The 72,089-nt window shown below is 25.6% G+C and overlaps 3 protein-coding genes across 4 annotated transcripts; 2 read left to right on the top strand and 1 right to left on the bottom strand.

Moving 5' to 3' along the window:
* Positions 1–35,280: 35,280 nt before the first annotated feature.
* Positions 35,281–37,206, top strand: LOC113554631 (phosphomannomutase). Of its 2 annotated transcripts, none has more exons than XM_026958559.1 (6): positions 35,281–35,447; positions 35,569–35,620; positions 35,692–35,809; positions 35,893–35,969; positions 36,509–36,776; positions 36,847–37,206. In XM_026958559.1, exons 1-6 carry the CDS (start codon positions 35,389–35,391, stop codon positions 37,065–37,067), a joined length of 795 nt encoding a protein of 264 aa, XP_026814360.1. In that variant the 5' UTR covers positions 35,281–35,388; the 3' UTR covers positions 37,068–37,206. The 2 variants fall into 2 exon arrangements, with proteins under 2 accessions (XP_026814360.1, XP_026814369.1); XM_026958568.1 differs by having other exon boundaries at positions 35,324–35,447; positions 35,525–35,620; positions 36,847–37,202.
* Positions 37,088–39,081, bottom strand: LOC113554617 (tyrosine-protein kinase Dnt-like). Its single transcript, XM_026958537.1, has one exon. The coding sequence runs from the start codon at positions 38,794–38,796 to the stop codon at positions 37,198–37,200; it is 1,599 nt and encodes a 532-aa protein (XP_026814338.1). The 5' UTR covers positions 38,797–39,081; the 3' UTR covers positions 37,088–37,197.
* Positions 39,082–39,264: 183 nt separating this feature from the next.
* Positions 39,265–42,287, top strand: LOC113554625 (NADPH:adrenodoxin oxidoreductase, mitochondrial). Its single transcript, XM_026958551.1, is given in 10 exon segments — positions 39,265–39,565; positions 40,337–40,456; positions 40,515–40,554; positions 40,557–40,732; positions 40,856–41,071; positions 41,137–41,329; positions 41,406–41,570; positions 41,635–41,772; positions 41,833–42,000; positions 42,076–42,287. Coding segments are annotated over 10 exon segments (1,410 nt in total). The 5' UTR covers positions 39,265–39,508; the 3' UTR covers positions 42,213–42,287.
* Positions 42,288–72,089: the final 29,802 nt, after the last annotated feature.

Here is a 72,089-nt window from a genome sequence, read left to right as displayed (position 1 = left end):
AATAACTATTTTAACTGAGAAATAATTAACGTTATAAAAATTAATTAAAACTGAAATTATTATTAAGTATTAATAATAAATACATAAAAAAAATCACGAATATAACATATCTCTATACATAATAAGTAATAATAATAAAAATACCTTATACTCTTGAAGTCCTGATATTTAAATTAAAAAAATATTAAATAATACATATTATTCATGAGATAATAATTTATTAAAAGAAATGATTACCTATAAAAACGTTTATAATTACTAAATACTATAGTTACTATATTATATTTGTTTAATAATTGTATTCTACATTTTTATTTATTTAAAATGGTTTTAAATTTGTATACGCATATTATGTATGTTTACACTTTACATACATATAATATATAGTTATATATATTCCTATAGCAATTTTTATAAAGTTTTTTCCGCAGAGACAACTTTTGATTATATATTTATTTTGAACGCTGAAAAAATATAATATTATTTAGTCTTATGATTTGCTCATATATTGTAAAATATTTATAAGATTTATTATTTTTATATTGTTCAAAAGCTCCTTAACGTATAATTAAACGTAAATGGGAAAAATAAGTATATGAAATAAGACTTAAATGTATGTATGTCATAATAATGAATATAATATATTATTATTTCAATCAGTGCAAATGAATGTTTATTTTCATTCCGAAGAACTAAAAATCAAATTAAAAATAATATAAATATTTAATACAGCTTTCAGCGTATGTATAAGTTTGAAATAATTACGGTTTAAGTAAATTTTTAATTAACACAGTAATTACTCGATAGTATTATGTATTTATAATTATGAATTATTGTTATCAATTAAATAAAACCACCAAATTATCTATATTAATATTTGAAAATTATATTCTGATGTCGATGAATAATTACTTCAACTCTAATGAATAAATAAAAAAAAAATGTCAGGTGAAAACATTATTAACTTTGTTGAATATTGCTACAGTGGGCGGGAAAAACAGATAGATATTGATATATGCATTGTTCTAGAAGAGCTTGGAAGTATATCAAGTGTTCATTGGACTGTTTAATTGGAAAAAAGTGTTCAGGCACCAAAGAGATGGAGAAAAAAGCAAAGAAAGGGGGAGGATTAAACAACGTTGTAAATAGGTAATATAAATTGGAGCGACCGGTGGCGGGTTGCATCTTGAACAGTTTAATTACATTTGTTCCACAGTTTGTATAATAAAATTTGTCTGGATTAATTTTACAGCTCATTTAATTCCTCTTAACGGCAATCGAACGGCCTTAATTAATTCAACAGACACGTATATTGTATAATATATATACCGATTCATGGCGGAATTATGTTTAATGTAAATCTCTATCGATTTTATTTTATTTCAAGTACAATAGCGTCATCATAATTATTCCTTAATTACTGTTAATATACAATATATTATATAATAGATATATAAAATTAAGTGAACTAAATGCATGACTATGCGTATTATACTATTTATTTTGTAATTTTTATAATATACATGTATATTATAGTATACTATTAATGTAACTTATAATAATCAAGTTATTTATACGTTATCAATTATAAAGATTGCCGGTATTATAAAAAAATTGTATTTGTACAAATTCGGTTGTTTCACATTTGTTATAATGCAATTATAACACTTACAACTTACAATTATAATAAACAATTCATTAACACAATTGCGTCTTGTGCTGTCGTACTCTAAGATTTTAAATCTTAAAATGCTAATTTTATTTCATCAAGTCGTCGTTTGTGAATAAAAACTTATAAATAATAATTAATTTTATTAATATTTAAATTAACCTCCAAACCATAGTATTAATCGTAACTTTATAATTCAGTTTCTTGAATTCAAAGTAGGACAGAGACAGCGTTGTATTTATTTTTAATTTATATAATATAAAAGGCAATGGTTCTTATAAATATTATAGATAATATTATACTGAAAACCATGTAATTATATGTTTATAACTAGGTGTATAGTTTCTAGTTTCAATGATTAATTTTAGGTAGCATGGTTTACGGTTATTAATGTTTTGAAAAGTTGATCCGAAATCAATAAATTTTTTAATACTATCTCACGCGGTCCCATTACAAATGAGAATTATATTTATACACACGCTTACACATACATGTGTATATTAAAGCTGGTTATAATAATAATTGACAGTTCACATGTCTTGTGATGTTTTTAAAACTGGCTAAAACCCGTCTGATGTGATTAAATAATCATAATATATATCAATGTATTGATCAATATACATATATTATAATTATTAGTACTTTCTAATTGATTCTCGTGGATCATAATAATATAATAAGATCAACTGTATTGTAGCTATATCTACTTCAGTCTCAACTATAGTTAACAGTTGACCGACGACTAAAGTTCCGAAAACGAGGAGTTTCGACGTTCTCCCTACCGGTCTGCGGGTCATCGACAAGAACCGCACCAATTTACAGGCCATATAGCCTTGTTGTTGCGCACCATATCATTATATTTCACTTACATCGGAGGGAAAATAATACAAACACACACACACACACACAACAAAGAGCTCCACCTTCTACCCTGTGGCCATCGGAGCCGTAAGACTAAACAGAAATACTCTCTCACTCGCTCTCTTTTACACACATAAACATATTTTTCCCTTAAACCCTCTCACTCTTTCAAACCCCCTCTAACGTCGTACCTCACCCGACCGTAAGGCCCCTTCGTGTACGTGTGCATCATAATTACAACCCATGCAGGCCGACAGTAATGACTTAATACGATATAATGACTTATTTACAGGCGATCTGAACCGGGTAATAATAATTTTCTAGTAAAAATATATTATATACACACTCACACACATACATATTTATATAACATTATCTTGAGTATTCTTTTTAATGTTTCTTTTTTTTTTTTTTTGGTGGGCTACGGGTACAACAGCATATAGAATAACCGGTATTTTTTCTCAAACTGCGTTGTGTACAAGTGAAGAATAAAGAATAGAAATATTAAAAATGTTCAGTCTGAGCGCTACCTTACACCACGACGTACCCAACTAATGGTAATAATTATACACTATATTATTATAAAATTGTTATTTTGGTAAACAATTTTTTCGACCGGGTACCCGAATATCATGTCGTTTCTGCTGTGTGTACCAATACACCGTATTCTGGTTCTTGGGTCTCAGTGCACGCAAACGTAATATAATTGTCGGTGGGATTTTTTTTTAAATTTTATAACGATTTTCTGATGTGGTAAACTTGTATCGTATACTTATAGTACTATTATTAATACCTATTGATCAGACTTATCTGCAATTTCACTTTACATTACTGTATGTTATATTATCACAACAAATTTCATATACGATTATGTGCTGCACTAAAATTACTTTGTAAAACACAAATAATATTCCGACAAAGGTGACATACAAGTCACATACGTTTTCTAAAATGATCTTAAGAGTCATTGTTATCATTAAAAAGGGTATGACGTATTGAAATTTAATTTTATTGTAATATTATCAAATATCTTTATATACTATACATGTGTATATACTATATATATACATTTATATTTTATAAGGGCTTCAACTATCAAATGGTTAATTTAATAGCTAAAAATATGTATTAAAATAAATTATATCCTTGTAAGTGTATGGAAAAATATACAGATTGTAGTGTTATTTGCATTAATGGCTTAGTATAGTTAAGATGAGTTGTTTAGGATTTTTCGTGATTAACATTTATGAGGCAGTTGATTAATATATATTTAATATTATTTTCTATTGTTAATATGTACAAATGTTTACACATACTATTATAGAACTATTTACTATAGTTTTTTCCCCTACATATGAAATAGACCTTGTTTGAAATGATATTTGTAGTATTTGACATACTACGATGATATACTAATTTGTTTAAAAATTTAAGGGCACCCAACTTCGATCTTTATATAAATAATTAGCCAAAGAACGACCTCATATTATGATGACTATATTAGGTATATACGACTTACACGAGCTCTATTATGTATAAGACTTATAAATATATAATATCTATCTTTTTGTCAAGTGGAAAGTGTTTGGGATTCATTTAAAACAAAACTTTCACAAATCACAAATATGATATATTGATATAAGTTATAGAACATATTCATAACAGTATCGTAAAAATTAAAAATGAACATTAAAATAAAACAAACACAATAATTATAGATAGCGATGCGCTTTACAGTAATATATTTTCATAAGAATATGTTAAAGTAAATAGAAAATAAAACCCAGAATTACAAAAAACTGGAAATGTAGATTTATATTTAAAATGCATGGATATTGGATGTTTATAAATTTTAAAATACACTTTTTTTCATGAGCTATCTATAATAAACATAAATTAGTATATAGCTAGTTAATATTTAATTTTATTTATTTATATATTTTTTCATTAATAAGTTATTCATATACTTTTCGTATAATTATAAAAGTTATTTGTATTTGAAATTAAAGAAAAATACATTTTCTATTTAATATAACATGATGATCTTATAAAAAGTAAATGATCTTAAAATAAAATAAAATAGTATTGTTTGCAATTAAAATAAATCTATATACTCAACCGAATAGGTTTATTTTCACAATCTAATTATCTAAGTAAAAAAAAAAATACTAATTATGTCATATATATAATATAATATACATATACCTATAATATGCAACTACACTAATGTTAGTAGTTATTAAGTGCGCGTGTAACCTTACTATTTCACATTTCACTTTATAACTTTAATGTGGTTTGCTACCTTCAAACTTAAAAATTGTCCCGTAAACAATATAAAGATAAATTAATTTTGTTTTAATTTATTACAGCTAAGTGTTGGGTACAAAATTGAAACCATATTACCGCTTTCATTAGGGTTAAAAATTATAGTTAATATATAATATTATCGTATAATGAGAATTCTAAAAATAATTATCGATTATGACTATTAAGTATACATAATTTCTCTGTTGTATTAAAAGAAATCAATTTTTATTTTATATATATACAATATATACATATTACATACATAAGTATTCTTTTAAATTATTACGCATTTCATCGCCAAGTCGGATCATTATTTTAATTTTTTATATAATCATTATCATACAATTGTATATGTACTGTATATACCTGTCTACATACCATAAAATAATATATCCACGTCATTATAGAGCTGTGAATTTAATAAATTAAAAAAAGTGTTTAAATTTTAAAGATATTTTGGTAAGCCAAATTTTTTTTATCGGCATTTCAAGAAAATAATTTAGAAAAATCGAAAATTTTAATTGTCTGCAAATAGCTTAAAAAAAAATCAAAATATTTTTAAAATTTAATCCTAAATAGATAATGCTAATATAAACGTTTGGTGAAAATTTCAAGTATTTACAATGATTCGTTTTTAAGTAACAACAAAATCAAAAAATCGATTTTGTCAAAAAGTGGTTATGCGTAAAAATTCCTGTTTTTCGTTACTTTTTCAGGGGTTTTCCTGACGCTTTTGAAAACTGCTACAAATCAAAGTATTATTACTACTTCAAAACATGATGTTAGACACAAAAAAAAAAACACTTGCTAAGTTAAAGATCGGCATTTAAATTTTCTTGATACCCAATTTTTAGAAATGTATTGTAATGTCTACAATATGCCAATATGCATGAATAATGTATTTTATTTTCATTTTCATTTAGTGAGATAGATCTCTGAAACCAGAGAGCGGATTTTGTAGTTTGGGGTCTTGTTAGATTCACATTGGCTAGGAGAAGTGCAGTGAAGATTTTCAGAACTTAATCTTTTATAGTTAATTTACTACAACGCTTCAAAAAAAAATTAAAACACATTTTATTGGGCGTTTTTTATGTTTTTCAGCTTTGTAGCTTTATAGCTTTGTAGTGAGTGAACGATTAAAGATAAAGTTCTGAAAATCTTCACAGCACTTCTCCTAGCCAATGTGAATCTAACAAGATCCGTTCACCTAATTGAAAACGCTAAATAAAAATCTGGCAAAAAATAACTATTTTTTTAACTATGAAAAATTAAATAATGTTTTTTGAAAATTTTTAATCTCACATTTTGTATCTACTTGATTATCCCTTTTTAATGAGCTATCGACAAACTTTTTAGCTATAATATTTTTAGAAAAAAGTTTAAAGAAAATAGACATTTTGTGACTGTTCGCGCCGACGTTTTTATGAATTCAAAATACTAACCTCAGCTTAACTTAATGTTTTATTATAATGTTGAATGAAAATAATTTTTTTCTCCAGACTTTAAAAATAATTAATAATTTCAATTGCTACTATAATTACTAAATTACATACTCCTCTAAATTAATTTTTTCTCTATTAAATAATACATTATGATGCATTAATATTAATTATTCAAATATTCAAATCATTATATCCCTCATATTATCTAAACTATTCTAGTCCTTATGTATATATATATATGGTATAATTTGAAATGTTTTAAGTTTTAATTACGTTGTGTATAATTTAATTATTTCATTGGCTTTTTGAAACACCAGTACAAACATGTTGACCAACTACCCTTCTATAGTTTTACTAGTTAAATTTTAAATTGTCTTTATTTCGCCTTAAATTAATATAAAGATATTGTATTGATACACGATTTGCATTATTATGTATACAGTTAAATTTTAGTTGTATAATATGCATGCATCATAACAGGAATTGTTGCAACGTGTATAGGTACTTGAGAATGTATTAATCACTGCAGATTATATTAATTATATTTGTTTATACCCAATTTGTATATTTTATAAGCTCTTCTTAATGTTATAATAACAATAATAATATTCTTTGCAATTGAAAATTATACATATACCCAGTACCCATCACATACAGGTTTAGGTATTAATTACGGCGTATAATAGATATACCTATATTTTATATTATACAAATATAGGTACAATTAATAAACAGCTTTTTGACGCACACGGTTTATTGATATTTAAATTCCATGGTTGATTTTAACAACCCACTTATGAAGCGTAGACGGAATTTATATAAAATTAACAATTCAAATTATGTTTTTTTTTCTGTAACAACGATAACTATTATTATGATTTACAGATGGCGGTTGGTCAAACTAGTTTATGTTTATACATATTATAAGAACGTGTTTTGCGTCTTCACTCACATTTTGTACATAAGATAATATACACACATATTAAATGGTTAAATATATATATATGTATTATATACTAACCGTGTTACATTTTTCATGTGAATAGATCAATTCCATAACACATTTCGCGCGAAATCCGTGGACAACATTGTTTTTATTTGACGTATATGATACTTAACGATATAGTTATAGTAGGTTATTAAGAATGTATAACCACGTGAACTATATACTTATACATTACCTGCATATAGTAGGTAAGTATCTAAACTACTGAGCTACTCATTTATGTGTAATGTGTATACACTATGTGTGCATTTTGTTTCGTAAATAATACGAACGACAGTTAACGTTGCTTTATTTCTCTTGAATATCATTATTCATTACTCTAAGAAAGGGTCTTGCTCTGGGTCACAGCCGCCACCATCACTGAGACAGGAAAACAAGTTTTTGAAAAATTACTTCTGACGTGATCATTGAAAAAAAAATCGTACTATTAATTAAACAGGTATATACAATATATCCTACAAATAGGTGTACACGGAGAAACAGATTATAATAAAGCGGTAAAAATTGATTTGTGGGCTGTTGGTCACAGCTGGAAACTTTACACGTAACTAACGGCAGGCGGTCATAATTCACCACATTCCACTGGAGAACCCGAATCGCACAATAATAATAGTAATAATAATATTAATAATGATATTATGATGTCTAAATTAGTTGCTCTATTGGTTCTATACAGTGTACAGTATATTGTACATCGACGAATTGTAAATTATACGTCATGTAAACTTGTCATTTTTACATAAACATTTGCCGTTTGAAAATATTTTACAAAAATACAATAACTAATACGTCTAAAACGTAGCAGAGACTGTGAAGAAAAAAAAGTTGAAGATCCCAGTGACATTTTTAAAATGTGTACACTTATTTTCCATTATACCTATAACCTATATAATGCGATGTAATACGTACTACATTACCTACCACAGCTAAATAATTCCCAAACTGAGTGATATTTTATTTTTGTTTTTGATCAATTAAATATGTTATTGGTAATAAGTCATAAACTAAATTATTTGAAAATAATTAGCTATAAGAAATTTTATAAAATACATTATATAATTCATATTTTTTGATAAATATATTTATGTGTTATTGTATGCAACATATACTGTATATAATATTATGTTACTACCTCTTTAAGTACCTACCTAAATATATTTTTTTAAATTTTTTTAAAATTAATTCTTTTTCAACAGTGCCCAATATATTTGGCTGAGTATATATATAAGTGTTATTAAATCTCAAAAGTATTGAAATTCGGTCGTTTTTTCGTTAAAAAGTTACGTCTAGGTATGTGGTGAACTATTAGTAAAGTATAGTCGTATAATTAACGCATATAAAAAAAAATTTAAAAGCTAGTACGGTAATATAATAGAGGTCTGTCATTCAAAATTTAGTAAATACTAAAAACGTTTTATTACTAATTTATGAGTTTGTAATTTTGTTTCATTTTTAAACTATTTAGTTTCAAGTGTGTACGAGGCATATCCAGAAAGTAAGTGTACTAAGGCTCTCACGACCGCAGGAAATATTTTTTTACTATGTTCGCTACACTGCTGTATAGCTTTACTCCTCTCGTTTATAACAAGACCATCACAAGTTCAGTACGTTGAAAACTGTGGTCACAAGAATTTTTCTCGTGAAACATGTCGATCGAGTTTGCCACCAAGTGCGAAATCCGCGCCGTCATTCATTACCTCTATGGAACGCTATAAACTGGAGGGTGATAATTTTCTCAAGTCTATTGTTACTGGAGATGAAACTTGGATTGCACACTATATGCCTGAAACCAAGAGACAGTCCGAACACTAGTGTTCACCCTCAACCAAAAAGCTCAAAACCGATTTCAGTCAAAAAAATCATGGCATCAGTGTTTTGGGACCACAAAGATGTCATATTCATTGAATATTTACCTCAGGGTGAGACCATCAAAGCAGCAAGGTATTGTGAAACCCTATAAAAATTGAGGAGAGCTATTCAAAATAAAAGGAAGGGTCTGTTAACAAGAGGAGTCTGCCTGCTGCACAACAACTCCAGACCCCACATAGCCAATGTCGTGAAACAATTTTTAGGCTCATTTGGATGAAATGTTTTGAACCGCCCTCCGTATTCCCCGACCTGGCGCCTTCAGATTACCATTTTTTCACTCCCCTGAAGAAGCACACGGGTGGAAAAAAATTGTTTACTGACGAAGAGGTGAAGGGGCGGTCGAGAAGTGGACAAAGGAGGTGGCGGCAGACTCGATCGACATTATTCACAAGAAAAATTCTTGTGACCACAGTTTTCAACGTACTGAACTTGTTATGGTCTTGTTATAAAGAAGAGGAGTAAAGCTATACAGAAGTGTAGCGAACATAGTAAAAATATATTCCCTGCGATTGTGAGAGCCTCAGTGCACTTACTTTCTGGATATGCCTCGTATTTCACGTACTAAAATAATTAATGATAAATTAAATCAATTATTTCTACATTTTCTACGGTAGTATTATTGCGAAATTTAAAATTTTATAAATCATTTCGATCATTTGTAAATAAAAGCCAATTTTGGAGTTTATCTCAATAAATAAATAAAAATAAAATAAATGCACTAAAATACAATGAAAAATAAATATGATTGTTTATTTGTTGTTGATAACTTGTATTCTAAAAAACTATTCAAAATTTACCTAAACTTATTATAACAGAAATAATTATAATTTATTGTATTTATATTTTATATATAGATAGCTGAGATATAGACAAATAGTCGTATCTATGTATAGGTAATTTATCAAGAAATACTATAATATACAGGTTCTAAAAACTATTTTAAAATGAAATTATAAATTTTAATAATATACCTCTTTGTTAAAAATAAAATATACACTAAAAATACTAAACATTTTATGATTTAAACCGATTATTATATATAAGTATTAATACTTTATATGCATATTTCAGTAAAGCAGTTTATTATTATGATGATATATAATAATGTATACAATATACATAATGTACGCGATAACGTAACAGGTGCATGTATACATACAGCGTATTATTTGTACCTCTGATGTGTTTATTAAAATAAATTGTATTTTAGAATAATATGACGTTTGCCGGTTGTGTCGACTGTAATTTGGAACGTACAGAATAATAAATTATCAAAACTAACGTCTTAATTTTCAAGAAGGCGGCACACTTCATAACGTCCCCTCTGCGTGAGATTTTACGATTCGAGTACGTTTTTATTACAATTTAATTTTAAAACCATATATATATATCTATAATATGTTTATGGCGTGAGGGGCGGACGGGAGCTATATGTACCTACGGTAGGAATTGTACTGTATAATTTATATATATATATATATATATATGTACACAACTGAACACCCTTTCGTTCCCTTTCCTCTCGCTCCTGTAAAAAGATTTAAGAGATTATTATTGAAATAAGATATAAAAGTTCGCGTGGGCCACTCGTCGACCGGACATCGAAACGGCTAATTCCAGTAATTTAGTTTTTTTTTTTGACTAATGGATATAATATGTATGCGTGTAATACACGTGTATTATATATGTATATATAGGGTGTCCCGACTCATTTTCCCCTATACGAGTACAATATTACATTTTACTCATTTACCTATATTATTAATAAATTTAGTTATCAAAGATAACTTCCAGAAACCTGAACTTACTAAAACTTAATATAAATTATTATTTATTAATGATTCATTTTTAAATATTTACACAAATTTGCTAATCTCAAAATATCGTGAGAAAAAATATTAATTTATACTATAATATACTATAATACTCATATATATAATAATGGTTCTACAATATTAAAATATACTATACCTATCTGATATATTTTTTTAATTGTGTGTTAAAGAAAAATTGATTGATGATACACACCCTATATATATACATACATAAGTCTATTCTACTACATATGTACCTGTATATAATATGGGGACCGACAAACACTTGATGAGGGGGTGTTTGCGCGATATGCGTGTGATAAGAATCGCCAACAGTTGAAATTAATAATATTGTATAGGGAAAGCTGTATTTAATTAGCATGTTTTACGATGAATTTTTAATTTTTAATTTACACAAAACAGTAAGTTGTTTTATGTGTTTACGTTGTACCTACACTATACATTTTTCGTTTCGCTGCAACGGTGATTATATTATAAGTATCATATTTAGTTTTTTAAATAAGAAAACGAAAAGGCGTAGACGATAAAAATAAATTGTAAATATGTATAAATTTCAGAATTGTACGGTTTATTCTAATATTATGTTACATTTGAAATTTTAATTATTAATGTACTTACAACTTTACATTATGAGAACACTCACATACTTTTGGTGATGATAAGTATTACATACACGCAGCTATATACCTACAGTGATCATACATGGTTATCGAATATATAAATCATACATAGTATAATTTAGTTAGATGTTAACATAATTAAATCATTATCATTTGTCAATTGTAAAATTCCTGTATAACTTATCTTACACGTATACGTGACTTCGTACAAAATGTTAAGATAAGTTATCAAGTATTTGGGGTTAGGTACCTAACCGTTTGGTCATGAATGTTATTATGATGTATACGTCTATCAAAAGCTTTTTTGTAAGCAGAGGGTAGTTCATAAATCATTTTTAGCTTCAGTAAAATAAAATTCATTATTATGAAGGCATTTTTATTAACGAGGTTAATAATTATTATATTACATTTTACATATAAATATAATATATAAATACTAAATACTTTATATTATTAATGATAAATATAATATTTAACACTCGACTATCTAATATAATACTTCTATATATTGAATTGTAGGAGTTTGGATCTTATAGTTATATATAAGTGTAGTGGTGCACAAGAAAAAATGTCAATATGCATTACACATTTCAACAGTTGAATATATTATGATATGGCGAGGTATCCATAACGCTATTATAGCCATACGTCATTATGTCAAAGTCAATAATTTCAACTATAAATTACGATTAAATTACATTATACATACTTGTTATGTTAATTAGAACATTATTTCAATTAAATGTACAAAGTACCTACCATTTGTGCGAGACATAACTATTATTAACTAATAACTATGTTTGGATAATATGTTAAGTACACTATATGCGAGGAATTAAACAAACATTATTTGGTTCGTCTGCATCCCTACACGTATGGACCAACATCTATAAATGCACCCATTTTACCATCTACAGAATTTCAAAAATTTATTGTTATTTTTTTTTTTATGATTTATAATTTTTATCCTACCCAAGGGCGATTAGTAAAACTTGCCTGCCTAAGATTTTTGTCACTCATCAGGAAATTTAAGTCAATATTATCCTGATGATCGAATAATCCAGACGATTATAAAATTAAAAATAATAAAATTATATTAAAGCTGTCGTTGTAGGCGTTTTCCTCCGTGATGATGTCGGTGTTCCGAAACGTATTTTACTGTACAATAATTAAAACGTCACGTTATACATATAAAAGCCTCGCGGCTTTGTATACAGTATACCCATATATATATATATATATATATATATTGGACGATCAGTATACTGTAAGCAAGGTTGAGTATGTAAATACACACGTGTGTGTTTTGAAGAAAGTTAATCCAAAATATAATTATTTGTCTACATTGCATGTTATTTTGTATATATACTGCTGCATATCATACACAGCAAATAACATGAAAAACTTTAATTTTTGAATAAAATACGTGAATCCACGTTATAAAATGCTACAGCATCATCACAGACACCCGCAATATCATAAAATCATAATGTATCTCTATTAGTCTATTACATATAGTATTACAATATACTCGTCACCGGTTACTGAGTTATAAAACAATCGATAAATTATTTATATTTAAATAACGGATGACATGAATGTATCTATATATTTATATTATTTAGTATATATATATTATTATTTATTATATAGGCTAGGTTAGGTTAACGACAAATTCGATAAGTTTTTCCGTACAAACACTACATGCGTATGTATAATTTGTTTATATTAAAATGTAGGTGTGCACGAATAATATTAAATTATATGAACTTTTATATTTTTTACATGCTTTTTAATTTAATATGCTATATAATATATAATTTTTTGCAATTATGTGAAATCCTATAATGAAATATTATAATAATGTAGGTAGTATTTATATTGTCCATACCTATTATATTATATACCATATTATACATAGTGCCTATTAGGTACATTTTCATATTATGTGATATATACTGATATAATATGTAAGTGTATGAATTATATAATTTATTTAAAATTTTAATATCTTATATGATGTATTGCCGTGCTGTAAAAAACAGTTAAGTAATATTTTTTTAAATGTTATTAAAGATATCATCACAAATTATAGTATATAATCACAAACTATAATAAAATAATATAGAAATATAATCTACATAAAAATGTAATACAAAGATCTTACAAGTTTATCAACTTAATAGTGTTTATTTCGTTATCTGAATTTGGACCTAGACTAATTCTGTGAAATATATAATTTGTACCTTCTGACGACATAAAACTTTTACGTGTGCGTTGTTCAAAATCAATGGTTTTGGTAAAAAATTAATTTAATATACTATATTACTAATCTTACCTAACTTAATCGTTTTTTCGTATACGTTGATATATTATTTAATTCAAATTTAACATATACAGCACTTCCCACTCGATATCTATCGTATAACAGAGCGGTTCTACTTGCACACCTTTTTGATTTGATTTAAAAATATTTGCTAAAACCTAAAATAATTTTATTTAATAAAACGTTAATAATTTTTTTTTGTATAGATATAACTAACATACAGTAGTGTTGTGTTTATACATCATCATTATTTAAGCAATTCAACGCAATAGTTTTAAACATTAGGTGTTCTCCATATTAAAAAAATCTGACCATATTATACACGCTTACGCTGCTGTCATGTAAATCATTTAATTTAGATCCCCCGCTCATAAAAGCGGTAGGTACACTCGATTTTTTGGACCTTTTCAGTGTTTTTTTATTTTTATTTTTAATCAATACTTCCGTAACGATAACAAATGTGAACGCATTTACTATTTATTGAACGTGAGCTGTTATATTAATTATTATTAGTGCCTATACTAACGCATTACTCATATATCTGAGCCATGGTTGTAGGTGCATACCTATCACTTTTACATGATTTTGTGGTATTAAAGTATTTATGTAGGTACAGCCGTACAGGGTGTTTTTTCTTTCAATTATTCTATTTTTCTGATCCTGATTTTTTAAATGCCCAAGTGACAAGTATATATATGTAAACACCATATTTTCAAATAATTAGTATACAGTCGATTTTTATTTATAGATATTTCCCTTTTTACTATAGATTTACTATTATTTAAAAAAAATGAAACCTGATGTAAATAATATATATATAAAACAGAATTTAAACGAGTTTTTTTGATTTATTTATATGTATGTACTAAAATTAAATACTTAATTCATGATTATAGGCTTAAGTATATGGGGCTATCATGATTTGTAAACTATATACTTAAAGTAGTAATAAATATTAAATTATATAAATACAATTGCATTTTATGTTTGTAAAAGTTGTATTAAAAGTAATAATCGTTACAAGACTAAATACTATATAAATATATATATCATATTTAACATAAAACCGTTTTAAGTTTAATTATCATAAACTACATGACATATTCAGTTAAATAATTTATAAATTAGTCGTTAAAATATTGAATTTAATTTTGAACGAATAAAAATTTAAAAAAACAACAGGCCACCCCAAATGGTAAAATATTCAAGGATTTAAAAAATAGTACTCCTGAAATTCTAAAAATAAAATTTTAAATTCACACATCATAAAAAGTAATATCCATAATTAGTGCTCGGATTTTTATGTATTAAAAAAACCAAAATTTGTAAATATATATGTAAAAACAAATAACTTTATAATAATTTATATGTGATAAAAAATTAAAATATGGAACATAAACAAATTACAATAAAGCACTACTGAAAAAAAAATCAAAAATTACTTTAAAAATGACAAAAAATTAAAACAAAATAATTAAGACACTTAAATTTAAATTATTATTAAATTGAACGTTATTCATCTTGATATTGATAGAAATAAGATACCATCTACATTCTCAAATGTTCAAAGTTAAATGATCCACAATTTGGTCGTAACACAGATTTGTACCGACTAAAGGAGCGTTCGGCTTCAAAAAGGTAATAGGTGCAAATTTCATATTTGCAATGTCCAAAGGAGTGAGCTCAGCCTGCAATATTTCCCCATTCATTCTGCAATGTTTATCTCTAATTAATTTTAAGCAGGTTAAACCAGGATTTTTATTTAATATGCTGTAAATATGTAGGAAAAAATGGAATTATTGATAAATATGTAAAAACATGTACTTATGTCAAGATATGTAAAAAAAAATGTAAACTAAAATACAATTCATTTCATTGAAATTTGCTTGAAATGAATTTATCGCTTATCTAGACTAATTTATCAAGACACAGTAAAAATATGTAATTACATATAAATCCGAGCCCTAGTCATGATTAATGAGTCACTCTGTATATAAAAACAAAAGAAAACACGAAATATATTTTTTCCGAGAAAACGAAATAGTTCGTTTGATTTTCGTATCCGCCTCTACCTATATTAGTTTTATTATTACCGTCCGTTATGGCGTTATATTTAAAAATAATAAATGATAATCACCATTTTTACACATTTGCGTGTGTATAATATTATAATATAGTGGCAGTGGTATATAAGCTACGAGGTCTATAATTTCAACGAACGCACCGGCAAATTTCATCTAGTATTATATTATATACATATTATTGTACAATTATAACAGCTTATAATATGTCTAGTCATCGTTAGATCCGGATTACACTATTTTTTCGCTCACATTATATCACATTGTAGCGTGCGTGCTTTTAAACGCGTTTAAAACAAATTAAAGGCAATTATAATCATGTACATAATATGTTTTTTATACACATATGCACGCGCAATATAACATGTTCCCTTGGTTTGTATATTTTTACACAGAACGTTCAAATAAAATATTTAATATAGATAAATGGAATATTAATTCTAAATATATATTCAAATTCTTTATCATATTTTAAATCTTTTGAAATTGAAATAAAAAATCATTATATAAATATTGAGTTTATAATATCTATAAGCTAATAATATTGTTATACAAGGCCAAATGTATTTTTGTTTTTGTTGTTTTAAACTATTTTTATAGTGTTGCGACTGTCCGAAATATTCAATAGTGAAAAATAAATAGGTTAAATATATTAATTTATGTAAATTTAAATATACAATATATGAATACATTTACAAAGATCATATTACCTAATACATATGGATACAGTCATAGTAAGATAGATTGACACAGCGGCAGCAACGCTTTTCTGTAGGTGTAGCCCAAACTAGTCGCAGTGTGTATATATATATTATGTCGTTATTATCTTATAATTATTAATCAATACAATTTCTATTTTTTATTTTAAAATAAAAGAATATTACTATTTTAATTTTAAATTAACAATGTAAAATCAGTTTCAACAGTTGTTGGTTTATTGATATATTTTTGGTATCAACATTAAAGTACGGAGAACCCTTAGTTTTTCGTTATTGCGCCACCGCCACCGTATCAATCTATCTTACAACAACTGTAATGTGTTGTGTAATATCACATTTATAATACGTATCCATGCTTAGGCATTTGAGACTTAATATGTAGTAAATTATTTTATTTTTTATTTTTTTCTATAATAATTATATATATTGTACAAGGTAAGATAACATTCTAATTATTATTTTAAGTTTTATCATTGCACATATTATTTATAATATTATGATTTTTAACGCATATCTATGATCATACAACTAAACTGCACAATTATTTGTAAAAATATGAAAAAAACTGCAATATTCGTATACAAGGAAACTTATAGCAACTTGCAAAATACAAACTATACCGTTTAGGTTGCTTTTAATTGTTTTAATAAGAAGTTTGTAAGATTTTTATTGAACCTTCAATGTTGTGATTTGTAATACTAAGTATTTTCATAAAAATAAAAAGGTTGTTCAGATAAGTGGTGAGTACCTCTCTGCAGCTGTACGGTTATGTAGATGTCAATATGGTGTATTATTATCACAGAAATTCTATTACGGATGTATTAAATTTAAATTTAATGATACCTATATCAATATGTACGATAACGATTCTGATATGTATGCACACAAGTACATTTAACCTCCTATAACTTTGAAGGTTGAATAACTTGGAAAGAGGTTGAATACAAACTACTGGATCAAAAGCACAAAATAACACTAACGAATGGTAAAGTTTGGTTTTAAAATTTCATGGCTAAGAATGTCCCTAACCCCTCCCCACGTGTTGAAAGCTGAATAACTTGAGAAGGAGTTGAGCAAAAATGAAGTACAAACGAACGATATGATAATTTTGTTTCGAAATTTCTAAGTTGGGAGGGGTGGGTGAGAACATTTATAGAGCCTGTAAAATTTATTGCGAGTTTGTTACGTATTACCTCAGCTTTTTTTTAAATTTCTATTAACACAAATTTATGAGAGACTGTATTAAATGTTCACAGTTTTTAATTAAATGATAATATTTTATCGACCATTAAAAATAAATCAAAAATTTCAATTGTTTATAAATGATTCAAAAACAGCCAATTATTTTCAATTTTGATACCTATCCCCTAAGTAACAATTAAATCCAATTTTCTTCCAGAAACCACCCCTATAAAGTTGAAAATCGAAGAATTTTTGCTGCCCAAAAATATGATAACAGACAGAAGACAAACACAAACAAAAAAAATACACCTGATTGTAAAGTCAATATAATTTCTCCGCTTAGAATCTAAAAATCAGCCTGGGGACGGTAGAGACCGCTAAAAAACATTATGTTTAACAATTCAAATTGAAACACAAGACATTTAACTTCATAAATTATATTATATAGGTACATCGTAGAGTTTATTTTAATTAAAGGTAAAAGTCAATACATAACAATAGACGTACAAAAATAAATAATTATAATGATATGTTTAATAGAATATAACAACAAATTAATGTCTCATTTCCAGAAAAATGAGTTGTAAATATTGTTACTTATTGTATTATGTCAGTATACAAGAAAAATTAAAATAGTATCTTAGTAACTTATTATTAATAAAAAAATGTCTCTTAATTTATTTATGCATGACATACATATGTGTGGTAAATTAAATTTACATAGACTGCGAGATAAAATTAGTACTGCCGTATTGGGATATGAATTAAGGAAAGCATTGAGTAATACATAATATAATACATTAGCGATGATATGATACTATTTCAACACACGCGTTTTTTCAAGCTGAAAAATTATTATCATACATTTAGTAAAGTAATCTGCAAAAATAGTTAGATCTGGTTTAATTACATTATAATTTATAATGCAAAAAACAATTAATGTAAGATGATACATATTGTATCTTAATACCGTGGTAAAAGATAAAAATGGTTAAGTTCACGCCATGTAGCAGACATAAATAAAAAACTCTGAGAGTACTGAAGCCAAAATCTGTTAAATAAATCCACGAAAAATCCACCTAAATTTTTATGTTGACTAATAAGTAATATTTAAAAAGCTAATTTTCAACTTAATAAGACGTTTGGCCATATTTTATTTATGCCTATACCTAGAGGCAATCGCTTATGCAGCAAAAGATCCTCTAAATAATTTTTGCACAGAGGCTAAATGGCCAATACTGTTATTGCATTACTTTGTTCAATGGTATACTATCATTAAATTATTTAAATGAATACCATATTGTCACACAAAACGCAGTAGCACGTAACAATCCATTTATAAAGTTGATACATAAATAATTTGTTAAATTTGCTAAAAAAAAATATAATAGAAAATATGTTTAACGAAACGTTTATGTTGTGGTTTTATACTATATATAGCTATAATTTTGTTCTTTTTATCAGATTTTAAGAAGATTCATCATTTATTTTTTAATATTACTATTGAATATTTAGTAATATTTGTTTTTTTGATATAATAATTAAATATATTACATAAATTACTCGTAAGATTTATTCCATGTTTTGGTCATTATTTTATTAGGTAATGTAGTGAACCATATTAAGCAGTTATAGCCTACTATTACTAATAGTATAAAAGTATAAACGCAAGTATAACGCATAGATTTCAAAATAATATGTTTAAATTACAATTAGTATGGACATTGTTATCTATTCAGGTATGTGCACCTAATACTTAATAGTAATAATTAATGAAGACTCTGCATAATACAATAAATAGGGTTAGGTAACTATTAAATAGCATATCATTAAAAATTGAAATATTAAAATATTATTTAAATTTATTTTTTATCTTTGTTACCTAAATATATATATTATATGTTCAGTATATGTACCTATAATTTAAAAAAATTCATCTCTCTAAAATTAAAAAAAATTAATATACATAATCAAACTTCTGAAAAAAATTTAGATTTACAGAAACTAAGACTAAGTAGTCCATAGTTTAATTTAATTTAATGTTTTGGTAAAAAACTTAAAAAAAATCGAAGTTAGCCATTTTGTATAAATTATTTTTCTGAAAAAAATTTTAACATTTCAACATTTTATTTTTATTAATCATTAGCATCATGATTTAATATTTTTTTTTAGTTTTGAGAATATGTGAATGAGCTCGTGGAACATATGTTTGATAACACTGGGGTCTGGCACAGCGGCACTTATATGGTACATAATAAGTATAGGTATACTTAAAAATTACATAAATCTGAATTTGAATAAATTTATCGTGAAATAAATAACAGGGTCAAGCTTATAATTGGTATATTACCCAGTAATACATATATATAAATAATTCATGATTGAATAGGATGAGGAAACGTGTATTGTGTATGCATAATTATATTTTTTACCTATATGTATGTAGATAATACATATTAATATAACCATTGATTTTGGATTTTCAACACAATAAAAGATATATAATTTTTTGAATTTCCAACGTCCTCACTTTATAAATACCTTTCGTCCATGCAGCCCGAAACAGACAGCGTTCATTTGTGTCACTGCCTAGTAAATAATAACAATATTCGTGTTTTACTATCATGTTCTCATTACTTTTCGGATATTTATAAATGAAAGTAAATTTACAATATGTAAAAGAAAAGTATACATGAAGTATTTATAATGATGCTTTCACCATAACTTAAACAAGTGGCGTCGGTAGAACGTGGAAAACAGTGGTCCTGGGACGAACACCTAAACAGGAGCAAACGCTTCCCTAAATCGGCGTATTTAAGACAGCTCATGACTAGTTGGTAGATCACAGGTTAGATTAGATTAGGTTAGGCAGGTTGATAGACGTTGACAGTGGAGTCCAAGTTGCTTTAAGTATTTTGCCGACTTGGCGTTTAGCTACGCACAGAGGTTCGGATGCCAGTAATGAATACGTCGTTGCACGCTTAAGCAACCACTAACGTGCAGTCGGAGATGGGTAGTCACATGTGTGTGTGGTGACGAGTCTTGAAACATTGTCGTTAGGCAATCTTATACGCTTGTTGAGTTGGTCAATGAAAACCACAATTGCTAATCTGGGAAGTATATTGACAGTAATAATATATATGCCAGGAAGCTCGAACGTATGGTATAGTTCGGGTGCGTTCAGCGAGTAGGGCAACTGCATGTACATATATACTCAGCTGCTGGTGGTGACTAGTGAAGAGATTTAAATCGTTGATACAGGTGTTGCCATCATTAACGCCCAATAGTTCAGTCACTGTTAATCAATGAACGAGAAGTCTTGATAATATCCAGTGGTAGTTCATCCGCTGGTGACGAGTTGGTGGTTTCTTGAGTGTTCGTCTATTGTCTTTATGTATTCAATTTGTCTGTTGTTGATGTTGTCAGCTGAAGAGTAATGGCAAGTTGAATGTGAAGACTTGGAGTTTAATCAGCGACGACGCACCGGTATTTATACTGAATGTATAGTATTCTAGTATGTAAGAGTGTTGTCGTTAGTGCGCTGCGTTACGTTTTACGTTGTGAAAACCACATTTAACTTGTTAGCCTATTTTCGCCATGTTATTTCTGGATTTTTGTGGTCTTGCGGTGGACCTTTTAATGTCGTCTGTCGTTTTCCGTTACAATCCATTAAAACCTCACTCGTTTTTTATATATATATTTAAGTGGTTAAACAATAAAGATTAGAATACAATTATTATTGAATTATTAATAAGTTTAAACTTCTATATGTTATCTAAATTTTAAATTGTTTTGTGTTTAAATTGTTGTATAGGGCTTCGCCCGTTAATATATATAAATCAATAAATAAATAAACAAATAAAAATATCGAACGGTTCTAAACAATAAATAATATAATAAACAGTGTAATTAAATGCGCCCTGTCTCATTACCCCATGCCCGAAATATATTTATGTATAATATTATAACATTATAAAATAAAAGTATAGAATTAAATAATATAATATATTTATTTTAACTAGATCCCCATTTTCTTAATACTATGCAAATTTATTATTTTTAACATCCAATTTGTATATTATATTATATTGTACGCTATAACTAACCTAACCTATAGATACATATTATTATTATTATTTATTGCATAAAAAATAATTCCAATAGAGGTCGGGTAAATCCATCGCTTAATTCGTGCAGCTTATGTTCTGGACCGTCGCGTTGTCTGTTGCAGTTATAGTTATTATATGTAGTATGCACCTAACATATAAATATTATTATTATAAGTCCTGCTGTGGTCGCGGAGCTACATCGTTGGTTAAGAGAATAAATTTAAATCAATAAAATAATAAATGGCATTTAAAAAAAAAACGTATTATGTATATTGTATAACTATATATAAATATTATATCGTATACGTTGTACAGTTTCATAACCGCATATATCTACTATATATGTATAATACATATTATATAAATATTAAATGCGTCGCACGGGTCGCCATTAATAACAATAATAATAATTATTATATTGCGGTCGCATGAGCGCTGTTTTGCCTCTGAGGCGCAGTGTGCGTATTATAATATAATAATAATAATTTTTTTCCTCTACCGAGTGGAAGCCGCGACGGTCGCGTACGCGGAGAGCAATAAAGACGTCCGACTGAATTACTGAGGATGTAAATTATCGTACGCGTAGCGGAAACCGCAGGCGTCCCGCGTACAACCTCCGCCTCTGTTCAATCGCTCTGTCTCAATCTATATATATACATTATATTATGTATTTGTACGCACAGCCACTGCTATATTATTATTATCGTGTAAATACGTATTATTATTATCATGTATTGGGGTATAATATATATTATATTATACATTATAATGTGTGTATATGTGTACTAGTTGTCCTCATGCACTTTTCAGTTTCCCGTGCAAAATGCATTCGTGTTAAATTTGGTTGCCTAATGCTAACCATTTAGCGTAAATCGTGTAGATAAATAATTTTTTTGGTTTTTTGATTTGATGTAGGTATAGGTGATATTAATTTTTTTTCGTAAAAATATTTATTTCAAATTTTGATGAATTACATATTAAAATAAAGAATAGCGATATTTATTATTTATTATAGTTAAAAAACTTTATTAGGAAGATATAAAACTTTTACGTATATTGGTATATTTTCAAATGTAATATTTTCGGCAAAAATTAATTCAACTTACCTACTGTATTACTATTACTGAATATTTATATTAAAATAAATTACAATATCAAAAAATATACTTGTTGATATGGGCTGATAGACCATTCCTTTCAGAATCGTTTTTCGTTTCAAAATTAGCACTTCTATTATAGTGATCCGTTATCGACACCTACCGTACAGCAGAGCACTACCCACTTGCCCGCCTTTTTTATTATTTGTAGAGTTATACATATTATAATTGTAGTTATATCTCCGGATTACTAGAATCAAAACTAAAGGGCATGAATGATGATAAATTGTAACTATAATTATTATAAGGGAGACTCTGTCTCTCCGTTCTACTGTTTTATTCACTGCGTGTACCTTATATTATGTCTTATCTATACCTATAAGCTGTATCGTTCGTGCGCGCGTTTTAATATAATTTATATTTAATATTGATAATGTTATGAGGATTGTGATTGTCGCATTTCACTCCTTACCAATTAATAATGGATAAATGTATTTAATAATATTTTATAATTGTAAATTAAAATGATAATTTTGGATAATAATGATTCTTTTAGTTTTTGGGTGTATTTTGAATTTTTAACAATAAGTATGTATGAGTTAACCTAACCTAATTATACTTCGAAATTAATTTATATAATATGAAATATTTTAATATTTTACGTTAAATCAAACGTCATAATGACGTTTAAATACGTATAATAAATATTATATATAGAATTATACGTTTATTATAACGTTATTATAGAACCAGTATTGACTTTTGCTTTATTAACTCACGGACTATAAATTACAATTATAATCTGTATACGGTTTGAGGTGAAACACTGCAGTAGTAAAACGTATTATAATATGTATGTAAGCGCATTTATCATAAAACATTGTCACACGAATCGAATATCCGACCCTCACATACACCCATTTTAACATTTATATATTATAATATATATAATATATATATATATATATACTATATATATTATATACTCATGACAAGTATATTTTGTCACACTCTGTATATACACAATTATAATTTACTTTCTTTATTTTTTTATTCGTAACACGATTATTTCATTATTATTACGACGTATATATTATATAAATTAACCACATTTGACATATTTTCTTTGCCCGGGTACTTTATTATATATTATATTATATGTTTATACCTTTTGAACGTTCTTTATTGGAATTTACGCATATACGCATATAAATAAAAATAAAATGAAAAATGTATATTGTATAACTTCGGAGACAACCTAATAAAAGTTTACAAACGGTGGTAAATAACGATTTATGAACGTTCGAAATATTAATGAGCTTCTAACGAGAGGTACTCAAAAATAAGAGATGCGTGTATGAAAGAGGAAGAGTAAGAGAGGAAACTTGTACGCCGTTATTGTATAAATATTACAAAAAAATGTCCCCTCATTTTATTTATACATTTTAATATCGCATTTACGCTTAATATATTATTGGTTAGATGTTAGTTTAATAATATATATTATTATAAATTCGCGCCTAACACATAATTTTACAAATTAATGTTACACGCATATATGATATTATTAAAATATGTAGGTATGTTATAATGTATATGATTGAGATTAAAAAAATTATTATGCAACATAATAATTAGGTAAGTATAAGGAACATTAAGTGTACCTAATACTTATATTATAAGCACGTAGACTTAATAAATAATATGTTATCCGTTTATTTTCAAATTAACCTAACTAAACGGCGAACGAAGGTATTTTATTCGGAACTACTGCAGTACTGCAATATTTAAGCGACAAACCTCGTTTAGAACAAACCACGCGTTATTATATGGTTTAGATCAATAATTTACAATATTATATTAATTTATTGTTATGGTGTCTTGTGCCTAAAATGTATATACTGATTACCATAATAATATAATTTAAGAATGTTAAACAATAATATCATAATACTATACAGACTTAAATAACGAACGGATTGACATGACATAAATGCACCACTACACATTCAACGTTCTACATTGGTGTGTTGGATTATTTCAAGCAAAAAAACGCGTCAGAATATAAAACTATAGTAAAAAATAAAATGAAACCTTACCTTTGACTAGGAACCTCAATATAATATTTAATAAATATATATATTATATATTATGTATGTTTATCTACTTAGTCGTAAATCGTGCTGTATAGTAAATAGCTTATATACAGTTTTGCGAAAGTCTTTAGTTTATACACACACACACGTATTACTAATTACTTCCTTTCATGTAGGATCGTTTATTTAAATAACCTATGTGTATATCTATTATTGACTATTTTACGCTTACCCATAAGTGCAAATATTTAAGGGTTAAGTCTCTTAAAATTGTATACAACAGGGGTGGCCTAACCTGAATTTGAGTTGATCGCGACACCCTTTCGCATTTTCTTGAATTTTTCAGAAAACAAAATTATATTTATAAAACAACAATAAATAAGTATAAAAAACGAGATTATGCTACACAGATATCGAATAACAGACGTGTAACACGAATGTACATATTATAATATATTTATTGTTTTTGACAACCTAGAAAATCTCGGAGGTCGATCGCAAGTCTATTAAAATTGGTCACCCCTGGTATACAACACTACTCCCCTCCCCCCCGATAAAATAATAATAAGATTTTACACTTTTACAGTATTTTTAGCAGTTTTTTAATACCGAAGAAGCCTCATAAGAGTTCGGTAGACCACTTCCCCCAAAAAATATTAAATACTATTTGCGTCTACTTAAAATACGTAAGGTTAACACTATTCTCATGAGAATAATATGACGTGAGTATATATTATATGCACCTATATTATAAAAAAAATGTAAATTAAAATTTTGATTTTAAGCGTGAAAATACCGTGGTCGTTTCCTTGATATTAAAATATTACAAGTTCTAAATACCAATAATACCATACATAATATAATAGTACGTAAAAACCTAACACTAATTACTGTTTAATTATAATAAATTGTATAAAAAAAAAAATAACCCCTTTTTATTTATTTTTGATGAGCTCCCATTGGGGGCTTGTCCATGATAGTTTAACCTAACCTAACCTATCTACATATGCATTATACGAGATAAAAAAATTATATATTATTTATATATATTACTAATAAAGCAATTATTGTAGCTTAAGGGCACGCCATGTGTTTATCATCACGCTCGTATGTAACTTAATTATTTTCTTCGGCGCGCACATATACACGATATACACAAAGTCATCGTCGTTATCTCTATCGACAGATCAACCCCTGAAACGAGTACCTATACGTATACCTACTACCTAGCTAGCTATACATTATAACATCGTCATGTATATTATAATGACGTAGAAAAATGAAATGACTGCATATTAATAATATACGTGTTCAAAAAAAAAAAATCGAACCATTTTACTCTTCACCCCACGTACAGACACGATCACTATTTTAATATAATGTATAGTTATTGCTATATATATATATATGTGTGTGTGTGTGTGTATTATGTATTATACTAGCACGCATTTTATCGGATCATCACAATATTGTACTCTTGTTATCGATAAAGTAAGTACCTATACGTATATGATAGTCGTTTATATTATGTGGTGTGGATCAATAGACCGCCGCGCGCCGCCGACTCACGGGATGTCATATAACACACACAGTGATTACTCGGTATGTATGATACCTACAATTATACTTAATAATGGCTAATATACAAATAAATACTTATAATATATCATTATAACATCTATAGATACGTTGTGCGAAATTACTCATAATAAAAAAAAATATTTTCAGAAGTGTCGTCAGTGGGCTTCTTCTATCAAGTCTCTCTGTCAAACCTTTTTCTATTACCCTTTAAGCTTATTGTACAAAATATTAACATATATATTACATAGATTTTTTAATGTCAAATAAAGACAAAAAAATACATTAGTACAGATTATAGATATATATTATCTTTTATGTGTGTGTATATGTACACACAATTATATTGTAATAATATTATGCAATATATTATATGTGACTGAAAAATAAATTATTATAACATAATATTAGTATTATATATTTATATTTCATATCTATATGATTCTCCGCGCTGCGATATGATACGCATACACGTAGATCATGCACCTACGATAGTAGATAAGTCAATTAATCACGATTCGCGGTTCACAATATTATTATGCAGACATCTCATAGATAATAGCTTAAAGAATATAAACTCTGCTCATATATCGTTCCATGAATAAGATATTTTGTACAAAAATAATATTCCGCATGTACTGTATAGGTACTATCAAAATAGTTTCGGGCGAAAAAACATCACTACTGTGATATGTACGAAGGTGATAATAAGGGGCTAGAAATTAACAGGAAAATACGAGGTTTAATTTTCATTATAACACTATTAATGCTGTTTGTACTATTAAACAATGAACGATATTATATCCTCAAAATTAGTGCTGAATTTCCTTTTTAAATATTGGAATTTTTGCATTTCATTTCAACGGATTCACTGTTAATACAACAATTCGCTTAAAAAGCACAAAAATTATCTATTAATGTATTTATGTTCATTAACATAGATCCTATTATTAAAAATTAAATTTTTATCAATAATTAGCGAATTGTCTTTGTAGGTAAATATTAGAATACAATATTGGTAATTGGTAATTACTAATTTGTAGGTTTAGTTAATTTTACTTATCCACAAATGTATTCACTATAGGTTTTTCAAAATCTTCTCTTTTAATCATTTCCAAAATTTTATCATACCAAATATTATGCACAATCTTGAGTTTATAAGTATTACAAGTATATATTCATATTTATTTAGTCAACTTTGTATAAATTATCTCAAAACAATTAATTAGTTTTTATATTTTTTTAAATTTTAGATAATACTTAAATCTTACAATACGTTTTAGAAAATTTAGAAAAAGTTAAGTGATAAACATAATTTATACATTTTATGCTATTGTAAATGATTAGTTCAATTATTGTCACATAAGCTTTGGATTAATAATTTAGTGTCTTTTTTTAATTATTTAATTATTTGTTTGCGTAACCTTGGAGTAAACCAATATAGGTATTTTTTATATTTTTTTTAAGCTACTGTAAATTTAATTATAATTTTAAATAAGAGATACAAGGCAGGATAATATAAGAACCACAAATACCAATTTGTTTTAATATTATAAATACGATTTGATAGATAATTTTGATGCTTTTTCCAAATCAGTGTATAACATCAACATTCAAACCAACTGAGTGTTAGATAAAAATGTTTTCGATGCATTAGGGAAAATATCAGATTAATTACTATTATATCACCTAACTTATTTTTGTTACTACTTTATCTGTACCTTTATGTATCTAAGACTTTTCCATAAGCAAGTAATTGTTTAAAATAAAATTGTTGTATTTTACAAACATTTTTTACTTACATACCTATAATCAGATTAAGTTTATAAAAGGTAAATTTTAATGTGTATGAGCTATAAAATATTGAGTTCTTTGTGATAAATTTTGTACCTTGTATTATTTTGGGTTGCAAACAATATGAATTATCATTAAAAATAATTGTTGTTTTAAAAAAAAAACCACTATTTTTTTGTTCTTAGTCTGCATCTATATACATTTTTAAAAAATGTTCAAGAATATAAAAAAACGACTACTGAACACCTTTGTAACCATTGTCCATTGTGTTCGATATGTAATATTTTGAACTTATACTACGTTATTTAATATGAGTAATAATATTTACTTTATGGATATAATAAAAGATTGTCAACATTTATGATTTGAAATTTCCCTATTAACTTTAACAGCAATTATTTTGGTATAGTATAGAATATATTTTCTTATTTAACAATACTTAACCTAAACATTTTTTAATCAAATTTATAATTTTGATTAACGTTAATCTTGTATAGATAAATGTTTATTATTATACTTCATGTAATATTCAATAAGTGAGGCATAGCCGCATAGGTACAACAGGTGATATATAAATGTATACGCGTAATATCCTTTGAAGTCTTATGGGTATTAGTATACATTTTATAATTATTTTAATACACTCCTACACAAATAACCTTTTTACTTGCATATAGAAGATATTGTAATCCCCTACACGGACCTTTTTACCTGTCAAAACAATCTACTCTAACATTTTTAATTGACTACACGATTTCGGAACTAAAAAATTCAAAAAGCTAAAAATAATCATAGTTAAATATAACTGATCTTAAAATTATACTTATTAGACAAAATGTGCATAATATGCGTAAATCTATATTGCCACCTTTGTCTAAAAGTGTTGACAAAATTCATAAGATACCTACGATAAATTTAATGAATAAATCACTTTTTTTGAACAATTTGTCTTATCAGATGATTATGAGATACCCATATTATAGTATTTTCTTGTATAGAAAATTAAAATTTTCTGTTCTAATGAAAAAATATTATTATAGATGGTATATTAAATTATTTATTGTACGAAATATTTTCTGTAATTATTTACTATTTGTGGTTTTAAATTTTTAATAATCAAAATGATATAGATACCATTAGTTTTTGTTTTGCTTCTTAATAAAATAACCATATTTTTATATTTTTTTTATTATTATATATTTTGTATGAGTTAACAATATCTTTTGTAAAATTTAACACTATCTTTTGTATGAGATTAACTAAATTTGTATAGGAGTTTACCATTTCCAGCTTTTAGCGTATATAGCAGTTATAATGTCTCAAAGGCCATAGCAGAAGTGTCATTTAATGATAGATTATAATAAACTACAATAAATTCTTCTTAGCATTGTTGATTTTTAATCATTTATTTTTAGAACGTTTGATATTTCGGAAAAAAGATTTGAAGTAAGTACAAGAAAAAGTACAATGCTTGGCTTATACGTTATACCGAAGGTAATATTATAGCCACCAACAAGGAGGGCTGTATAATCGTTATTGCAGACCGAATAAAAAACAAAGGAATGATTCTGGATCCAATACACTCCAATGGAAAACAAACGACTATGCTAACCAAGATAAATTATTAGACGAAGATAAAAATCCATTTACAAGCCAACAATCCCTTTTTTTCAAGAGCAGTATCATATAAACAATATTAGGAAGTTTATGGCCTTTGGTTTGGGGCACGTGGAACCGCATCGCCTCTGCTCATAGACTTCTTCAAAAAAAAATTAATTTACTAGAATTGAGAGAACTATAAGAAATGTGTTTAGCTATCATATGATACACGTTTAACATTGTACATAACATTTATACTCCTAATATTTCACACAATTATGCAAACTATAGCATATTTATTTTTTTTTATTTCTAAACTAGACTACCTTGTTTTAAGCATAATATTTTTGTTTGTATTTTAAGATTACTCCATAGTATATATTATGTAATTAAGTAATTTTTAATTTGTTAACTTCACTCGTTTAATATATATAATGTTATCTATTATGACGTATCCTATGGTATATATTTTTTATTTATATATCTATGGATAGGTATAGTACATTAAAATCGAATGTATATAAATGGCTTATAGCAATTTAAGCAATATAAAATTACAATAAGTTTTTGTATAAAACACCAATATATTGTGATAATGAATGTCAATTTATACGTTGTTGAAAGAATAATTACCCTGTAAATATTTAATTAGTCTTATAGCCTATGTTATAGAGGCGTGTGATTTTGTAATAGGCTGTAATATACAGTGTCAATAGTGACTTGTTAAGAGATGCAGAAAACGTACCGCCGAGACACTAAAAACAGTAAAAACTATAATACCTTTTATATTAGACACTTAATCATTGGTTTAAAACGTTTACATGTATAATGCATATAATATTGACTATGTGTATAGTGCAGTAAATAATAATATACATAGTATTAATAATTATAGTCTGTAAGTTTAGATATATAAAACATGTAATACATACCTATATTAAGAAGGATATTCACAATGCATACCTACATATATCTAGTATAGGTACCTATACTGTAGTCTGTTTCACCGCTGCGGAAATTGATATTGATATTTATGTAAAGCGCAACATTTTTTTTCTTGATATCGTAATGGAATCACATTTAGAAATCAGAAAATCATTCTGTTTAAAATATCATATAGAATGCAGATTCTTGGTGTGTGGCACTTGACTGTTAACAGTTTATTATCGAATCCATTTTTTGTCAAAAGCCACGCATATTTCCATTTCTTTTAAAAATTGTTAATTAATATTTTTTGAAAACCTTTTACTTTTTCAGTTCTCTAAATTCTATTATAAGTATATTTATCTTTACCTAAAGGTTTGATAAAACTATTTCTTAAGCAAGAATTTTTGTTTTTATTTAATGTTTCCTTACTATTTTAATGCACTTGATTCGAGCTTATACTATCATCGGAGTAAGCTCAGCTACGATATTTGTGATAGACAGTTAAGTGATTACAATACATAAAAGCTTATTACAATAAATGGTCGAAATAAGTATAAACTTGTTTAACTAGATACTAGAATAATAATAACATTATTACAGGGCCATAGTGAGCAGGTAGGTATAAGTATATTATTATATATAGGTATATCTGGTAACTATTAAATTACGATAACGACTTAATATATATTATACATTTATACACATATATAACGCTGTAAAGAGTGTAATATTATGTGTATATATTATAATGTCTATAATAATAATATAGTAACAGACTAACAGCAGTGAAATATAATTAATAAGCCAAGCTGATTAGATGGACGAAAAAGCATATCTATTATGATATAAATTTGTAAACCTATATAATATATATATTATTTACATGGTCGTAAACATTGTGCACACGAACCCGCATTATTATAATACATATATATGCTTACTATAATGAAATACTCACAACTAATAACCCAGTATACGTACATTTATATGAATGCAATTTACTGCATATATAATAATTATTATTATTGTTATTTTGATATAGCTGGTACGTATATGAGCACAATGCCACGCAATTTGGGAATTACGACAGTGTTTTAACGATTTTTTTTTAATAACTTTATTACACTTGGTTTTGGAGTTAGGACCACCGATATAATATTATAACAATATTATTATTATTTAATCTGTTGTTGAACAAGGAATAGTTAGGGGGAGGGATGATGGGATGATTAATTTAACTGCAAACTATATTATTACTTGGCTACTGCGCCAATTAATTCGGTCAATATTTTAGTTTTTAGGAAAAAAAGTTTTATAAAAATTGAGGTATATTTACCTATACTTATTAGTTGTAGAAAATAGAATAAGAATTTCTTAGTTAAAGCCAATTTGTTATGTTTTTGAATTTCTAAAAATAATAATTATGTTACCTAGCAAAACACGAATTTCATTATTTAATCAATCTCAATAGTCAATTGAAACGCTGATTTTTTTCATGACAATCTGTAAATATCTAATTATTAGTGAAGCTTTCAATATTAAGATTAGAATTTCAATTTTTAATAACCGATATTAAGTGTGTTAATTCATAGTACATAATTCAAAAAAAAAAAAAAAATAAATAACTTTTTCACATTTAAATAATAAAATATCCATTTCAACCTGACTACAATACTTATACCTATTTTTAAATATGTATTATAAGGTATTTTAATTTTCGAAAAGTGAACCAAAAATTACGAAATGGGTATAAAAACTATAAATAGGTATTTACTATTTAGGTACCTATAATATAATAAGTACTGTTAGGTTGAAACAGATATTATACTATTGAAATGTGAAACAATTATTTTTTTTAATTGTTATGAATTGACATTCTACCTACAAAATACCTACTATGTATTAAAATATTAAATTAAATATTATTATAATTTATAAAAATATTTCAAACCTATATAACATTTTTTTCCAAAAACACAAACAAAAATATTAACTTCAACAATTGTACGTATAGATAGATCTTTAATAGGAGTTATCTCTCATTGTCTCAAATTGTTAAGGACCAATAATTTGAATTTAAACTTGTAATATATAAGGTTTTGGTATTAATGATTTAAAGTCATAAAATTCATGTAATAATATACATTATTCTATACCAAATTTTGTGATCTTAAATATTTCATGTTTTTAATGTGAAATACAATTTTTTAATTAATTATAATTGGTAATAATTATTTTATCCAATCTTAAGCTGATTACACACGGATTTTAATTTCGAATAATAATAATTAAAGTTAAGTTTACTCTCACTGAGTTTTTTGTTTAAATCTGTTCACCTCTCTTCCTCACTTTCTATGCTTAGATTTTAATTTTAAACACTTCATTTTAGGTAACAAAAATATAAATATTCCAAGAATTATATTATCATGTAATTTTAAATCTTCCATTTTCTCAATACCTTTTATATATATATATATTTAACCGAGGACCAGGAGGGAACTAATATCCCAATACCTACATGTAACAAAAAGAAATAAATGAATCATAATTATCAGCATATTTACTGAATATACTAAATCAGAGGTTCCCAAACTGTAGGTCGCTATTAAATCTTTGGTGGGTCACGTTATATTTTTAAATAATACATTTTTTAATCATCTGCTATCACTTTTCGTTGATGTTCAAATGCAGTAAAACAGCAAACAAAAAAGATCGTTCATTGATATTGTGGGTCGCAAAAATTTAAAAAATTCCTGGTCGTATACAATAAAAAGTTTGAGAACTTCTGTACTAAATTATTAAATGAAAATATTAATTGCTATTGTTTTTGATTCAGAGGTGACCACATATTTTGTTAAGTAGATATGTTGTTCATTATTTATTTATATATATTTTTTTAATTGTGTGTCAACTTTTGCAGATATTCCACCTATAACATTGCTGAAACCCCATCAACATTATATAACATTAATAAATGCAACTAAATTATTTTCAAGATAGTCATAAATTAAACCATACATTGAAAGGTTGAATATTATTATGGTGTCCCATTATAAAAATCTAAAAAAAGTACATTTTATAACTTTGCTACTCTATCATAAAAACCATCCTTTGAGAGAATGGGCCAATGTGTGTACTATTCTGCCTATTTTACCCATAGATCATTTTCATTTATGTAAATTTTTTTTTATCAGATTACTCTATTATGAACTATAAAAACTAATTATTTTGAATAGCTAACAATTTCATTATATTGTGTCAAGTAATTAGGTGAGTTTGTTTATGATGAAAATTCTTTGAAACTTAATATATTGAAAGTTATAAATAAATATTCTAATGAGTCTAATTGCAAAATAAAACTTTAAATATAAAACATTTATTAATATGTTTCGTACGTATATTTAACTTCAATAACATTAAATAGATACATATACATTATCTTTTATTAATATGCATTAGATCGAACTATAAGTCCATAAAATATAAACAATTAATTCAATTTAAAAAAATCATTACCATCATGTATTAACCCGTAGTATTTTTTAAAAATTAGTATCTATAATTTCATGTACTTAACATAATTGTTAAGGACACTATAGCACAATATAATAATGCATAACAAAAATAGTAGGTACCTACTGTTTTACGAAAAAAAAAAGGGTACCTACATTTGGTCATCATAATATTATTTTATTTTCTAACGAGTCTGCTGATTGCTGATGTTGATGTATAACTCAATTCAACAATATCAAAAAAAAAAAAAAAAAAAATGATATACTCGTATTATTAATTGATTAAGAGGAGTTAACTTGTCAACAAATTACAATAATACATACTCTTCTTTTACGTTAAATTATATACATAATTGAATATTATTTTCTTCATTTCACAGATTATATTATCATGATTTATCATATGAGCACAAGGTGCAAGACTAGTCACACTAGAATATTATACATCTCGATATCTCATATCTAAAGAATTCTTCGTTTGTAAATCTATTAATTTAGATATATTTGAATATTTCACTGTAAGTTCGAGAGGAAAAAAATAATTAGTTTTTCTGAAAATCTGGAAAATGGATTATTTAACGCACTCTATTGGACTTTTTATGCAGCTTTTGTTGATAATAAACAAGTAACAACAATTTTGTGATAAAACCGCCGCGTTGTGACGTGATTTTGAATATGTGGACTTTTTAGCTATTATTTTTATATCTTTTGTTATAAAATTAATTACTAAAGTTCTTAAATCTTAAGATTACAATTAAAATGACATCGATCACCACCAATAGATCATTAAGCGGAATGATCAAACTGGTGCGCAACAGGTAAATATTTATACCTTGTATACTCATATTATATTATAATATAATAGGATTGCGTGTAACGTGTGTGTGGTCCAAAGCGATTACCTAGTAATAAAGTTTTTGTATATCTAACGATGAGTAGAAGTACGATTTGTCTGTTCGATGTTGATGGAACTGTTACAGATCCTAGACAGGTATGTTATTCCAAAAATTATCTATTACATTATGCAGATGGTCAGTATTTTATGTTTAAAACTTCTTGTAGCCAATCAACCCGTCTGTGAGATCGTACTTGGTCGATGAGCTGAAGAAAAAAACACTCATTGGGTTGGTGAGTGGTTCAGATGTATCAAAGATAGATGAACAGCTTGGAGGCCCAGAATGTAAGATTGCAATTGTTTGTCTTGTTGCTGTTCCATTTTTAAAAATTAATGTTACAAAAATAAAATTGTTTTTTTCTATATAGACACAGCCCAATTTGACTATGTATTTGCAGAAAATGGTCTGGTTGCATTCAAGAATGGTAAAGAATTAAAAAAACAAGTATGCTAACCTTTTATGATACATCATAACTTTGTAAAATCATTTATTTACCTATGTTATAAATTCTTTATTATTTAAAGATTAAAGGCTTACATATTTATTATATACCTATTTATTTTTATTAGATTAGTATTAAATAATTAAAAATTATATTAAAGTTGATTAAATTATATAAAACAATCAGAAGACATGTTAAATCATTTCATAATCTGTTCTTTTAATTTTGTTTGCAACTTCTTTATAATTTCAAATTACAAGCCATTAATCATTTATATAAACATTATTTTTTACTATATAGAAGGTACTGTAATCTGTGGAATAATAAAAAAGTACACATTTTATAACAATCAATACAATTGAGATATTCAATTTTTTTATGAATATGAACTATAAAATACAAACATATTTCTATTTAATACTAAAAAAATATATTTGAAATTCAACTTTAAATGTCGTTTATAAAACAATTTTTACAAATTTATGTAATATTATTCCATAATATTCAATGGTATTTTTTTTTTTTTTTTGTTATGTATTAGACAATTGTTGATTATTTGGGCGAAGAAAAACTGCAAACATTCATTAACTTTGCATTAAATTACATGTCAAAAATACAATTGCCAGTGAAACGTGGTAATTTTGTAGAATTTCGAACTGGCATGATCAATATTAGTCCTGTTGGTCGGTCTTGCTCAAAAATTGAACGTGACAATTTTGAAGAATATGATAAAATTCATAACATCAGAAAGAAATTCATTGAAAACATTAAAGAAAACTTACCAGATATCGGTTTGACTTATAGTATTGGTTAGTACTCAATTTATATTGATGTAACATTATTCATATTATGTTTTCTAACACTATTATTATTGTTTAGGTGGACAAATAAGTTTTGACTGTTTTCCTATAGGATGGGATAAACGATTTTGTCTACGCTATATTGAGGATGAGTTTAAAGGGAATATACATTTTTTTGGAGATAAAACATTTGTAGGAGGAAATGATCACGAAATTTTCAATGACCCGAGGGTGATTGGACATACAGTTATTAATCCAAGAGACACTATTTTGCAATTAAACAATCTGTTTAATAAATAATAATAGAATTTAAAGCATTAGAAATAAATTATATGTACAATTTAGCTCTTATGTGAGAGTAAATAAAAATAAATAAATAAAACAAAGAATTATCACAACTGCAATACAAAACATAAGTCAATGGTAAATGTTATACAAATTTAACAAGTTGATTGTTGAATTCATTCATAAATACAGATAGTTGGGAAAATGTTGGCCTTTCATTAGGAGCTAGTGCCCAGCAGCATGCCATCACGGTGAACAGTTCATCAGGACAGTTGACTGGCTGGGTTAATCTAAAACCATCTTGAAGGTAAGCTGACATTTCAAATGGATCAATGTCAGCATATGGTTGTTGACATAAAGTTAATAGCTCCCAGAGCAGAACTCCAAATGACCAAATGTCAGAGGCAGTACTAAATTTCTTGTGCTCTAAACTTTCAACAGCCATCCATTTTATTGGTCTATTTTTGTTGTCTCCTAAACAATGATAATCACTGGGAAATAGATCCCTCGACAGAGCGTTATCAGCTATCTGAATTTTCAATTCTTGGTTGACGAGACAATTCCTTGCAGCAACATCTTTGTGCAGATGTCTATTTTTATGTAAATATTGCATACCAGTTATTATTTGTAGTGTCATGTCAATTATTTCTCTGGTAGTTAATGTGTATGAAATACTTTCAGACGTCTTACAGTTCTGTAAAAATTTCTTTAAATTTTCATTATTGTTGTATGGATACAAAAGAAAAGGTTCTACATGTTGTTCAACAGATACAGCTTGTATTGTTAATATATTTTTATGATTAAGTCCGTACATACTCAGGCCTTCATGTAATAGCACAGATATTTGTACAGCACTCGCTTGATCGGTAACAGTTTTTACAAACACGTCTTCATCTTTTCCATTCACATCTGTGTATAAGCCTTTGTAAACTCGTCCAAATGTACCTTCTAATTCAATACTCTGTAATCTAACTCGTTGTCTCTGGACACTAAGCTCTACAATGCATTCATGTAAATCTTTTACTTTGGTTTTTGATCCTGGTAGTGATTTTTGATTGAACTTGTTACTTGAATTAAGCGCAGATTTTAAAAACATATTTACTTCATTATTCTGGAAACCTTTAATAATCAAGAGATCTCGTGCCTTATCACGGTGGTAAGTAGTGGCCAGACAACAAATTACAGCTAGTGCTACTAATGAGGAAGCAGCAGCTATCATATGGTAGAAAAATGATGGTTCATAGTAAGGTGGTACAGAAGAGTCTGTTTCAGGAACAATTGTTGTTTCATTGAGATGTTGATCTAAGCAAAATTTTTTAAACACAAGGTTGACATCAATAACATCATTTGGCCAATTTTCTGATGTTTTAATTGACACACTAATGTCAGTATTTCCAGATTTAACTGCGCATGGCAAAGATATGGAAAATACAGATGGCATGTCGGGCACAGTACCCTCTTGAGCAATATTGAGTTTTGGCACTACGCTATCTTTGTCAGCCTGCATAGAAATTTTGTATAATAGAGTACCCTTGGAGTTCCACGTAAAATTCAGAGTGCTGACAAACGATGGTACTTCCAAAGCATATTGCACAGCATTGGCATTGAGTTGACCGCCGCGCACATAATACAGTCGAGCAGCCAAGCCCATGAGCGGTTCCACATCACTGGCATCGAAATACAGATCAAATTGTGCACAATCGACAACGGTCAGCAACAGTGGCAATATCAATAGATATTCCATATTATTAGATTCGTTTATTGAGCGGTTACGGAGACCATACAAGTGTAGTAGACATTAGGAACTATCGTGAACTGTTTACCTCGTTTGGACGTAACGAGTATGTGGCATAGACATGTGAATAGACCCATTGCGGTTTATCACATTAAAAAAATTAATAACAAAACCGTATTTATAAAATTAAAAGAATAATTAAAATACACTATGCAGTTACGAGTGTTACGAATGTCGACTATCGGCTGAAAGCTATAGGCCTATGGCTATCGCAAATCGTAATTGGTGGGGTTGCATTTAGTGTCATTTACATTTCACAGTGTAAACAAAAACAAATTACCATCAAACATTTGATAGCGTCAACACAGTCTGGCCACATTCGACAAAAACTTAACCTTACCGTAAACAATTTCCTAGTGATCCGGATCATAACTCTATTATCAATTGAGCGTTATCACTTATCGTCGACCTTTTTGACGTAGTGGACACATTAAGATAGTGAAGACTGGCACAAGCGACACACCACACTTCCCTTCACTTCACACTATTTTATTATACAATAAACATCATACTAGACAGTAGAGACGTCCTGGAGTGACTCAAAGTTTAGAGTAGTAGAGACCAATTTGATTTAATCAATTAATCTTTTATCTATGGTAGAGACATTAGAGCACCTTATACTTGATAGTGAACGCTGGAAACTAGACAGTCGTGTACGTGAATGGTGTATACTGTATTTCTTTCCGTGTGTCATGTTCAATGCCTAATGCCCCTAATGGTCGGTAATATATTACACTATCACATTAACTTCTATCTTCATTTAAACTTGACGTAAAAAAATAAATATAATTTTCTTTTGAACCTTAAAAAAACATTTGTTTTATATTAATTGACGAATTGTAAGTAAAAACTATTTTATTTTTGAATACAATAATTTTTATTACAATTACTAAAAAAAAATAAACATAGTTAACAATCACTTCTATAAGACTTTAATTTTTTAGATTTCGTCAGGTGTTCTTGGATAAATACGTTATTGACTCCATATTGTAATAAGTCACAAAACAGATAAAAAACAAATTCGAAATTATTATTTAGCAATTTTTACTTATTTTCCGAAAATCAATATGATAAAATATATGTGTAATTTAATATGTAGTCTTTATTTTTTATAACCATTATATATAAAGGTGTAATATGAAAATTGATTTAATTATAAAGTTATTTTTATAGAAATGTGTACTTTCTACTTTCTAAATAGTAAATACCTACTATTATTTCAGTAAATATAGTTATTTGATTTTAAGAGTAATTGATATCTTCAAAATGATAAAATAAATTATTTAGTATTTATTATTTATTCAGTTTTATTTTGTAATGCTTGTAAATAATTTTAATTTAGTTATAATTAAAGTAGACAATATTATATAATATTCTTATAATTTAATAATATAACTTTATTTACTTTTATATATTATGATTTATGATGTATAAATTAGAAGTATATTATGAGACAGTATACCAATAAAAACTTATACTTGTTTTACAGATGCGATGGAGATACTTAAGTCTTACAATAAGGAAATATTCAAAACATGCCAACAGATTTCATGTAGGCATTATAGGTGCTGGCCCTGCAGGGTTTTATTGTGCTCAACAGTTACTAAAAGTAATATAAAACTCCTATTAATATTTAAACAATTTTTATGAAATTTATTACATTTTAGAAAATACCTAGTTGTCAGATTGATATATATGAAAGATTACCAGTCCATTTGGTCTTGTACGTTATGGTGTAGCTCCTGATCATCCAGAAGTAAAAAACGTTATAAATACATTTACTAAAACTGCATCAAATGAAAATGTCCGATTTATAGGCAATGTCTCACTTGGCTCTGATATTTCTTTGGCACAACTTAAACATTCCTATAATGCTGTAGTATTAGTAAGTTTCAATATGTTAAATTATATGACAGTAAAATAATGTAAATAGCAAAAGGCCTAGAGATTATAATGATTATAATAATGAAAAAAAAAATCTATGATATAATGTTTATTATTTCTTTAGGCTTATGGTGCCGACGAAGACAAAAAATTAAATATTCCTGGTGAAAATGTATCCAATGTTATATCAGCTACAAAATTTATAGGATGGTATAATGGTTTGCCAGCAGATAAAAATATTAAATTAGATTTGAACGTTGAACATGCTGTTATTATAGGACAAGGAAATGTTGCTTTGGATGTTGCAAGAATATTATTAACACCAGTTGATAAACTGAGAGTTGGTACAGATAATGTTTTTAATCATAGCCTTTGATGATTGAAATTAAATATTACTTTTTCCAGAAAACAGACATCACAGAATATAGTTTAGAGACTTTAACACAAAGTAAAGTGAAAAAAATCACTCTTATAGGTCGTCGAGGTCCTTTACAAGTAGCATTTACTATTAAAGAATTTAGAGAAATGTTGAAATTACCTGAAGTAAGCACAAATTTTTATGAAGACCAAATTAATGATATTGATAAAATCATTAGTGGTAATTATTTTAAATATGTTAATTTTTTAATAAATTAAAAATTACTTTTTTTATATTGATGAATACAATATTACAGATTTACCAAGACCTCGAAAACGATTAATACAACTCATGTATGATGCATCACAAAAAACAGAAGTTCAAGATAAATTATTTGATTTATTATTCCTGCGAACACCTATTTCAATAATAGGTACAACAAAAATTGAAGGAATTAAACTAGCTGTAAACCATCTAAAAGGTAAAAAAATTATAATTTCATTTTATGAATACTAATAATTTTTGATAAACAACAATATTTTTAGGAGAAAATGCAGTGGTTACAGATGAAAAATATACATTAAAATGTAACATAGCATTTCGCAGTATTGGGTATCGAAGTGTTCAAGCAGATCCTGATGTACCTTTTGATAAAATATCTTCAACAGTACCTCAAAGTATAGGTATACTCTTTAATTTTTATATTTTGATTATAAATAATTAAATATATTTTACTTTTAAAGGTGTTTACAGTGTTGGTTGGTTGTCTTCAGGACCTGTAGGAGTGATATTATCCACTATGAGTAATGCTTTTCAAGCAGCTTCGTTAATCGGCCAACACTTTGATAACGGCTTACTTAGTGAGCGAAAACCTGGGTATAATTATATTTCAAAGATATTAGAAAATAAAGGTATTTATCTTCCTAACCTTCATATTACCAATAGTTAACAGATAAAAATAATTAAAATTAAAATATTTTTTTTAGGCATAATTACTGTTGATTGGAATGGATGGACAAGAATTGATAAAGTTGAGGTTGAGAGAGGAATAAAACATGGTAAGCCAAGAGAAAAAATTGTTGATGTTGATGAAATGTTACAAATTGGAGGAATATTAAAATAATCTTTTAAAAACATATTCAAAATCTAATTAATTGTAGTAATGTTTAGATAAATAAATATAAATAGTTCTAAGTAAAAAAAGTATGAAATTTTAAATAATAATAAATTGATACTTATGTCAATAAATATTTTATTTTAGATACAAATAATTGCTCTTTAATTAATTCAATTTTTTTTTTAACCAATTTTATTTTGTATCAATTTGTATTTGATTTTAAATATTAATAAAAAAATTATTTTTTAAATGTTTTTATTATTTGTTAATTTAAAAAGCCTTGTGTATTTTCTTAAAAACTGAAAATTATTTAAATTTAAGTCAAAATGACAACACCTTTAGTTTATTATTATAAGACATCATAAATTCCAACAATATTTTAGATTTTGAGTTAAACAATGAATGTATTGAATTTATAATGACATAATATTTTGTGTCTCAAGACATCTTTTTGTATATAAAACATTAAGATTTTTAATTTTGAAAGAAGTTACTAGTAGCAAATTGGATTTAGTAAGTACTTTATGATAGGGGGGGGGGGGGTTAATGAAAGTAAATAATTTAATGATGAAAAAGTTGAGCAAGTGGGTACCTCTGCGCTGTTCATAGATGTTAAGTGAATCATTGTAATAAATGTGTTAAATTTGAATTCAATAATATAATATTGTATACAAAAAACAATTCTAAGTGAAGAAAGTCTATAGAAAGTCTTATTAATCACTAAGTATTTTTGATTATAGAATATATTTTATTTTACTTATAATATTACAGTAGGTTGAATTAATTTTTGCCGAAAATATTGCATTTATTATATTATTAATGTTTAACTAGTGTCTATTATAATAATATGAACTTAGGTATACGGTATACAATATTATATTATTATTGTATTTAACTTTTGAGTCAACACCACCTTATCGTCACTGTAAGACAGTGGATAAAACAGAAAGCTTTATTAAAATAAATAGAGCCTATCTTAAAATTAATCTATATTTATTTGAAAATATCATTGAATATAGGTGAATTCATAATATACGTTAACTACATATTTAATACTAAAATTAATTTTTAGATGTGGCGCAAAATACATGCGTCTTAAAATTTACCTATACTGGTGGCGCAAAATACTATCTCCCTTCCCCACGTACTAATCACATAATACTTTGGTACTTACTGAGTATTGAGTTCCCATAGTGTTCCTACCTACTACTCTGCACTCATACTCAAATAATAAAATTAGAGCTCAATAATAATGTACCGATATATTTCTTTAAAAAAATCATCCCTTTTTCATTTCAAAAAACCTTTATTTATTAAACAAAGTTTAGTCTTTGTCATCGTTGTACTTTATATGTTTTTCTTTAATAGAGAAAAAATTGTAAATACCTAATTATTTTATAAAAATTATATTATTTTCTATATTTTTTATCTTCCATCACACCATTATATCATTATAATATAATAAATTAAAATTTTTTATTTTTTATTCATATATATTATGTACCTAATATTAGAAGAAAAATAATGGTGACTACTATAAAATATTCATATTTTTAATTACTATGGAGTTTATGTAGTTTATAAAAATCCATTATAATAATATAATCTTTTTACGATTAATTTTCCGAAACCGTTTCATAGTATTATAATATGGTAGAATACTAAAGTTATTTATAGATAGGTAGAATTTTATTTACAACGTATCTTAGATAAGCGTATGTTGTGTGCTGGCTTGTGATGTTTGTGAGAAAATTGTTTGATTGCACGTTGTGTTTTATATTCCCTTAATACTTATTACTTTATTAGGTATATTAATATACTTAATAAATAATGTATACGTAGACTTGGTGTTTTCATCAAAAACCTCTATGTTTACAATCATAATGTAACTTTACCAATAGACGTTTTACACATTAGTTTATTATTATGTATATTGTATATTGGTATTTAAATACCTATAAATATTGGGTAATATTATATATTTGTGGCAGTACATATTAATTTATTAATACCTTTATTATATATAAATAGTGAATTTTCCTACAACCTACATACAAAATAACAAAGCCACGATTTTATTATTATCGTCTCATACATCCATATACCGAAATATTTAACGAGATAAATTTAATTTTTGTTTATAGAAGGACACTGTTTAAATAGTAATGTTTTTCTTCAAAATATCTTAACAAAAAAAATTAATTCTTTCTATACACAGGTTTAACGCTATTTTAATCTCCCGAGGACGTTTTATATTTTTATATGAAATTAATTTCATTGGAATTTTATTGGGTACCTACCTACATATTATATTATTATATTATATATGTTGATAATATTCTTTAAATATTTTACCAGAGAGGTTTATATTATCCTTTTAGAATTTAAATTGTAACAAAAAATACATACATTTTTAAGTTTTAAATAATATAATACAAATCGTCTTGTGGTTGTTTCATATAGCCATATATTTATATAAACGTAATATAAATTATTTGTAAATCAACTTATATAAGTGATGACTATGCGTATCAGAATGATTAGGGTAATATATAAACTATTTATCGGCTTTATGAAATATACGCTGAATATTTTTTAAGGGACGAAGAATGTATGTAAACTACAAAGTGTAAAGATTAAAGTGATAGCGTTTTGATTATTTAAGCGATATTAAAAATATGATCTGTAAAGGAGAAAAGTTGGCATCACCTACATAATACATGTATACACGTTGAGATGTCTTCCAATTCCAAGTGACGGCAAGTGTGTGTGTGTGTGTGTGTGTGTATGTGTGGCGTGTGCTCAGGGCGGCTCATCGTTTATGAAATATTCATAACCCTTTTGAAATACTCTGCCGAATTGTGTATACAATTATTAATGCACAATCTCACAGCGGTATATTGGTATATATAATGTACGGCAGAACCTTAAATTATTCCTCATCTAATTTTCTGCAATGATACCAATGTGGATAAAGAGGTGCATTATTCCAGTTTGTGTGAAAATATGTACATTGTGCAATAGGGTATACCCATACACATATTATGTATACTTTAATACGAATAACAAAACCACGTCTATTGTTCATAACAAATAAAAATAATACAATTTAAACACAAAATATATATTCTTGTATTATGAGGACCTACTTGAACGCTTAAACCATATATTTGATGGAGACGATAGAGTGAAAATATAATATAAATTGGCTAAAAATTCCCGTTTTTCTTCAATTTTCTTTTTTTGTTATTTTCTCCAGTTATTTTGGAAAATACTATGAGTTGACGTCTCTATAAGGAACAAACTATAGATCCAATTGTTATGGTAGGGAAACCAAAATCTAAGTGATTTTTTTTTAACTACTAACTACTTATAGATACACATACACACACAAAAATATAGACACACATCATTTTAAAATCACTAAGTTTAGAATCTAATATATTGACAGTTTGGTTTTTGTAAAAATAATTATGTGAATAAAAAAGTACATACGTAGGTTTTTTTTATGTACAAATTTTGGTTGACTATAAAAATAGTAATATTAACGTAATATTTATGTATGTATTTTTTTATAATACATAATATTTCATTTATTAAAAAAAATACTCTATATTTAAGCCTTGTGTCGACTACGATATTCTTTATTTGATTTAATATTTTTTTTAATAATAACCGTTTTTTATTTATTGATATTACAATGTAAAAATGAAAACATAAACACTAAAACGAAATGTAATTTGCACGAATAATTATACGTTTATAAGGTTTAGATATAATTGGTGTAAATAGACCATTTTTATGTTTTCGTTATGATTTTTCTTATTATTATTACCTATAACCATGTCATACGAAATAAACAATAAGTACTTACCTATACTTAAATAATATATTGTTTTAATTTTGAAAAATTAATTATGTATATCTACCATAAATATACCATAATCTATCTTTTGTTAAAATCAAATATTTTTTTTTTATTTGCTTAAATTAATAACTTTTTAAAGTAGGTACCTAATGCATAAAATAAATTATATAATAAACATACATTAAAATACATACCCTAGCTTATTCAAATAAACAATTTTAATAAGTTATTAGTACATAAAATACATACTCACCTGTACATTTTTTTATAATTAACACAAAATTTTCATGAAATAATGAAAATTATATGTATTTAAATTTCAAATAAAACATTTAAATTTATATCAAATTTAGCTTAAATAATGAATACAATCAATTAAATAACGATCATAACACAATATATTTTACTAATATGGTATACAGGAATGTAGGTACGCAGTAAAAAGTTTTGGGGGTGTTTTTGAAAATCAGTTATTGAAAAGTAAAACTTCTTTTAATAAACATACGAATTTTTTTTGAAAATTAGCTATACCTACTTACAATACTTTTTTTAAGTATAAACATTGATATAATACAAAAATTACAATATTAAATCTAATTTTCGCGAATTTTTAGCACTTTTAGCTATTATGTTAAAAATATCTTCACAGTTGACACCCATGTCTCTTTACACATTTAACAATATTAATCTATTAATCTTTCGTCGCCAGTTTTGTTACGTAGATATATTTTCAATCTTCGAAGGGAAGAAAACGGAGCGTTCACTAGTAGCTATACGAATACTGAGAGCGTAGACCAATACGCAAAAATCAATGAACTGATCGGTACAGTGTTGAATCACATTTGATAAAATAAATAAATATAATTATTATATGTAATATAATAATGTTAATAATTAAATAGTGGTTGGTAAAAATTTATATGATATAGATTTTAAAAAGTCAAATCTCCAAATTTGCTTATTTATATATTTGTTTGTCTGCTCCCGTAAACATTTTTCTTTTTCTAATGTTTCTTTACATGGTTTTTTTACTTTGCTTTTTAATTTTATATGTGTATCATACTGTATTCCTAGAATAGTGTCCACAAGAATAAAAATATTTGGATATCCTGAATGGGCCAAATGAAAAAAGCATTTAAATTTGAATTTTGAGTGAATTTTACTGTGTAGGTAGTTTTAATTACATTTTATTTATGCGGACTTAATTCAAAGATATTAATATAATAAGCTGGAATCAATTCAAACACATAAAAGTAGCATGGACTCAATTCAAAATTATTCTAATTTGTTGGTAATAAATTTTCATTTTTGCTTTAACGGGTTTTTCATAAACACAATGTAATATCATACCTGATACATATGACCTGCCTATCAAAGTATAATAAGACAATTAACATTAAAATAGAATAAGTAAATAACCATACGAACACCAAATATATTCGGGGGGGGGGGGTGTTTGAACACTCAAAACACCCCCTGTGTACGTCCCTGATGGTATAGCTAGTTTTAGCTACTTATAGTGTTATATTATATATTTATTATTTAAAAATTAAATACAAGATATATATGATACATCTATAATTTTCTAATAGAAATCGTCAATATAATATTATAATATTTATTTAATATTTTTAAATTTATTCTATGACTAACCAAAACACTGTATAACCATCCTCAATCAATTCTTGTCACTATCGAATTCCTAATTATACTGCCAAACTTCAAAATTAAATTTATATGGGTTATCTTAAACGAGTATATCTTCGTGAATAATATTTTTTAACTAAAATAAATAATTAACATCATTATTTACAGTTAAAATATGTAATTTCTTCAACATTTGAACTTCAAACGCTCATAAAAAATTACTTAGACTTTCTGACTTCTGTAGACATTTTTGATATGAAACATCTTTTTGCGTGCTTGGGGGGGATAAAATCGTCTGTATGTTGGCTGCGTAGCAAGGTGGCGAGAGAGGTAGCTTCTCCAATATTCTACTGTTGGATTATCGGCGGCGGGTGTAGGTACGTGTAAGTGTGCATTGTTTACTTTAATCAGTAAATATAATTAATTTCTGATGAATATTTTTACTATAATATTTTATTTAAAAAAACTTATCACATTTTACTTAACAATAACCAAAAAATTATCATTTTATGATTTAAATTTAATTTATTTTTAATAAAATAATTTTCAGAACTTTTAACACACGTTAATAGTAATTATTAGTTAGTGTAGTTTATTTATTTAAAGGATAATATAGACTTTATCATAAGGACATTATACACTACACGTTTCGTAATAGATTATATAATACTTTGATAATAATTAAGATAATTTGAACTGAATATAATTTATAATTAAATACGAACAAACGTAAAATTTAATCAATAATTCGAAACAAATTGTTATTCTTTTGACTGAAAAGTATTAAATTCTGAGCGCAGCGCAACAATACATGTATTGATTTTACAATGATATGGTTTTTTTGTGTTTTGTATACACGATACGTTGTCAATAAAATGCATCAATTTTCAATTTTGAGAGTTTTGGATAGAAAATTGGATCTAGTTTGTACTTTGAGGAGGTAAAAATTAAAAATTTCTTATTCTTTCCCATTTTTTTATAATTGGGGAAAAAAGTTGTTAAATAAGTACTGCTCTGCTGTACCTACTTGTATATTAAGTGTCGAGTGGGTTACTTTTGTAAGTCTGTTAAATTTGAATTCAATGATATATCATTGTATATAAAAAAAATTATGAACGGAAACGGTCTATCAGTCTGTATAACCGAGTAATTTTTTTGATTATTTTTTTTTTAAAGTCATTTATTTTAATTTTAGTATAATATAAGATTAGTACTAAATTATTATAATTTATATTTATACTATATTATATCGCCTTTTTCATATAACTCAAAATTTAAAACATTTTTCTGTGAATACTGTAAAACAATAAAAATAGATTCATAATACCTATAAATAGATAATATTTTAAAATAAAAAATGTTATTGCGTATGGTAAAATGCATAATAATATAAAATACATAAAAATATAAATTACCCACGAGGCATGAATAATGTTTTTAGATTATAACAAAATAATTAACATATTGTTATTTATCTCTTAAATAAGTTATTTCGTCCAAAATGGAGCTTAAAATGTAAAAAATAAATTATTGTCTTTTTATATTTTATGATTTTAATATGAACTACTTATGAGGAATGTTTTATTAAATTCTCAAAATGTTGATATAAAATTAAAAGTTATTATAAATTTTTAATCAAAAAATAGTTTCTATTTTTTGGCGAATTTGACGATTTTTGTCAAAATTCTAACTTCAAATGTATATAAACAAAATTGTGCCTATGTATTTTTAATATTTTTATACAGATATATAAGAATATATTTTGTGAAATCTTGTATTACATTTTTGAGCATTTATACACAGCAAATAATTTTTAATCGATATTTATAAAAATAAACTAATACAATTTAATATTAAATAATTAATAGGCTTAATTAATAGAGCATTTAATTAATAGGCTCATGCCTATAAATGACTTCAAAAGAGTTAAGTGTTGATAATTTTATTTTATAATGAAAATTAGAATAAAAACATTTCGTGAAAATTTCAAGTACTTATTTATTTTTATTTTATTTGTAAAAACAATACAACACCAACAGTTGTTTGAGGAAAAAAAATATTTTACGAGTAAATATCGTATATTTGAACTCAAATTACCTATAAAAAAAATAATTTGGTTTTCCAGTAGAATTTTATTTTACCTATAAATTGAAAAAATAATAAAAAGCTCTTGTATTCAATTTTTAAATCTTAGGTATAAAAATAAAAATGTAAATACATTTTCAACTACAAAATTAATTTACTAATTATTGCGATTTTCTATGAATTTTGTCAAAATTATATTAAAAATATAAAGTAATAATATGTATAAGCATTTGGTAAAAATTTCAAGTATCTACGTTTATTCATTTTTGAGTTAGGTACATAAAAAAATATAAAATCGATTTTGTCGAAAATTGGATTTACGTAAGAATTCCCGTTTTCCCCAATTGTTAAAATAAGTATAATATATATTATATAATAGGATTTTTAAGTTTAACCTCTTAAGTACTAACTAGATTCAATTTTATATCCAAAATCACCCACGTTTTTGAAAATTGAAGTATTTTATCGATAACTTATCGTGTACTCATAAAAAAAACACATCATGATAAAATCAATACATTAGTTGCTCTACTCAGAATCTAAAATTAAGGAAAAACGGGAATTTTTACGCAAATCCAATTTTCGACAAAATTGATATTAATTTTACGTTTATTAAATTATTATTATTTTTACTATACGCAATGACATTTTTGGTTTATTTTAAGATATTATATATTATATTTATACTATAAACATATTTTTACTGTTTAGCGCGTATTCACAGAAAGATCTTAATACTTTTTGAGAAGCTAAGTTGATATAAGTAATATGGTATATATTAATATAATAATTTAATAATAATAATATAATAAATGTAATATTTTTGGAAAAATTCAATCAATAACTTACTGTAATATCCATAGAGTAAGGATATTACTTACAACTTACATATTATGTATGCAAATCAGGGGATTAATTATAGTTAAATAATTTACTTTTTTAAGCTTTTAAACTTATCTGGTTATTAAATTATTTAATGAATTTATAAATTATAATTGGATTAAAAATTAGTTAAAATTACAAGTTAATTTAATATTTTTTTATTTAATTAATTTAACCTAGACATTGATTTCAAACAAAAGTCAATACAATTTCTTGATATAATAATTCAGCAGGCACAAACTTATAATTACTAATGTGCTATAAGAAGGAATAGTATAAACATACGTCAATATATTATAAATGGTTTATATTTTATTAACACATTACAAATACCTAAACACTATATTTGTTATTTATTAGACAAAATATACTTACAATACTGCATTAAAGATCTGATTTCAATTTATTGCTAGTTATTCATTGGAATTTGATAGACTCTAGTCTCTAGTTTAATTAATTTCAATAAGTGTTTATATAACTAACTAAGAGAGAATAATAATAATAATAATAGTTAAAAAATTAATAATCTCAAATTTTGAATAAGTACTTGATTTTAAGCTATCAGTACAAATTACAATCAATAAGCATAATCAAGAATTATAAATAATCAATAACATAAAACAATTACAGTAAGTGTAAAATGTATTCAAATAAGTAATTAATTAAAAGCTTTTAGTAAAAATACAATGATGAACAAACATTATTATATCACATCTATAACATCAAATCATATCTATTTTATTTGCTTTCATGGTCAAAGAGAAAATAATGTTTGTAGTATTTGTACAAAGTTGTATAAATAGATAAGAGACAGATTTTGTTCTCGACAACATACAGTTTTTCTTTGTACAATTCCATTAAACATAATATATACTTTTTTACTTTCTCGAATTCTAGATAATAGTATGGGAATTAAATATTTTTATCAAACAAATCAAATAAAAATTTTAATTTTTAATTATTAAAATTTTATTTTTTCGTTAAACTGAAGTCATGTTAAATTTATTTCAAATTTTAAAAATTTTAACTTAAATAATAACAATCTATATTAATACATGTATACTGTAGTAAATTAATTTATGTTTATATGGATGAAATTTAAAATTAATTACTTATGATGTATATTTAAAGATGGCCAAGATTAAGAAAGCTTCTTGTTTTCAAAGTTTTATTAAACAATTTAAAAAAAAAGTGGACAATTGGGTAGGTACCACTCTGCAGTACATTAGACCTCTAGTGGGTCTCTACAATGGATATGTTAAATTTGAATTTTATGATATATCATTGTGTTCAAAAAATAATTTTGAGCGGAGACGGTCTGTCATTCAATATTATCAACAACCACAGTTTTTTTTTTTTTTGATATAGCTATAAGTAATTTATTTTACTAATAATGTAGATTCTATTTGATTATCCATGTTAAATTGTTTTTTAACCGTAATAATGTATTTAAAAAACTACATATTATTCTAATAAACCCAACTTATTAGAAAATTCATCAAATAAGTTTCAAATCAACAATGAATGTTTCATTTAACAAATAATTTTAAGTTAATTTTTTTACTAAATTCGAATTAATTAAAATTTGTATATGATTCTGTTAGAATACTAATCTAATAACAGTAATATCATATAATATAGTAATTTTGATAAAACACGTAAATATTTCGTGTAGTCTATATATTTATATATTTTGATATAACTCCAATATAACTATATATATTTTTAATTATCAATTCCATTGTTAAAATGAACAGATTAATATTTAATCTATAAAACTTATATATACCTAGGTATTCACCCAATTTACTAAACTATTAGTATAAATAAGTATAATTGTTACCTAGAGTGATATTGTATTTTGTTCCAACATATTATATTATACTTATTTTAAACTAATTTTAGAATATCTACGCAGATTTGTACATTTAAATTCGTTTGTGTAACATAGACATCACAAGATATATTAATCAGTCGAATGTCACGTAATTTAAAACGATTGTGTAATATTATATACCTATTATAGTAGTTGCTATAATAATTATATACATAATATTATACAATCTTCTCATAGAATTAAATAACATGAATCTGCCAAACAACGTATTCGAAATTTATTTTAAGCCACAGCAGCTATATAATATACCAGTACACTACCCATATAATACATACATATGCGAACAGAAACTAATTATACAACTTTTGCCGTATACTTCAAGTCACGTACCAGCATTAAATAAACAATTTGACCCATTTCGAATTGAGTCCCATGTAAAAATGCATTGATAAATGCATGCACATTTAAAATATCCGGTGAATGGCAATGATGTCGGATGAAAAGGATAATTTAAATGCAAATACTCGAAAACCGGAACTGAGAATTTCCCATGGGATTTACATCAAGGTTAATTCGAAAGCCTACGGCAGTTAGGTTGTTTAGAGGAAGTTGCAAGGGGCTGTGGTCTATAATAAATAAAATAGTACCAATTTGATTTGTTCTCAATTATATAGACGGTCATCCACAACACGTCGTCATAACCACCCATTCCGAATATATAATAAGTAATGACATTATAATAAATACGCAAAATGCAGAGATGTACACTATGATTAGTTTCAATTTTTATAAAAGAAAGTATGATATTAATGTTAAATTGATTATGTAAATGTGAAAATTATAAAAATAACGTATTTTATTGCCATATAATTTAAATTGAGTATATAAGTACTTATAATGAATACATATTATTTAAGTAAATACGATTTAAGAACTTTTTTAATCAAGGTTTAATAATTTGGTGTTGATGGCATGATTAATATTAAACACCTACCTATACTTGAGTTAATAAAGAAATAATGGTATCAACTTGAATTAAATCAATACAATCATTTAATAATTTTCCTTCTATCTCACAAAATTCAAATTCCATAGCTTTTTTAGTGTTTTAGTTAATCTTTAAACTCTTTGTTATTTTAAATATTTTAAATTATTCAACTTTGTTACATTAATCTGGATACCAATTCAAAGCCTAGTCGCCATAAAATGCAATTTAAACAAAATTTTGATGCAGACGTTTTAAAAATGTAATACATTTATACAATCAGAAGTTTTTGGGCATTTTAATAATTTACATTTTAAATTTAATATTTATTTTTATAAACAATTATATAGAATTTATATGTGCACACTGAAGCGTATAGTGAATAGTGATATTATAAAAAAATTAATGAGGTACTTAATTGAAATAGGTACCTAATTCATGTTGTGCAATTATAGTTTTATTATAAGGAAAAGTAACTAGTATTTTAAACTATTTATATCTTATACGTTTATTAATAAATTTTAGTTTTAAGTAGGAATGTAAAATAAAATTATTGTTATAAAAATAAATATATATTATAAAAAATTCTGATATTTTTTATATTTACGAGTAAAATTTTTAAAGTAAATTAAATATAAATATTTATAAATCTTATTAGAAGTTGTGTATAAAATAATTTATTTACAATATGAAAAATAACATATCAATTATTTATAGTTGTAATTTATATCAAATTATAAACAATAAATGTCTACAACTAATGATTTTATTTTTATAAGAAAACGAAAGCCAATAAGACATTGGAATTTAGTTGAAATGGATCACATTACTGCAATAAATATTGTTAGTGGTCTTAAATTGTATCGTTTGTACCCAACTCGGTTGACAGCCAATAATATGAAAATTATCGTAATAAGTGAAATTCACTGGGTCCCTTTGCACGCGAGTAAAATAAACTTCGATTATACATTTTGAATGGATGAAAAAAATATCATTGGTCGGGAAAATTCTGTCATGTCAGTGCAATAGTATATTGATAATAATAAAAAAAGTGAGCACCAAATGCATTTCGTCCGAGGAGGAGTATCCAGTATCCACCCCTCAGCAGGAAACAACTCGATGTTGTTTATGCGATAAAGTCACAAGTACATAAAATAAACTTCCTATGGGGCATGGGCAAACAAGCGTCGGGATGGAAGGAGAAGTTGAAAAGTTCGATTTTGATCACCCGGAAGTATGTGTATATGGTCTTTAAAATAGAAAAGGTAATGGAATGAGAGAATATGGGACATAAAAAAATACGTCCTTGTTAAAAAAAAAAACAAACGGTACACAATAGATGGGACTGAAACCGCGTTTTTCAAATGTTGATATAATAAAATCAAATTTGATCTTATTACTATACATAGTATATTATAAATATATATATATTTATAAAACGACGGATATTAAGGGGAAAGATTGATTCTTTATATAACGTCTATATATACCCCGTCAACGAGTTTTTCCCTTCGGCAGACTGTGTTCAAAGAAAAGTGCTAGCTTTTTCTTTTTAACTTTATGTATTATTTTATAATACATGTATAGGTTACAGACGTTATACAGTTTTCACCAAAAATTTAGAAAGCCGCTGTGGCTTCATTATATGTATGTGTATTTTAGATTAAACAATTTTTAAAACCGATATACCTAAGACTAGAGAAAAAATATTTTATGCAAACGGTTATATACCTATATAACTACTATAAAATCTTAATATATATATATATATATATTTGGACAATTTAATCAGAAAATAATTAAAATAATAAGTATATGTAGAAGTATCTACCTAAGACGTACAGCAATATCTACTCTAGTTTTTATATAGTGTTTACCTACAGGTACTTGTTTGTGTTTGTTTATTTTTTATATATGACCTATATGTGTAGTTAAACTGAATAACTGATGGATTATGACTGTCGTTTACTCAGCGCATATATGTATAGAAATAAACGAAGTTCACATTTAAACTCTTGCACGTTTATCTATTTGTTGGTAAAATTCAAAGTAAATAACTGGCTACTCTTAAATCCCTTATCTATTATTAATCACTATTTAATCTACTTACGTATACTTAAATAACAATTGAATATGTATACCACAATATTTATAGTTGGTGGTTATAAACTAAAACTGGTTTAAAACTATTGTTTAGGTAAACTAATAAATTAAAATGTATATTGCACAACCTTAATAATTAATGCTTGGCTTAATTTATGCATATTACTTGTATATACTTAAATTTACCAAAACAAAATACGTGTTTTAACAATGTGCTACCACCAACGGTGCTAAACAAAAACTCAGGTTTGGATAAGTACTTGCACATCTTACTTCTATTCCTTAATGAAATTTACTGTAGGAAAATGGTTACCTATTATAAATGATTAATTTAACTAAAGAATAACAAATATAAATTTAAATTCTATATTCTTAATTTTTAGTTGTATTATGTTTCCTTTTAAAGGTAACACGAACTATTTCAGTCCAGTAACTTATAACACTCAAAATAATAATAAATCAATACTCAATATGGTATGAATTGCACGAAATTATGAATAATATACAAGAATTTAATTAAAGTGATATTCATTATTGATATAAATAGGATTATGATTTATAATTATAAATTATATATAGTTGGTAAATGAAAAATATGACCATAGATTTATGATGTAATATTGATTATTCATTAAAAAAAAAATATTATAGTATCTGAAAAAAATATATTAACTGTACTGTCTATATTAACTATATTATTAATCATAATAATAATAATAATGCAAAATATTAGATTTGTATAAGTATTAAATTTACTAATTTCCCTATAGATTATAAAAAAGATGATGATCGAATAATCATTATTATAAGGAGACTTGTGTAGTATGAAAATTCTATATATTGTGTAGAGAAATAGAGAATGAATACTTTGTATAGACGGTATAAAGACAATAACTAGAAATCGGGTATATTGCTTTTGTAAATAATTGTGTATATCTATAGAAATTCCAAAACTGTCGGTTCATCTCCGAGAAAGAGAGACAAAGCGAAGAGGGAGATGAAGTATACACGTCTCAATTTAGAGGCACAATAGGCCAATGGATGCGAAACGAGCCACGAGTGGGAAGTTATGTGGGGATGAGAGGTACGGATATCTGCCCTTAAGCTTCTTATTAAACTCGTGACCCCCACTTATATGTTCTTCCACCACCACTGCCATCACCACCACCACAATCGCCATCAAGTGATGGTTTCTGGACAAACTAGGAAAATAGTAACTAACCGAGCCCGAGTGCGCAAAACATGTGGTCCGATTGGCTTGAAGCCGTTATTAAATTGTATTATATCTTTGGAATTTTCATTAAATACACCCGCCGGGCTTCTGTTTTTATTCCAATGCCATAATAATAACAGCCGCGGAAAAGCTATAAGAAAGTTTTTACAGAACAACAAAAATCCTCTTCTGACTTACTAGTTTCTTACGTACGTTTATACTATTATACTATACAGACGAAAGTCACCACCGTGTTAAACTTTTCACATTTACCCGTGTTTGAGGTCGAAAATCTCTTTTGCAATATTATTACAAGGCAACACTTAAATGGTGTGACTTTTAGACGTGATTATTGTTCGCGTATTTTACGTTTAGAACAAAATATGTCGCTGCACATTATTTAATTGGTTCTTTATTACTTAATAGGAACTATATAATAGGACTATATTATATGTGACATATTATAGTCTGTCTAATATTTTTGTTTGTACACCAAATGATCAAATCAGTAGATTAGTATAATATGATTATATTTAGTAAAAAAATATCTCTAATTATCATTTCAATTGACAGTTAATTTATTACCTCTTGTTATTATTATAAACAGCAACTAAATAACTTTAAGGGTAAATGTCTTAACTAGTATGAAATTTATGGATGTAAAAATATTTTAAAAAACATGTTATCTAAATATAATATTGAAAGCACTTTTATTTTTGTTTTAAAAATGATTGACAAAATTAATCTGAAAATAAAACTTTTAGGAAAAATTCCTATGATAATGCTTGATTAATGGTCATCATTACTTTCACATTTATTTGTTCTAATTTAAAAAATTGATAAAATGTCAATAGTCAATACAAACATTAATGACTAAGAAAATATTTTATTTAATTATTTTAAGAATTATTTATTCAGAATTCATAATTAATTAAATATATAATGTAAAATTACAAAGGATTTTCTATACAGGCATAATAATTAAAATAAATTCAATAAATCAGAAATTAACTAGAAATGTCAAACCAATATTCTGTATATTATCATAATCAATAAAAATATATATTTTATGACGGTATAATAACGTATAAAAGTTTAAAATAAGCATTAAAAAAATAAAATTATTTCGGCTAAGTTATTGGTTGAGAAAAGATATAATAACTATAATATTTCAATAATTCATTTATGGAATGTAACATGTTAATCCTAGGGGAGTTTGCAGAAGGCATATATTATTATTTTATATTTTTAAAACCACGTTGGAAAGATGTACAATACATTTTTTTTTCATAGCATATATAAATACGAATCCATAAATTATTGTATAATATAAAAATTAATACATATTTCATATGTATGGTGAATCACCAAGCATTATGCATACCCCACTCTGTTTGTTAATTATGCATTTATTCAAATCTTAGGTTTTAGAATTTTCAAGTTTATTTAAAGAATATATCTTAAAAACTTAGATGTACAAGTATTATGACATTTAAAAAGTTTTCCGTAGTAATGGGTGTAAGTTTATTTTCTTTTGAATAAACAACAAACTTTATATTTTCAATGTGAATTGTGAAGCAGGTGACTTTTTAATACAATTATATTACAATTTGAACGAGTAGTTTTACTGTTATTTAACTGTGTCGTTATAATAAATTAATAATTGGTCTTTAAAGATGATAATTTGAAGGCTATCGCTACTTATGATGATTTGTAGCTTTTTATATATTCTGAGCGGAGTTATGAATGTTTTACAATGATATGTGTGTGTACACATGATAAATAGTTGAAATTTTCTGATCTAAAACTTTGAAAATGGTTTCTGATCGAAATTTAGACTTTATTTGTACTTAAAACTGGTCAAAGTTAAAATTTCCCAGTACTTATTTTGCAAAATAACCGTGATGAATAAACAACAATTGAAAAAAAAAAAACGAAAATTTTTACCAGTTTTAAAAAAAATATCATAGATAGAAATGTTCACCAATTGTTTATATAAACAATATGATGATTTTAAAACTATTTTGACTTTTTTGAGATGTTTAAAGATATTTGAAATTTCCTATTAAAAAAAAAATGTTATAAATGTCGTTAACAAAAATGTTGTTAGATTGAAATACTTGGAAATTTAATAACATATTCCTCGTGCACGGTTTATTTACCAATTAAATAATATACACAGTCATAGTATTTTTTAAAAGCGTTAATTAAAGTTAGAATTTTATCAAAATTCGTTACATCTTGAAAATTTTAAAATTATTTTACAGTTAGACATTTGTAAATAGATTTGAACATTTTTTTTATGAATTCTTATGAAGTTAAATTTTTACGATGTTGGCAATTCACCCGTATAATAGCTATTTTTCCTGTAATGGATATTGATATTTTGCTGTGAATCAAAGATAAAATCAATAACTGTAAACCCATTTGAAATTTGCATAAAATATTTAAATATGTATATGATTATTTTAAAATTTTCAAAATATTTTAAATCTTTTTGAAGCATTTATAGGAATGATAATTTTTGATTTTATTTAGTTTGGTTTAAAATATTGTCGATAAAAGATTTTTTTTAAGAAAAAAAGCTTGAAGATTTAATACAAAGTTCATTATACCTTTTTTATAATATTTATTTAAAAATATATAAGTTACACAATGAGTTATTCTTTAAAACTTTTGAAGTTAAGATTTAACAAAATTAGTCACAAATATTCGAAATTATTTCATAATTAATAATTTTATCAAATTTTTAATTTTTATGGTTAAGACTTGTAAATTCAAAATAAGGTTGATAATAATAGTAATTTATATTAAAATCAAATAATCAAAAACATATTTAGTACAATTTTTTTTATTGACAAAATTACAAGTTTTTTATTTTGTTTTAATTTAAAAATATTGTTCACGACGACTTACTAACCTAATGACTTCGTATATTATAATTTTACTATACGCAATGATATTTTCAAAATATGTAGATTAATTTTAAGCTTTTATATCTATTTATATAATAAATATTTACCATAATTTATTCACAGTTTTATGGTTAGGTGGTATTGACTCAAAAGTTAATAACATTAATGTAGTACGGTATAATAATTATTCATTATGTATAAATATTTACAATTACAGTAATTAAATATTAATAATATAGTAAATTAAATTTATTTTTGACAAAATTTAAGTCAACTTACCGTAATACTAATAACAAAGTTAATTACTTTAATATTGAAAAACATAATTTCATTAAATATATACTTAGTATTTAGTAATATAGGCTGACAGACCGCTCGAAGGTCTCCGCTCAGGTTAGGTATTGTTTTTCGTGTTTAATGATATATTATACATCTGATGTACAGAAAAGTGGTATCCTTTGGTCCACCTAATTAAAATATTTGTATTTATTTATTTTTTGCAAGATACATTAAAGCTGTAATATATATAGGTTGACATAATATAAAATATAAGATTTAAAAACGATATTAATTTATATTAATCCATAAACATTTGCACGTTTAAAAAAAATTTTTGAAGTATAAATAATAAAGACTAAATTAAAATATATCAATATTATATTATATTATATCAATTTTACATTTTGTGTAAAACCATTATTAAGAACTATTGTTCTTAATTTGTTCGAATTTTTATTGAGATTTTGGTACATCAACATTTAAAAAAAATGTTTTACTTAATTATTCACTGTAAACCAAGGTTGTTCTCAATTATTTTAAAATAGAAGTTTTTATCGTAAATTTTACTTCTTAAATGGTACAAAAATCCGAATATCTGAAACTATAGTCCTTACTCCTTAACTATATTTCAAGATTTTAAAGATCAGGAATTGATTAAATGCTTTGTACAATGAGATAAAAGGGATGGAGGTGAGAATGTAATTATAGTATATTCACCCTTATATATATTTATAATGAAAGAAAGATAGTTAACGTCTTGTTTGTATAACTGTATGTTCATATAATAATAAGTATAATATAATATTATCTATTTAAATATTATTAAATAAATTATTAATAATTTTTAATGGAATCTAACATAAATCTCAAAAATAATTTTTTGTAAGTACATTAATAATAAACTTAAATTATAAAAATATTTATCTTGTAAAGTAGTAATTTCAAAAAAGAAATATTTTATGAGTTGTTTGTTTTTACAGTCTAACATATACTTACTGGAAAAGGACTAAAAGAAGTCTTCATAAATTTGATCAAGCTGAAAATTATTATGGCATAATATATGATTAGTGTTTCGTCGTTTATATATTGACGTAAAATAATAATGTAATTTCTATTGCTATACATAAAATTAAAAAAAAGTTTAATGTTTTCAAATTAAACTCTTTGTTACCGTATAACTTGGCTCAAAATTAAATGATTTAATATTATAGTGTTAGCTAATAACAAGGTATTCTTTATAACTTGAATACAAATTTAAATAATCTATCAGTTTAGTATTTATATAAGTCTAAACTGACATTACTGTTCACAAAAAATAAAATCACATATTTAATATAAAATCAATTTAAGTTCAGTTACATTAGGTATCTTATTAGTTATTACATCTTAAATTGAACATATACCTAAGTTTTTTTGGTAAATTTATTCTTTTTTTTTTACATATTTGCCTGCAGGACAAGATATTTTGTGTAATAATAATAACAACAACAGATTTAGTTGATTTATGGAAATTACAAAAAAATAAATAAATATTATGTTAGAGGAAAAATAATAAAGTTTGAATTCATAAATTTAAATTCAGCCTATAGTCTTTAAGAAGCCTTTTAACGATAAAAGTGTAAATAAATGAAAAATATTTAAAGAAAAATGGAATTTTGTATTTTATTTTAATGTTTTCTCTTTTATTAATAAAATCAACGTAATAATATTGGATAAATTTAAGATTAAATGTATATATAAATTAAATAATAACACTATACATGATACGTAAGCGGTTGTGGCTTAAATAAGATACCCTTTACTTACATTTAAAAACTAGCATATATTATTTTATTTTTATTACATAACATTTTTTTTTATTAGCATAAATATTTTTACACGAAAAACGTTTATACAATCTACCTATGACAATTTTATGTTTAAAAGTTTGATTTTTGTAAACAAAATAGTTTAAATATGTAAGAAAACTTTACAAATAATTTTATTCGAGTAATGTACACACAAGAAATTGTATTAAAAAAATAATAATAATATAAATCATAGTCTTTAAATTTTAAAGTATCAGTGAAAAAAATAGATTATGAATACTATACACTATAAAAATATTAATTTCACGTGTAACGTGAAAAAAATCATATTATAATAAAAATATGTAATACAGTTGGTTTTGTGTCAGCTGTTTTATATCATATCCTAAAATACATCCCGATAAGTTGCAAATCCTTTACTAAATTGTTGAAAGGTATATAATATATTGATATATCTTATATATATATATGACTCGTGAATATATAACAGCATCAGCAGTACTCAAAAATGATCATTTTTAACCGTATAAAATATTATATGTATATTATGCACTTTATAACAAATTGTTGCTGAAGGAAATGCATTATGCATGTTTGGCTCACCAGTCATTCGTCTTTCAATCCCGTCAAAATCACATCCGAAATTAATGTCCGGTCGCTGTATACGTTTTGGCCAACATGTGGGTTTAAGTACAAAGTACCCAAGACGTGATTTATATAATTTTACATCCCTCTCAGAGCTAACGTTCAGTTAAAATAAAAACAACTGTTTCTTTTTTGACCTTTTTACAGTGAAATAAAAAATACGCGTTTACATCAGCCTTAATTCATTGCTTTACGCAAAAATTCAAGAAAAATTAAATTTTATAGGATACAAGCTTTTATATAATTCGTTAAGTACAAATTCTGAATTATCAACTTTAATTTGAAAAAAACAATTTAATTATTTAAAGGTGATGATGTATTCAGTCATTTTATAAGTAAATGTAATTAACGTGTGAAGTAATTTTACATTTTAATTAGTGAACAAAATTTTTTTTAAAACTATATTGAAAAATTAACAGAGCTTTTTTACAAACTATGAATGTTGTATATTTATATTGACGATTTATTCTTATACAAATAACTAATAATAGCTATACAAATATTTGATCATATTAAAATTATAGAATATAATGAATCGAATATTTTTAATATACAATTAAAATGTACAACTTTTATAACTTATATATATATACTATTCTAGGTAATTATTTTATCAAACAATACTCATTATTTCAAAATATAAGTTAAAACGTTAAACTAAACGAATCATTCAAAATAAAGGTACCGTATATTATGTCATTGGGACTAACTATAAACTAATTTAATATCACAAATCAAAATAAAAATGCATAAGAAAAGTAAAGTTCAATATAAATAGAATAGGTATGTTGGTAAATAGGGTAACTATCGATTCCCTCATCATCTCTCACAGGATAATGATCTTAATTATTTTATACATTTAATTTATTATTATTTATATTGTCATATAAATAAATGTATTAAAATACCCTGCGCATAAAACTAACTTTTTAAATTAATGGAAAAAAATTATTATATTTAGTAAACCGATAGGTATCATATTTTATGTAAAAGATAAGTTAACAGCTTTTCTTGTCAATTTTAGAGTTTTGTGAAATAATGTATGCCTGTATAAATTGATAATTAATGCAATAGAAATGGGATAGATTAAAGATTATTTATAATGGCATAAAATAATAATAGTGTATTTAATATATAAAATAAAAATGCATAAAATATATATAATAATGTGGCTTTATTGTTTATACAAATTATTCATTTATTTAAATTTAGTCAAATATTAAATCTTTATAATAGTCAATTCGTTTTTTTGTGTTTTAGTTGATTGTGAATTTATTTTCAATTTTTCAAATCCTTGAAAAAAGCAGTATAAATATTGTATAAATTGAATAATTTAATGTATAAATCATAGTATATAATAGGTATATTAATTTATTTTTGTCATTAGGATCAGCCCGTAAAAAATTGGTGTATTTGACTGTGCCACACGATTTCGATTTCTACCCTTTTTAGGCGAAAATAAGAAAAAAAGAAAGGCCTAAAGCAATAAATATATTTTTCTTCTGTTAAATATATATGTATAAAGAGAAAAAGAGAGAGAGGTGTGAGATTTATCCAAAAACATTAAATGGGATCCAAGACGATATAATGGCACAACCATTTACGTGTAATCTACTCGATAATCGTCCACAATTTACTTCTAAAACGTTTTTCTACGAAAGAAAAAGACGAGGAGATACAATCCTAGTCCCTACCCTAATGATAAAATGCCTGGTTCATTTATCCTCTTAACAGCCCTCGGGATAATTGGTTGTTTATTTGGAGTTGATGTTTGACAGGAGGATTGTAGTACAAAAATTGAAACTGAACGTTAATATAGAAGTAGTTGGATGTTTACAAAATATTGTTATTTTAGTATATAATATATTATAATAATAACAGACAATAAACTACATTAACCATGTTAATCGGTGACTCGCTCCCAAGTTTCTAGTTAAATTTACTTTAAAATTAAAATACACACGAAATGGATACGAAAAGGTCAGATGTGATGGAAATGTCCGATAAGCAGTGATAAATATTGCTACTAGGTATAGTTTAATGAATACATAGAACAAACAATACAACTATGGTAAATAATTTGAATAAAAAACTATACTTTAAGTACGATACCTGTTCTAACATATAATAGCCTATTATTAATAGGTATATAGGTATTTATAATTAATTAATATTAACGCATATATAATTTAGGATTATTAGCTCCTGAGACAAATTTAGAGCACAGAATCGTTTAGTAGCTTTCAAAGGTATAACATAATATAATTTAAAAATACTTTACATTATTTGAATAAGTATGCTTATTTGATTTAAAAAATATAAATTCAATTTTTATTTTTATGGGATATTTCTAAATGTTCAAAAAAATGTGTTATTATTATTATTATAATTGTAAACCATATTCAAGGTGTAAGAAGAAAAAATCCCATGAACTCCGGTTTCAGTTATGGGTTAATGACGCTATCCATTATCAACCGTCAAATGATAGTCTACAGCAAACCTGTGGTCTGAAAAAGTATGATATAACATACCAATATATCACATATATTTAGTTTAGGCCCAGTCTTGTTAAGTATTCGAATACTTGTATTTAAATACTTTTCGACCATATATTTTTGAAATACAAAAAAATACTTTTTATTTGTATTTTTATTCTAAAATACTAAATAATTTTTCCATCCTAGTGTTTTACTTTAAATTTTAATTATCAACATTTAAAAAATGTTGGACCACCCTGAAATTTTTTTTTCAATTACAGCCTTATGACAAATACTGTATAAGTAATTATCTAATAAATCATATTTATTAAAGTATTATATTATTTACTAACTCAAACATTTATAAATAAGTTTAAATAACAATATATTTTCAAATAATGTTAATAATCTATTAATTATTAATAAAAACAAATATTTCAACATAAAATTTTGAACTAAAAATAAAGTATTTGTTTAAGTATTTTGAATACTTTTATAAAGTATTTGTGTTGATATTCGGATACATTTAAAAGGATGTATTTGGATACGTATTTTAAATACAAATAACAGCAAGTATTTAAATACATTTTAAAAGTATTATAATTGTATTATTACAATTATAGGTTGTATTGTATAGATATAGAATATTACGATTTAAATTATTGTTCAATTGCATACGCCTCAATTATTCATACATAGGGAATTATAGTAAAATGTTCACATATAATTATTAACATGAACATTTCGAAAAATGAAAAAATATTTAATGCGATGTGTTATATTATATTACTATTATTATATACGTACACTATTGAATTTTGCACCTATGATTTAAAATTATATAAATTATAAATTGAGCAGTACCTATTACTTTAATTTGTAATATTCATAATAATTTATATTCCTAGTTGAAAATATTTTGAATTGAACTAATTTTTTTTTATATTTATTTCATATAATAATAATAATTCCAAAATTTCAAAGATACATAGCAACCTAAGACCTAAGTCTATTTGAATCCGAATAATATGTAGCTATTGTTTATATTCAGAAATACTAGGATAAATAATTAATTGATAATCAATCACATCGTCAGGTAACCTAACCTAACCTATGGCTGCTACATAATTATATAATTTTGTTTAATTTCAATAGAGCGTTTATTTGTTAATTGCTACAAAAAAAGTAAATACTGTATTATTTAAACATAATATTACAAACAAATAAACAATAATACAATATTATGTATTAATGTATAACTAACTATACTCAAAACCAAATTACATATTCAGGAATGTATTTTGAATTTAGATTTATTGGGGTACTTAACAATTTACCCCTATTTTTATTGGCGAGGGAGGTGGATGTGCGGTATTAAAAATAAAAATTGTACGTTATTTATACTGTATATAATAATAGAATTGTTTATTCATTATTGGTACCATTCATTTATATATTTACTTTTATACCACCCGCAATGGAAACTATAAATACCTATACCAACCTTATATATTTAATACCTAGATAAATGTACTTATTATATATATATAGATACAGAACAATTACAAATTATACGCGTAAAAGTTGAATAAAATGCTAGTTGCATTCTAAATTATTTCGTATTGTCGTAATCAGGAAATTGTTCGAATAAAAATATATCTGAAAGAATATCCTACGATAAACGTCGTTAATATTTTTACATTTAAATTTGCAATACGGAATACATCAAAAGAAAATAATGTATATAATTATAATTATACTTAGTTGACTATAAATCCATAAAAATTGACTACCCTTAAAATTTCACAAGAAGATAGACCTTCCACTTTTAGCCCCCTATAAATACAGGCAAATAAGGTAAATTCCATAACATTTTTTAAAATTTTGAATACATCTTTGAAAGTTCATGTTTAATAACGAAAAAAAAAAAAATTCATGATTTACTTAAATATATTATATGTATCTCTATTGAATATTTTGTACAATTTTTAATATAAAACAATAATTTTAAATGGAATTTGCATGATGAGTAATATATGCCAAAAAAATTACGAGAAATCAAATATTAAGTTTTAAAACCTTAGATATTATAGAATTAAAAATCATATTTAAAAAAATATGAAACTATTATAAAATTATTTTTAAATTTTCTTGGCTGACGAATTTTGTTAAACATTTTTGAACTAAGCAACAAAAACAATTATTGTTATAGCTATAGCTTACATGTAACGTGTCTTAATGTTAAAATAACCCCGATAATAGCTAATAATTATTCATATTCGTGGTAGGCATAAGCACAATTTGAGGGGAGCTTGGGAGGCTAAGTCCTCTCAAAATCAATCATAGCCCTCAAAATAGTTTGTATAATGTATATATCCTTTTCCGCCTTTATATATCTCTGGGAGCATACATACAGTACATACATGCAAATTATAGTAGCCCTCCCAAAATTTAAAACTCAAATTGCGCCTATAGTAGTAGATACATTTTACATATGAATTTAACCCCGACGTTGATGTAAATTCAACTACAAGACAGCCTTAACTCGAAATCGACGTTTAAATATGTAAAAAATTAACAATCGTCGTAGTTAAAATAACTCCAAATTTCTATGTGTGATGTGTATTTTTGATGTTTTTAATTTTTATAACAACTTATGAGGAATGTTGAATAAAATAATAAAATATTTGTTTTTTTTTTATTTTCAAATTAAAATATTTTCATTCATAAATCAAAAATACTGAAAAAGATCAACAATTTTAAATGTCTAAAAATAGCACAAAAAGAGCCGAAACTCAAAAACTGCACTACTAAGAATCTGAAAAAAAAATTTGCGCTGGGTTTTGAAATTATTATTAATTTAATGTTACATTCGATTAAAATATTAAGTTTGTAATGATTATTTCTTGAGTGTTTTCGTAAAAATAAAACTGATTAAAATTTTGATTTTAGTAATAAAATAAAGACCTTAAGTCTTTGTAAAAAAAATTTAATACTATCAAATGAGGAAACCTTTCCCATAAATTTCAAATATTCAATGAATTATTAAGTTAATATTTAAGATTTCATTTTAATATAATTAGTTAAATTTCTTTTTCAATTATAAGAAAAATAATACTAATTAACTATGCATATACTCGTATTATTTATTAAATATGTATTCTGAGGGTATAAGAAATCATATTTATAGCTTGTTATATAATAAAATGTTAAATGTTTTTAGTCTTGAATTATGTTAAAAATGCATTTCATAGTATTTTTATTTCTCTGGAATCTAGTAACTTTGAACTTCTAACGTACTAAAACAAAATAGTATGTTCTAAATAATTTGATAAAGAATTATGAAACATAATTTAAAAACTTTTGGAAACGGTCGTTTAATTTTCAACAGGCATTCATGATTTATACTGTATAAATTATACATAATATATTTTTATTACTTTAATTTTTAATACTGCATAGGAAACACGAATGTTCATCACAATTAAATCAAATTTAATAATTGTATAATAAACTGTACTGTTTTGAAATTAAATTAGTTTGTAAATAAAATATTATGCATTATATTTACTATTTTACAAACAAAAATATTAATTGAAATTCAATATGATTAGTTTTAAATTTATAAATAGTTTATAAGATGTGTGTTAAACTTTTAAAAAAAATGTGTATTTTTACTTGTATTATAACTTTGATATTTTCTACTTGAACTTCTCATACGCTTAAGTGAATTATTGTTGACGGACTTTGAATCACTAGGGTCCCTACGAATTAAAAGACAAGTCATTCGCATGACAACAGAAAGTTTGTCCAAGTTAATCCACAAGTCACAACTTTTATCTTGGTGTCAATAAATTAAATTTATTTTTATACGTTTATCTTCTTGCTTTTCACTCCAACTTTTAACTAACTTATAACCCATCCAGTGGTGTATTTACGGGGGGATTTGGGGGATCAATCTCCCCCCTTGGTCTTTTTTTTTTGCTATTGGTTATTAAACAATTTAAGTGTAATATATATCTAGACACTATATCGTGTTTGATATTTACTGTATAAATGTAGTTTTAAATTTTGTAAATTAAGTAAAAAAAACTAAATTAAAAGGTTATTATTAGGCTGTTATTACACCACTGAAACTTCACTATGTTCTAGCTGATGCAGCTAAACTGATGTGGAAACTCTAATTATCTTCAAGTTGTGAAAATCTAACAATAAATAGGTTAAAACTGTTAGAAGCCTTACAAAACTTAAATCAAAATATTTATCCAAACATACATTTTTTGTTTAAGATATTAGTAACTTCGCCTGTTTCTGCAGTAAAAACCCTGAACGAAACTTTTCTATATTAAAAAATTAAAATACTGCAAACATTTAAAGAATGAGGTTTTTCTTATATTATTTCCAATATTGCTAAACAGTATTATAATTTATACTGTTTTATTATCACCTAATATACACATTATTAATTATTGTTATTGTCCTATATAGAAACGTCTTATACCTAACCAGCACTTTTATCAGTTCGTCGGATAATAGACATAAATATTAAATATTAATAAACTGGCCAATAAACAAAGACAACTATAGACTAAATCTATAGATTTTTCATTATAAGTCATGTTGTTAGATGTTTTAATTCAAAATTATTATACCTAGTTATTTTTGATATTATTATATTTGCACTAAATTAATAACGAAAAGTAAATATCATATTGATTAGTATTACAGATTAATTTTTTTTATTTGTAAGCATTGTTAATATTCTCTCTGATTCGGTATTATATGAAAAAGCTAAAAATGAGTCTAAGAAAGTAAGAAATTCGATACTGCTGGGTGCAATGGTTTTTGAGATATCGATTTTCAGAACACGCTGGTTGTTAAACGTCGGCGAAATGTACGACACTTAAATGCACCACGCAGAGGCCGATTACTCGTTCTTCCTTAATGGAACCAGGCCGATAATTAATATAAACGATTGTCGGTCGGTAAAACCTTTGAGAACGTGGATAGCAAGGGGTGTTCATGCGCTAACGATAATGGTGTAAACACTCTAAGGGACTGGTGATATGACACTCCCTATCCCGTGCTAAATGCCTCTAAAATAATTATATGTATATAAGAAAAACTGATTATTTAATTGACTTTTGGTGTACTTACACTGATTAAAATCTTTTAGGCCGAATATTTGTGAAGAAGGAGTAAAAGGGTATTCGTTTATCTTTGGTCGGGTTCTGAGACTTTAATGCGTACATACACTATACAAATATGTTATTATTTATTTTAATATTAAATACCTACGCTCTATATTAATGCAACATGTCAAACAGAGAAAATAAATTAATTAGTATACAGCCGGAAAACCAACTAGAGAGGAGCAATAGATTCATTTTTAACTGTACAACTGTCCAAGTTATCTTGGACGGTTTTACTTTTAATTTATGTTCGGGATTTTCTGCTATTGAAAAAAAATAAAATAAAAATTTACACTAGAGTTGTTGTCTACTTTTTTAGATTTACGCTTATCTTGTGTTTTATTTTTGCGTCTCTGCTTAGGTTTTGATTTATATAACGGTGCTAAATATTCCACGGATCACACGAATTAAAAAAATAATTATTAAACTAATTAACATATGTGTTTGAGATGTGTCATTAAACTTGACACTTGATCTTGTCATTGACTTTATGAGTATTTACATTTTCTCTAAACTGATGGGTATATTTGTATGTCTGCTTGGCTTTAGGCTCGTTTAGTCTCGTGAAGTTTATCATTGTTGATTGTCCATTGTTTCCTGGAGTTCACCGTAATTTATTAGTAGATCGCTATTACCATTATTTTTGCTAGTACTATATAGCCATGTACGTGTTGGAAGCATCTTCTTCAAATAATCGATCTTGTATGAAACCTTGGATCTATATTAACCACAGAAATATTATATAGAATTACAATATTAAATTCTAAACTAAATCAACATTTCGATGTAAAGTTTCTTAAAAGTGTGCCTCATTGATCAACACTTTCTTCATTCGTTTTGTGTTTGATATAATTTATATACTACACGTCTACAATGTCTAGTGTCTACACACACCAACAATATAATAGTTAAACGTGCATATAAAAGATATTTTTAAGAACGTACATAAATAAAATCGTATAGTGAAAAATTGATTTTTTATGGATTTAAAAATTTACAATTACAGTATTTTGAGATAATATTACAATAAATAAAGTCTGGCAAATTATTTTATCTGAAAACTACACACCCGGCTAGTGCGCTTTAATCCTTGGGATATACAATACACATATATTTATTTACCGCTCTTCCCTGAAACTCGACCTTCAGAAAAAAAAAACAAAAACAGAATGCAATCGAGGAAGAAAGGAAAAAAACTCCATTGAATTTTATAAAGCACGCCGCCACTCCCGGATACTATTATATTGTCGTAAAATTCCAACGGAAGGATTTAAGTGGCTTTCAAAATGGCAACCGTATCTGATTTATTGCGCAATAGTTGTCCAAAAAGCACAGAATGAACGGGAGGACGAACGAAAAGGAAAAAAAACTAAACGAAAATCTCCGCTCGTCTATACTTTGGACCAAAATCAAAATTTGTTATGTGTTTGGATGTGGTCCAAGATCCCGAGAAGTAAACACATATATATAGATATACGCATACATATATATTTATACCGACTAAATCAGTTGTATATGTATGTACCAAAGGATCGTATACCGAAGATAATATTTTCCGGATGAATCAGCTGGTTTAGCAATTGTGTACGCAAGAAGAAATGGGAAACACAGGCGGAGTGTAGAACAGAGCAAATCATTTTAGGGGTTATATTATTATTGTCAAATGATCTGCAATGCGCAATTTTTAAAAAAATACACTGATATATATTTCAATATAATTTAAATCAAAAATCACCTAAGTACATAATACAACTATTATGTGTGTATATATTATATAGTAACGGATGTGATATAATATTACGTATATTAATCACCTAATTATTAAATAGATAGGTAGTGTAAAATTCTTGTGATTTTTTCCAATCAGCTTAGGTTAAGTTAGTTATTCTGAATGATTATAAAATATGATGTTTTTAATTGTACAAATATTCAAACAATAACCAATAA

Source organism: Rhopalosiphum maidis, chromosome 4 (assembly GCF_003676215.2).
Source record: "Rhopalosiphum maidis isolate BTI-1 chromosome 4, ASM367621v3, whole genome shotgun sequence".
NCBI classification, from domain to species: Eukaryota; Metazoa; Arthropoda; class Insecta; order Hemiptera; family Aphididae; genus Rhopalosiphum; species Rhopalosiphum maidis.
Note: the sequence above shows the minus strand (reverse complement) of the source record. Positions and strands in the feature narration are given on the sequence as shown.

Excerpts from the sequence above, each read along its gene's own strand:
- LOC113554631 (XM_026958559.1), top strand. The coding sequence starts at position 35,389 with ATGACATCGATCACCACCAATAGATCATTAAGCGGAATGATCAAACTG. Across the intron at positions 35,448-35,568 it reads ATCAAACTGGTGCGCAACAG|AAGTACGATTTGTCTGTTCG; the intron begins GTAAATATTTAT and ends AACGATGAGTAG. Across the intron at positions 35,621-35,691 it reads CTGTTACAGATCCTAGACAG|CCAATCAACCCGTCTGTGAG; the intron begins GTATGTTATTCC and ends AACTTCTTGTAG.
- LOC113554617 (XM_026958537.1), bottom strand. The coding sequence starts at position 38,796 with ATGGAATATCTATTGATATTGCCACTGTTGCTGACCGTTGTCGATTGT.